This window comes from Tachysurus fulvidraco, chromosome 18, assembly GCF_022655615.1.
Source record: "Tachysurus fulvidraco isolate hzauxx_2018 chromosome 18, HZAU_PFXX_2.0, whole genome shotgun sequence".
In the NCBI taxonomy this organism is placed as follows: Eukaryota; Metazoa; Chordata; class Actinopteri; order Siluriformes; family Bagridae; genus Tachysurus; species Tachysurus fulvidraco.
The window spans coordinates 7,140,033-7,212,121 of NC_062535.1; the positions used below are offsets into that span (position 1 = coordinate 7,140,033).

The 72,089-nt window shown below is 39.2% G+C and overlaps 3 protein-coding genes across 7 annotated transcripts; all 3 read right to left on the minus strand.

The window, feature by feature from the left end:
• Window positions 1–691: 691 nt before the first annotated feature.
• On the minus strand, window positions 692–18,138 carry LOC113648866 (POU domain, class 2, transcription factor 1-like). Of its 4 annotated transcripts, none has more exons than XM_047803303.1 (14): window positions 18,004–18,138; window positions 10,917–10,982; window positions 10,736–10,830; window positions 9,517–9,699; window positions 7,435–7,537; window positions 6,444–6,544; window positions 6,106–6,267; window positions 5,867–6,008; window positions 5,625–5,764; window positions 5,209–5,388; window positions 5,019–5,100; window positions 4,284–4,578; window positions 4,102–4,193; window positions 692–3,998 (listed from the first exon to the last, which is right to left on the minus strand). In XM_047803303.1, exons 1-14 carry the CDS (start codon window positions 18,047–18,049, stop codon window positions 3,736–3,738), a joined length of 1,950 nt encoding a protein of 649 aa, XP_047659259.1. In that variant the 5' UTR covers window positions 18,050–18,138; the 3' UTR covers window positions 692–3,735. The 4 variants fall into 4 exon arrangements, with proteins under 4 accessions (XP_047659259.1, XP_047659258.1, XP_047659257.1 ...); XM_047803302.1 differs by having other exon boundaries at window positions 4,284–4,602; window positions 18,004–18,135; XM_047803301.1 differs by having other exon boundaries at window positions 4,284–4,602; window positions 7,435–7,540; window positions 18,004–18,133.
• A 1,934-nt stretch (window positions 18,139–20,072) lies between these two features.
• dusp27 (dual specificity phosphatase 27) lies at window positions 20,073–29,485 on the minus strand. The gene is made up of 6 exons (XM_027155977.2): window positions 29,332–29,485; window positions 26,874–27,001; window positions 26,354–26,490; window positions 25,927–26,158; window positions 24,057–24,274; window positions 20,073–23,610 (listed from the first exon to the last, which is right to left on the minus strand). The coding sequence occupies exons 2-6, from the start codon at window positions 26,984–26,986 to the stop codon at window positions 20,912–20,914; spliced, it is 3,399 nt and encodes a 1,132-aa protein (XP_027011778.2). The 5' UTR covers window positions 26,987–27,001; window positions 29,332–29,485; the 3' UTR covers window positions 20,073–20,911.
• Window positions 29,486–31,721: 2,236 nt separating this feature from the next.
• On the minus strand, window positions 31,722–56,502 carry LOC113648926 (prolactin receptor-like). 2 transcript variants are annotated; one of them, XM_027156455.2, is made up of 9 exons: window positions 56,174–56,502; window positions 44,095–44,205; window positions 41,344–41,473; window positions 39,607–39,776; window positions 39,333–39,511; window positions 38,929–39,082; window positions 38,005–38,095; window positions 36,898–36,967; window positions 31,722–36,122 (listed from the first exon to the last, which is right to left on the minus strand). In XM_027156455.2, exons 2-9 carry the CDS (start codon window positions 44,180–44,182, stop codon window positions 35,451–35,453), a joined length of 1,554 nt encoding a protein of 517 aa, XP_027012256.1. In that variant the 5' UTR covers window positions 44,183–44,205; window positions 56,174–56,502; the 3' UTR covers window positions 31,722–35,450. The 2 variants fall into 2 exon arrangements, with proteins under 2 accessions (XP_027012256.1, XP_027012255.1); XM_027156454.2 differs by having other exon boundaries at window positions 44,080–44,205.
• Between the last annotated feature and the right edge of the window lie 15,587 nt (window positions 56,503–72,089).

The following is a 72,089-nucleotide window of genomic DNA, read 5'->3' on the forward strand; positions in this document are numbered from 1 at the left end:
TCTGTGCCTTGTGCCCGTCTGTCTTCTCTGTGCCTTGTGCCCGTCTGTCTTCTCTGTGCCTTGTGCCCGTCTGTCTTCTCTGTGCCTTGTGCCCGTCTGTCTGTCTTCTCTGTGCCTTGTGCCCGTCTGTCTGTCTTCTCTGTGCCTTGTGCCCGTCTGTCTGTCTTCTCTGTGCCTTGTGCCCGTCTGTCTGTCTTCTCTGTGCCTTGTGCCCGTCTGTCTGTCTTCTCTGTGCCTTGTGCCCGTCTGTCTGTCTTCTCTGTGCCTTGTGCCCGTCTGTCTGTCTTCTCTGTGCCTTGTGCCCGTCTGTCTGTCTTCTCTGTGCCTTGTGCCCGTCTGTCTGTCTTCTCTGTGCCTTGTGCCCGTCTGTCTGTCTTCTCTGTGCCTTGTGCCTGTCTGGGTCTGTCTTCTCTGTGCCTTGTGCCTGTCTGGGTCTGTCTTCTCTGTGCCTTGTGCCTGTCTGGGTCTGTCTTCTCTGTGCCTTGTGCCTGTCTTCTCTGTGCCTTGTGCCTGTCTGGGTCTGTCTTCTCTGTGCCTTGTGCCTGTCTGGGTCTGTCTTCTCTGTGCCTGGTCTGTCTGGGTCTGTCTTCTCTGTGCCTGGTCTGTCTGGGTCTGTCTTCTCTGTGCCTGGTCTGTGTGTGTATTGATTTAGCAGCGATTACATTTTAAAACACTGAGACATGACACTGTGGTAGCAAAAAAAAAAATGTTTAATGATATATACACAACTACAATATTTCCAGTATTAACAGAAACCAAGACTACACAAGACACACAGTAGACTACAACATTAATGCCTAATAACCTAAATGCAAGTTAAAATACTTTTTTTCTATCCACATCAAAAAGGTAAAACAGTAAATGATGTGAACTTTATTTTTGCATTTTTTTAAAATTTATTATTTTATTTAAAATCAGCCCTTTCTGTACGATAAAACCGAGGAACATAAATCATGCCCTAGAAAGTGAAATGTTTCGATCCATAAAAAGCATCAACAGAAATTCTTGCTGTAGAAAAAAGTACAGATAAAAGCTGTTGATTAAAGATTAGAAAAACAGGACTTGTAAGCAAAGCATTAAAGAAGAAAAAAAAAGAGAGAGAAAGAAGAGAAATCTTTGGTTTTGTATCCATAACACATTGAAACACTTCCTTTTGGAAAAAAGCTCATGAGAATCAGTGTTGAGAACAATGCCAAGTGTCAGCATGAGACTAAACTTTATGTGTCCTGACGTGATCAAAACACAGTGTATGGATGATGTTTCCTAAGGAAAGCCGAGGCGGCTGTGCTACATCACACACCATGGGGAAAGTCTTTGGTATTTTTTTTTTTTTTTTTTTGGGCTATATTTTTATCCCCCCAAAGAGGATGTGAACACAAACTAGAATGAATTGAACCTGAAGCATGTGTAAATACTAACAAGAAATGACTAATAAGGCAAAACTCCTCCTTTGTGAGAAATATTGCGTCCTAGTTTGAGTTTTTCACCCGAACGAGACAGTGCACCTGTTATTTAAACTAGGTTTACAGTAGATTGGTACGAGGCTACGTGCTGGAATACAGAAGCTGACGTTACGCTCTATGAAAACTTCCATCGACCACAGAGGTCGAATTTTCAACCTGTAGTGCTTAGAAACGCTCTATAGGCTAGCTTACTTAAGATACAAACGATCTGTTTAACGAGTTTCTCTAATAAATTATTTTCACACTTCTGCCGCTGAAGTGTCATGTCGTCTTGGTAAACGTAGCAAACGTTGTAAGCAGATGTGTCATCACAATAAGCAGGATATCTGTCAAGTATCGATTTATACAGTTAATCCTCTGGTCTATAGCATAGCAAGATACAGATTATGCTGTATATAGTAACAACTAAAGATAAAGATTAAAACTATTGCCAGGAAACCTGACGAGAAGCGAGAGATCCATGTACCAGCATCTGGTTAACATCATCCGCAATGATAATTAAAGGAATGCAGGAAGAATTTGCTTTGGCATGTTAGAAATGAACAGCTTTAATAGTAGTACTTACAGTGCAGTAGTTTTTTTTTTTTTAAATGTATTAATTACCAAAATGAGCAATAGGAAAGGTCTGTTTAATGCCAAAAAAACAACAACATACTTTTATTATTAAATGAAAACCTGATTATTTTGCAGCATTCTGAGCATTTAAATAAACTGCATAGTGTTGGATAACTTTGGTGCCAAGTTTTTATGAAACAACAAATGACGACTAAAATGGTCTCTGAGCTTCTAGTGAAGAATTTATTTAAGTAGTTTGGATGTTTTTTGAAGCAAAAAACCTTATTAATCAGCTACTGATAATGAGAATTAGCTCCATGTCCCCCATTGTGCCTCGGTCAGTATTTTACTTTAATACTAAACGCTGAGGTATTACTACTAAACCGTGTTGGCTACGAAAGCAGAGGGTCCAGCATGTGTCGTGTCTCCGGACACAGATGATTAACTCAACGATGATTAAGTTCGACGATGGCGAACGGAGAACATGTACAAAGTGGATCTGCTCGGCCTTTTCGGTGACCTGTACGTGTAGTACGTGTATATCTACATCCACTTTGGTCGAAGCTTTTCATATCAGATCTACACACCCTCACTGCCCGAGTCCAGAGATCATGTCTGAGAGAATAAAGCCATGTATATTAGTTTAGCAGTTACTCAATGCTTAGGCAAATATACAAAGTGTTACAGTGTGCAAAGCTACATTGTTGACTTCTCTCAATAAACTGTGATCAGACATTTGGTTTAGCGGTTATGAAAATCACTAAGAGAAAAGGCTGGCTTGAGCATCCTTATAAAACAGACCTTTAGAATTGACAAACTGCAAGTTCAACTGAATCGGATAAGTTATCGTGTATGAAGGGATGCGTCATCTGTGGTTCAAAGCCTCGTCTATTCAGAACCTGAATCTAATTAACTTCTCCCTCCTACATGAACCTTAACATCAGTGCTGTTTGTAGACATCTTCTGCCCTCAAGTGACTGCCACATTGAAGGGGCACTAAAGTAAGATCAGTGTTTGCAGACAAGAGTTGGACAGAACAAAGACTCCTTGCACTGCTCGTAAAGAGACCCAGCTTTGAATCGGGGCCTCGGATTTATTACTAGTTTTAAAGCCTTCTAACCGTGTTCATAAATTGATACATTAGTTAGAACAATATATATATACTGTATATATATTTTAAAAGACTTCTAAAAACATCTACTGAGACAACTTGAAGTAACATGTCCGACTCAAACCGTAAAATATATGCCACGATCTTGATTATAAATCTGGAATACGGACCTGCACGACAGACCCAGAAATAAAAAGAACCTTGCACAAAGTAAACACATGATTTTCTGTGCCCAGTAATCTCGTTTGAGGATGATTAACATGATCTCAAAATCTCACGTTTTTTTTGGTTCGATCAAAAAGGTTACTTTTTTTTTTTTCCTTTTTAAAAAGAGATTGATTTTAGGAAAAGCATCCCACAACCCGTGCAAAAAGAAGTCTAGAAAGATTCCACCTGCTTCTTCAGCTCCACTATACCATCAAATAATTTCCATAAAGGCTCCAAAACAGCTGCTAGGACAGACGGTTGGGTTTGTCCAAAAACAGGTAACAAATTCTCCTGGGGCAAGGATAAAACTTTGCAGTTATAATAAAAAGTTTCGATATTTGGTAGTAGCAAAGGGATTAAATAAAGTCTAAAAAGAGAGTGAGGGAAGAAGCAAAATGTTCATTGAGCCTTGGAGGCCACAGTGATGCTTTTAACTGGCAGAGCACTCTGGTGCACATCACCAGTAACCTGTAGGTTAAGAGGGCCGCCCCCAGCTCCGCCTGTTGAAAGCACACCGGTGGGGAGCAGAGACAGGGGTGAGTTGAAAAGAACAGGAGTGGTCATCAGATTGGGTGTAGGACCTCCTGAACTGGTATTGGCAAAGAGCACATTGCCGTTTCCATCGATAGAGGTTATGGGTAGCGCCCCTCCAGATGCAAGGGCTTGGGTGACAAAACCAAATAAACACAGATGGATGCATTAACTGATATAAAACGAGGTCGTTAAAATGTAGTCAAATATACACAACAGAGAAGATTCACTAACCCTGAATAGTGGCCAGTGTAGTGTTGTTCATCAGTGCTGTCGGAGTCAGAGCATTGCCAAGCGATGCTGGTGCTAAGCTTAGTAACGCCCCCCTGAAATAACAGATTTAACATTAACCAAACACTCAAGCGGATGTTAAAAAGTCGTTAAAAACGCTTCTGATCATGTACAGTGCAGCATACCCCTGGGTTAGCTGTGAAGGTGATATAATCCCTGGGTTAAATCCTGCTGCCGCTGCCATGGCTGCCAGGTTTGCTCCACCCAGCCCGGCTGGAGACACGAGGAACTGTCCAGTTGACGTTGCTATGGTGGACCCAGTCTCTGTTGTCCTGACCAGTTCCTGTTTTGCACTGGACAGAGTTGCTGTAGCAGAAGGAGTAAGTGACAAGGATGTCACGGGCGGAGCTGGAGTGGCGACAGCAGGTGCCAGAGAGATGACCGTTGCAGTGTTTGAGGTGACTGGTCCTAGAGTTGTACCTGAAGTCAACAGAAAATCAAGCACTGGGAGAAATAGCCAAAAAGTTTCAGTGCTTATTTTGTCTACAAAACAATGTATAGAGGCTCCAACAGGAATACCCCAGAGCTTAATGCTGGGTCATCAGTTATTCAGAAAGTATAATGTATTCAGGTCCTATTTTCTGAGAAGTCCTATGTTAGGACTTTTGATAATTTCTTATTTTTGGAGAATTTACCTAATCCAGGATTTCCAGAACAGAAATCAATCAACATGTGTTTTCCTGGATTAGAACTGAGACACATTTTCCCCATGCATCCTTAACAACCTAACTGTAAAATTGAAAATCTAATGGACGTTCAAAAACAAGAGCAGATATAATGAGCCATGGGACGTTTTGGTTCCAGTCATTCATGGAAAAACCCTCTAAATGAGGACTATGTTTAATAAAAAAACAACATACCAGCAAGTGTGAGGTTGGGAACAGAGGCAGTGCTGAGAGAGAGCCCTGAACTGCCATTCAGTGTATTTGATGCACTGGAGATCTGTCAACATCAAAAGTACAATTACCAAAAGCTACTGATACGTTTTCCGGGTCACAAATGGATTTATGTGACCACAAAGCAACTATAAATTAAACCAAAATAACCCACCACAGACGGCGAGTTGGTGAAGACCGTTTTCATGGGGGTGTTGATTGTGCTGCTGCTCGGAGGGTTGATCCTCTTCTCCTTCTGCCGGCGGTTACAGAACCACACTCTCACCACCTCCTTTTCCATGTTGAGCTGATCTGCGATCATTGTTATCTCCTCAGACGTAGGCTTCTGACTTTGCTGTAAAAGGGATTTCAACACAGAATACTGGTTTATCTGAACTGACTTTGCACAGCAGCATTTTCAGCTCATCTACCCTGGATAACAATACCCTCATTAAATCAGCACTGATATACAATGTATGCAGCAAGAGATGAAAACTAATAGTGTGACATATTTGGCTTGTGACCAACATGTTTGGCTTGTTATAAGCATGGTAACTCTGACCCCTAGTGTTTATAAGACTGTTCTCCAACCTCCAGAAAGCTTTTCTCCAAGGCAATGCGAATGTTGGTATCAATGCTGGTTCTTTTCTTACGCCGTCGATTTAGCCCCTCACACATTCCTGGGGACATGTCGCTGGGACTGGAAACGGCAGATTCTGATGTCATATTTTCTATAAACAGAAAGTAAAAAAAAGAGTGGAAAAATAGTTAGCATTTAAAATGGTTACTGAAACCAATATACAAAAGTTTGGTGAAAGAGAGGCAAGACAGACCAGCATCATTCAGCCACTTCTCCAGCAAGGGTTTGAGCTTGCACATGTTCTTGAAGCTCAAGTTCAAGGCCTCAAAACGGGAGATGGTGGTCTGGCTAAAGTCATTCCCATACAGCTTTCCCATGGCCAAGCCAACGTCTCCCTGGTGATTAAATGTAAAGAAATGACTGAAGTTATCCAAAAAAAAAAGTTTATAATCAGTCCAGAACAACCAGCACAATATTGTGCACTTGAGGTACCTGAGTAAAGCCCAGTTTAATCCTTCTCTGTTTAAAGGCCTTGGCAAACTGCTCTAGTTCCTCCAGTTCACTAGCCTCTTCCACTACAGAAGCATCTCCCCGCTTCGCTGTGAGTGGTACAGCAGATGGCATAGCAGCGATCTTTCGTGAAGGTGTTGCTGCCTGTGGAGAATAAAACATGCAGCTTTGATGTGCAACGAAAAGAAAAAACCTGCAACACCAATATAACAACTAAGAGAATTCAAACCAGTGAGTCGGTTCTGATATCATGATCTGAAAGGCTTCTAAAGAAAACCTGGACACTGCATATTAGAATCAGCGGAGTTTATTGATCGGACCTGTGTAGTCAGAGCAATGCTTGGCTGAGGCTGCAGGATCTGGGCTTGACTTTGAGGTAGTTGTGTCAGAAGATTCTGGGCTTGAAGGCCTTGTAGAAGTCCTAAAAAAGATAGAAGTCTGAATGATCCATTGCTTGGCTCGTGTGTGAGAAAGACGACTTTCTTCATACACTGCCTGTGAAACTGCACGAGCGGTTGGCTGGATTCATGGAGGAAGCATGTCATAGCTTTCACTGTTTATAGTGTTTACAGCAGTCATATGAACAAGAACTTGCTGGTGTTTGGTAATTAATCATGACTAAATTCGGAAGGGGTGTGTGTGTGTGTGTCATCTGTTCAGGTAAGAGATGAATCATGCAGGATGTTTTCAAATTTCAGGAAAACTTGACTGCATACAGTACAGACCAAAAGTTTGGACACACCACCTTTTCAACAGGACAATGACCCCAAACACACCTCCAGGCTGTGTAAGGGCTGTTTGACCATGAAGGAGAGTGATGGGGTGCTGCACCAGATGACCTGGCCTCCACAGTCACCGGACCTGAACCCAATCGAGATGGTTTGGGGTGAGCTGGACCGCAGAGTGAAGGCAAAAGGGCCAACAAGTGCTAAGCATCTCTGGGAACTCCTTCAAGACTGTTGGAAGACCATTTCAGATGACGACCTCTTCAAGCTCATCAAGAGAATGCCAAGAGTGTGCAAAGCAGTAATCAAAGCAAAAGGTGGCTACTTTGAAGAACCTAGAATATGACATTTTCAGTTGTTTCACACTTTTTTGTTATGTATATAATTCCACGTGTTAATTCATAGTTTTGATGCCTTCAGTGTGAATCTACAATTTTCAGTCATGAAAATAAAGAAAACTCTTTGAATGAGGAGGTGTGTCCAAACTTTTGGTCTGTGCTGTATGTAAAGACTTTCCTTCAGAGACACACAAAATGAAACATGCTGGGATTTACTATGCTTTGAATGTTGTTGTAAGAGTTCGTACCAGTCTGGCCTTGAGGTGAGGGGGAGATGATGAACTGAGCAGGCTGAAGCTGTCCTGGCTGCACCAACACGAACTGCTGCAGGTTAAGACCCGTCGGTTGCAGCTGCTGAAGGTAAACAAACATCAATTGATGCAAAGGGAACCACAATATGACAAATATCATGTTACTCGTTCAAAAGCCCCAACAGTGGGGGAAAAAAAAAAAAAAAAAAAAAAAGCCTCACGAGAAAGGGACCTCTTGGATTTTTTCCAGTGCGGCAATGACAGACTTAAAATACTCCAGTATTTACAGTGAAAACATCATTATAAACTGCAACAGGTCTACTTTTATTTGCATCAGTATTTATTTTGCAAACGACAAAAAATAAATAAATAAATAAAAACAGGATCTGCTTTCCGCTGCCTCCAGCTCTGTGAACTTTTATCCGGTGCGAGTTAATTATTATTATTATTTTTTTTAAATGAAATGTTGCACAGATAAGAGAAATATATCTGTATATATTCTCGATTTGTGTAATATGCACAGAAACGTACAACGTGTATAGTTTTTTGTCATAGCTCATTAGCGCTAATCCGGACACACTCATTCTCATCGTATGCTGTTCATACAGTAACAGTCAGCGTGAACTATTCAAGCGTGTTAAATCCCCACAACTCCTTTTCATTCCTCCTTGATAGACCCATCGGAGGTGGGACATCGTCTCCCCGGGTGTGACAATACATCAATATTCATGGTGGTGATACTCCCTCACACACAGTGTCACACATCATCACACTGATTAACATGTGTATGTGAATAAATGAGCAGAATGGTTTTTGGAACAATGTAAACAAAGACTTGGATCTACGAAACCCAGGGCACAAAAGTTAAAGAAATAAACTTAAATATCTTTTTATGGACCTGTCTTCACATCTCAAAAACAAATGTTTTTTTACTAAACACGTTTAAGCATACGCATGCTTGATGCTTACATATATTGTAGCAGAACACATGTTTAAAAAAAAAGGTATCAAAGCTCTAAAGCCGCCTTCACACTGCACACGACAAACGGACACGACTGTCGGATTTCGCCCCTAGTGGCAGTCGCACAGAATGTGCAATATGATCGTGTAGACGTCAACATTCTCGTGACACCCGAAAATAACCACGAAAATCTTCTCGCCGAGACTTTTTCTCCGAGTCAGGTAGTGTTTTATCCACACTGATTTGCAATATTTTCTTTTGCGTGTCCGGTAAAGGAGAGCAAAAGCAAGAGCCTGTATTCTCCCTCCATTTATCGTGGTGAATGAATGAATGAATTAATGAAGGAGTAAATACAAACAATCAATGCAACGATAAATCCAGAAAGACCGCGAATAATTTTTGAGTAAACATTGACAACATTAAAAATAATACAATATTAATAATTTATAACTTTATCAATAACAATGTATTTAAAACAAAAAGATTGTTTTTGATGCAGTTTAAAAATTACTAAAGTTAATATTACTATAACTTTTTAATAATTCTTATCACCTCGTGCACACGAACCTGATTGGACAACACTGGAATACATCACATCCGGTCGACATATCGGATGCGGTGTAGTCACACAAATTAAATTTTTTTTAAACGGATCCAACGCTCAAAACGGATCCGAAAATTACGGATCCGCAGATGGTCGGCACCTCACGTAGCGACCTTGTGACTCTCCATAGGAAATGAATGACTTCCGTTTTATCGGCGGTCGTTTGTTGTGTGCAGTGTGAAGGCGGCTTAAGGGTTAAGAAAACTAAACTTAGTTTAGCGGTGATTGTGGGATGTTGTAGCCTAGTGCTTAAAATGTTGGGCTAATAATCGGAAGCTTGTAAGTTTGATTCCTACGTCCACCAAGCTGCCACTGCTGGGCCCCTGAGAAAGGCCCTTAACCCTCAATTGCATAAAAAATTAGATAAATCGCAAGTCGCTCTGGATTCTGCTAAATGCTGTAAAGGTAACGTAAATGATTACTCAGATTTGTTCAGTAGATCCACAGTAAAGAAAACAAAGATAAACCTATCAACATTTCGAGAGCACAAACGTTACGTATTTGTCGTCCTTACGGATGCTATCTGGATAGGCTGAGAGAGAGGGATCTGAGTGATGGGTGTAGCAGCAGAAGCAGAGAGGTTGGCTCCAGTGGTGCTGCTCTGCTGCCCGGCGGATTGCTGCTGCACGGCGGCTGCCAGGATCTGCTGAGCCTGCTGCAGAAACAACTGCTGCTGCTGTGCTGAACTCAGACTCAACTACACACACACAAACTTTAGGATAAACACGTATGATAAAAACAGAACCATCACTACTGAATCAAAGGATCATTACTGCATCATGCGATGGGAGCACTGAAGCCTCACTAAATGATTACTAACCCATTATGCTGGTTACTGCTAGCAGTCACGCTAACTGTAATCTGTAATTTAACTCAGACCGTGGTATTTCTCAAACAAGCACCACAGAAGAAATCGCTTATGGAACAGATGCACTTGCCTGTGTTCTTGTGTCTGTTTAAAAAGCTATTCACTGAACACACGATGTTCGTTGAGTGAAGATGAGCAGAGAGGGTTTAAGGCCAGCGTCGGTGTCTATGGACTTGTATGAAAGTCTGAATATTAACATTACTGTTATTATTATTATAAAAACGGCATTGAAGTAAATTCAGTGAAACCTGACAAACTCTTTACTATCCTAGACGGAATACGTTTTTACTCTGAAGCATTCACCATCTACAAGATAGTAGACTTTTGCATTTTTATTTCTGAACACAGCAAAAGTCAGTCAATGGAATCAGATTAACACGGGAGGCAGAAACCATTAATATCAACGAGTGTAGGAACGAAAACCCGCTGTGATGATCGTGAGAGAATTAGTTGAGGAAGCTAAATCTCGGATGAAAGTTTGGAAGGCAAAAACTCATTGGGGGAATCAAATTGCCTGTAGTCGCATTATGTAAATGAGGGTATTATGCAGTGTAAATACATTCTGCATAGATTTGCATATTCTTCTCCACCTGTTTTGGAATGACTGCAGCGGCGGTTAATTAACATACCACTCTGATCTCTCGAGCTCATTTCTAAGAGATAATGAGTGCCGTGGTACTTTCTTAATAAATTACACTGACTGGTCTCCATGCGGAAGGAATTTTTACTATAAAAGAACCCAGAGAGGTTAATATCCCCTTAGTTTGCATCCTCATTCTAAACCAATAGAACACTGAAAGCATCCAGAAGGTGACTGCAACCCTACTAAGTGTGTGTGTGTGTGTGTTATGAGAATATCCCCTACCTGTTGGAGCAAGGCTTGTGCCTGCATGTTGCTGATTGCACTTGTTGCTTGTCCATTTGGTTTTTGCTGCAAGTCCAGGCCGTTTGTTTGAGCAGCTAGAAAAGAAAAGGAAAGGAGTTTACTCGCATGCTTCACAGACAACAAATCACACACACTAACACAAAAGCAGGAGAGGATTTACCTTGGACTCTGTGTATTCCATTCTCCATGGCAGTTTTACTTGATTCTGTTGCTGTGCTTGTAGAATCTGCAGAACAGGACGAGAGAAGAAAGAAAGAAAGAAAGAAAGAAGACCACAGTTCTCCATATTAGTGATGAGGTCTTGACCTAAGTGACTGACTCATTTCTTACCCCGGCTGGATTAACCGTGAAAGCTTAATGACCTCTAAAATTGCACTCATCCTTTGTGCTGCCTGACTCACAGCTCTTCAAATCCTACGTTCAATATTAGAAGCGTTTTATTACGAGCCTAAAAAAAAAATCTCGGGAAAATTAGCTAGTGGCTACTTACAAAGATAAAGTACGCCACGGTTAACAAAGCAAGCAGGCAGGCACGACCGGCGCAAACTTTTAAAAGCAAAATGAGATCTGCTTTTTTTTTTCTACTTAAAAATCCAACACTTTCATGCCTTTCCCCAGATAGATTAAACTACAGTCTTATTCGCAAAACAATGACAAAAAGGAAGAAAAAAAAAAAGCCGACGAAATTAAGGTAAGAGATTAAAGTAAATCACGTCTATAACTCGGAGTGCTCCCACGCTCGGATACCTCGATGTTCGCCGATACAGAATAATAGAAACCGACGCACATAAGTGAAAGACACTCACCAGACAATCTCAAATCCATGAGCTCTAGCATGAAACATTTTCACGCAAATGCAAGATTTAAGCGTAGGATAGAAGCCACGTGTCGAACGAAAAGCAAGACTACAAAATCACCTATGATATTGTTCAAATGAAACAAAAGGTAAAAAGCCTGCAGATATCTACAGCTCCTGCTACCCACACACACGCAATACTGAAAATTGCAGCGAGGAGCATGAAGCGAGAGTTCCCTCACCCTCGCCCGAGCGAAACAAAGAATGCAACTGGAACACTAGCATCCATAATGAAGCTTAATCAGTATTCAGCTGATTAAAGCTATATGCAAATAGAGCCCGATCCTCGTTAGCCAAGAGCGGCTTTGAAGTCCTGCAAGCAATTCATTTCAGAGAGAGAGAGAGAGAGAGAGCGACCTCAGATTTCTGCATAATTCAAAAACGCTCATAAATATTTATCACTTCATTAGCATATTAATTGGATAGCTTCTTGGGTATGGCAGGCATGGCAGCTAGGGAGAAGTAAAAGCCCAATTACTGCCAGCGTGTGACTGTTTTAATTAAAGAGAAAGTGAGAAACACCCCCCACGATGCAATATCAGCCATCACAACAGAGAAATTTATTTGTCAGCTAAGTCCACTGTGGCAAGGCTCAAAAGCAACTCAGGAATAAACAGAATTAAACAATTTACAAACTCGGAAACTATGAAAAGGTTTAAAGCACCAGGACGCATATTAAACAGGATTACCTTGACAGGAAACGCTCAGATTATAAATGATTCACGAACACGAGAGATATTGTTTATTTATAATAATTGAGCCTAACCAGGTCATATACAGTGCATTGTATGGTGCGGGGTTTTTCCTACGTTGGAAATGTTTTGGCGGCCGAAATTTCTTTGCTCTCTCCCTCGCATCAAAATCAACTGATCCTAAAGGTGGGAAGACCGAATCCGTTCACGTGGTGCATTCTGAGAATATTTTTGCTGAATTACCGCTGGGTGTGAATTGCAGTCAAAAAAAAAAAAGAAGTTGCCTCATCATCTCTTACAACTTGTGACAAGCATTCCGCACATTCAGCTGACATAACGTTAAATAAATGCAAAAAAATCTATCCAGTTACGAAGTGTTGTGTGTGCACGTGCGTGCGTATTTTCATGCGTCGTTCTCAAATAGCTGAGATGGTTGTGTAATTGTTTACATATTTTACTATATGCACCATTACTGTGGTGTTGTGTGCTAAGTATCCAACTCCGTGCAAAAGGTGTACGTGGATTTCAGACGCATCGTCTAGCAACAGGCTTCGGTTTCATAATCAACACAAACCGTTGTCCATTAAACACTATATAGCCATAAAAGGCACCACCGACTCACCCTTATGCCTAGAGAACAAGATCTCCGAATCAATCATGACTGGGTCTTTGGCTCCGTTCACACCTGGCATTAACACACCTCCCGGGTGATGGGATGGTTTACATCGTTTTTTTGACAAGGCATAGAAAGGCCACTCTTCTCTTGCATTCATTTCCTAGATAATATGTCACACGAATCCTCTCCAAAATGTGTTGTCTAATTGTGTTGTTTGCAACTTACGGTTTAAAAACCAGTCCCTTTTGTCTCTGTTCTTATAGCACGGTCTTTCTTTATTACCCAAGCAGCAGAGAGCTACCATGAGGTGTGATTTCCCCAACACACAAGACCATGCTCACACCTGTACATTTAGAGTTTACAAATCACCCAAACCACATGTTAAAGCCAGCTGTGAACGACAGTCAACATTAAAGCCTGAGTAACTGGCTGTAGTAGTAGTGGTTTCTGTACTATTTTGAAAAAGAAACAAGACACACATTAGAAAACAAAAACAGGAAGAAGAAGAACTGGTGAATTTCTGCAAGGAGAACTTGAGGTACATTGTAGTGTGAAGAAATTCATCAGAATTTTTTTTTAGCTGTTTCTAACATTCGGTTACGGCACGCCAAATGATCCCTGTTCTGACAATAGTTTCTTTTGACAGTTAGTGGCTGCTGTTCATCTCTCTTCTTGCGACTGGTCGTATGGTTCCTTACAGCTGCTGAAATGCTCACAATACACAAACGTTCGCATGCAGCGAGCCGGGCTGCTGAACACACAGGCGGTTTTGCCTTGAGGAAAAAAATGTTTTTTGATGCTGCATCAAAGTACTTTGACACTTTTGTGCAAGCGCTTTGAAAACAAGGTCATGATCGGAGCTCGTCACGAAAACAATCCTGTTCTTATCGATTCAACAAATTTAACAAAATAAACTAAACTATACACAACTTAATTGGTCAAGTATTTTCTGGCCCACTTAAGAAGATGAGGTACATCCAAAAGTAAAGAGAGAGCTGAAAAATTTATCCTCATAAACGTAAGTGGACTCGTCGTTGATTACTGTGATGGTTAAAATGGTGTTTGAGCAAATGCGGTTACATTGCACAAGACTAATCGATAACTTTCACGTCGGCCATCACGCCTCAGTCAGCAAACGCTGTTAATTATCTGCTGGAAGCCTGAATAAAGTGCATCTTCTTCCTGTGCTCCCTTTGAAAAATGAATGCTTTTAATAAGCTCATTAAAAAGCCCAGCACAGCTCTGAATAGGATCAGGAGAATGAGTGAGTTTTATCACATTCACAGGCCGAGGATGTAGATGAATTGCCATTCATGGTTAAACATAGTCCTAGTGAGAAATTTGCTAACACTGACGTGCTAGAGAACCAGCAACAGATGAACTTTCAGAGAACATTCTATTCAGTCATGGACTAGAAATAGACTTCAGCTCCAAATAGAATTCTTACTTAGGAAAAAAAATGTCCCGGACGCAGATTCAAATGCCTCGATTTATTTAAAAGACAAAAATGACGTACGGCGCGTTTAAGCAAAACCTAATCACAAACAGAAAAACAAGGAGATCGATCCAGACTCTAACATCTAGTAGTCTAGAGCAGGGAACGCGTGTTCATTTGTAATGACTGAATTTATTTAAAAAGGAGTACAGAAGGAAAGTGATTTTGGCTCTGAAACACCGTGTTTAGACGACCGAGTTCCTCTTAGCTGTGATAGAACAACACTTTAGGATGGAGAGAACAGAGCTGGTGACTCCAATGTCAAGAGCCAAAAGTTCTCAACGCTCGCCTAAAGAACATGTTGCCTTTTCACCCTACAGCAGCTGGGTGTGAAAGAGGGGACGTGAAAAGGGACATAATCCGACAGGCCATTCAATTTTTCCTCTCCTGCAGTACAGCGATGTGGTCAGAAACGGGAAGCTCTTTCTTTACTACAAACAAAATGCTAGTATTGTGCAGGATGTTGAATTGAAACGCTAACTCTCGCTTGGCTCTTCAACACCCACTGTTTTGTGTTTAATTGTGATGTGGCAGAGCAGTTTCTGTGAATCTGACTGGTTTCTGACGTCGTAAAACCTGTGCTCTTTGTTAAACGATGTAAAGGGAGGAAATTTGGGCACAGTGATGTTGGGCATGTCTGAACCAGCAGACAACGATTCTGAATCAGTGAATTCTCACAATCCATTTGAAACCCTCGGGATCTACAAAGTCGAACACAAGCGAGTTCTTTTAGGATGCTCTCCGGCCGGGTACAAGCGAAATTCATAGCAGAAAATTTTAAGAGTTTATGTAAGAGCTTCGTATGTTGTCGTTTTAGTCAAAAAAAATTGCACACGGGGGAAAGATCCAGCTTACATTTAATTATATGCATGGGTTGCAGTGGAAAAATCAAATTCACCACACACACATTTCTCTCTGTTCCCTCACTGGCTTTTTATTTCAATACTATTAGGAGTTTCAGCTAATAGAACTTCTGAGAGTCAACTTATGAATATGAATAAACAGTTTGAATCTTCCTATGAATATTCATGAGCGGTGGGTGGTAGAGAGGCAGAAAAGCTACTTTATAACAACTTATTAGTCATGCACAGGCAGGACTTTCTGAACAAGAACCACTTGATTTGCATTTCATATACTCGAAAAATGATGCAAAAATCCAAAACTCAGCAACAACTTCCGAGTTTTATTTTTTCAACTGCGAATTTGAATTTCACTGGAAATAAAAGCTGCTATATTCCTATAATCAAGCAGGGCTACAGATGTCACTGATCACATTTAAAGTACCTCCAATTGAATCCGCATCATTTAAAATAATATTTAAAAAAATTACTTACAAACATCTCTGTACGTGTACACGCCGATAAATAGCGACGAATATGCATGATAGGCAAATTGGATGAGTTTTTCTGTCACATGTAGCTCTGAATGTATTTTCACCATAATCAACAACTAGGGTTGATTTAGAATTCCGAGCACGTACAAAAGTCAAAATTTTTGCAGGATGAGAAAACCAAGAATCCAATTCATTGTGTTCAAAGTCACAAATGTAAACAATATTTATCATTGTATGAAACAATGCAACATAAAACAAAATGCAGTTTTATTTTTACATACATTATCTATAATGAAGCAAAACACCAGATTTCCTTCTGAGTGTTTGGTACACGTGACCCTATGACCAAAAGCACATGCTCACATTGTGTGTGTGTAGTGGTGCTTACGAATGTGACTGAATGTGCACGACATTCTCTGTTAATGCAATCAACAGACCTAAAAATTAGCTGAACAACAAACTGCTATAAATGCCATGTCACGTGTAAGCAAGTATTCTGTACATCACATGTGTGGGACTGTTTCAAATCACATTCCTGTTCACACCTAAAGGAATTCTGAAACGATCCAAGCCACTTCCACTGAAAGTCTCGACCGATCTCTCCCGCACTCGTCTGTTTCATTAACAGGATAAAACGGCAACTGAACACTGACGTACAAAGTAATGAATGCCTCACGCTGTGTCACTCGAGCACCAAATATATTCCCTTGCGTTAATAAATGAGGCCTTTCTTCAGGCCCACCAGCTCTATACCCAAACTTTTATTCAGATAGTAAAGTATAAAGCAAAGACTCCTGTGACTTTCTCTGTTGGCTCCAGTGGGATTAGATTCATAATTTGCACCATCATGTTCTCAGCTAGTCAAACCTTTGAAGATGTTATTTTAATGACCAAGTTCATCACAAACACTAGCAGGACCTTGAATAACATGCAGGTCCTGTAGCCAAGTATCGGGTTGAATCATCTTCTAAGAATCTACATTTGAGATTTACATAAGTATAGAAACAGAATATGAATAGAATCAGACATTTTCACTGAGCTAGCAGGGAAGGCTTTCTTTAAGAGAGCTGTGTTCAAAACAGGACACTGTTTATACTAGTAATATTAAGCCACAAAAGCCGTATGCTTGTATTTTTACGTCACAACACCGAGACTCATTTGCATGAAGTGATCAGAATTTGCATAATTTCTCTGCCACCCCGTTCCACATTGCCGACATAACCTGTTCACCAAAACAGACCAAGTTCCATTAAAAAACACGTTTAAATCACTTGCAGGTATTTTACTGACTTAAAAAAATAGGTGTAAAAGAGCGCGCGCGCACAAATTTACACGGAGGATTAAATCATTCATGAATACGGCGCATGTACATATGAATATTCATAAGCTGGACTGTACTTCATCGGCGCTGACAAACACCAGCGTTTATAACCTTCCTGGGGTTAATAATAACCAATGAAGCGTTCACAGAATAATCTAGGGTTTATTTATTTATTTAAAACTCGACCGGTGCGTCCACACGGCGCTCGGCTTGTTAAATAAAGACAAGGTTACTGACATGTTTATTCGAATATGTAAATTCATGTAAACTCATGATAAGGTTAATATTACACTGTTTACAGTAACTCGTTAAGTTAACATCATGTGAAAACAAAATGCCGGAGGAAACAAAACAAAACAAAACAAAGTGTTAAGACGCTTTAATAACGATGTTTTATAACTGCAGAACATAACTGAAGTATGACTACTAGTGCAGAAGTATATCCATGAGATAAACTAGTCGATATGAATATGTAAATTTGTTGTTGAATAACTCGTTTTGTTTGGCTCGGTGCCCTGAGGTAACTCGAGGCATCATTAACATTAGCTTGTTAGCAACTCGGCTAATTCCATCTCCACAGCTTCATAAAGCAGCGTGCTAGCTATCTAGAAACCCACCGGGTTACTTTTATTCCACTCAAATCGCATTCACGACCGTTACAACACCTACATACACGTTTATCCCCGAAAACCTGACGTAAATAAGCGCGTAAATTCACGCAAGTTACTCGGACAAGAGTTTTGTTTTGTTTTGTTTTGTTTGTAGCTAACGACGCTAATCTAACTTGCTAAGCTAAAGAGGCTGATTTCGTTGTTAGAACAAAAACAAAAGCCATCAAACGACGATTTATAAAAAAAGAGCACAATTCCTCGCACGGAAAAGAAGATGCTAGGAAAGGGAAAATGATTATGAATATGTAAAATGTAATGATTACCTGCTCTCAAGCGCTCATCTTGACTCGCTGAGCCTCTGTCCGCCATTTTGAATATTTAGTACAAGTCACAACCCATCCCTGATAAACACAGGGAGAAAATGCATAAGCCAAACCCCCCAAATCAGGAAAAGTTCCTCCTTACTAACTGGGGACAAACCTAAGTATTTAAAAACATCCGTAATAAATCTTTATTTTATAATAAGCTGACACTTTTAATCAGAAATAGGTCGTTTGTTTACCATTTACATTACATTTACTATGTATAAAAGTAAAGGTGAAAGCAATTTTTTAGGCATATTTAAAGTGTCCAGAATTTATTTCTGATACTATACTTAAAGTATTAATATATCTACAAGCACAACATTTGGTATTAAAATATTATATTCAAATTCACATTTATTTGTACGGTGCTTTTTTACCATCGATATCGTCTCGAAGCGGCTTTACGGAACATAAACATAAACCAAAAGGTTAATATAAAGATTAATATAATGCAAACATTCAAGATTAACATTAGATGTATTTAAATGTGTTTGTATTTATCCCCAATGAGCAAGTCTGAGGTGACTCAGGTGACTGTGGTGAGGAGGAAAAACTCCCTTAGATGGAAAACGAAGAAACCTTGAGAGGAACCAGACACAAAGGGGAACCTCATCCTCATGTGGGTGACACCGGAGGGTGTGATTATAAATATATAGTCGGATAAATGTTGTATTGATGCAAAAGATCACATGCAGTTGGCATCTTCTCTTTAGCATCGCAGTCCAACTGGAGTCCAACTAGACCTGGAACATCTCTAGATGCCTCTGGATTCTCACAGAGTCGGCCTAATCTCAGTGGAGGTCCAAAATCCTCATTGCACCATAGACAGTCAGAGCTGGTACAAAGTCTGGATGCCTCAGGATGGGTAGAAAGAGAGAAGCAGTGGAGAAGAATTAAAGTAGCTGGTGTTCATAATATTAGCAAGTACTAGATGATAATGTGCATTTGGTCTGATTTAATAGAGCACAATATTATGGGATGTATTATATGTATGCCTGATAAGTTTTTAATCTACATTTAAACTGGTGAAATGTGTCTGAGCCCCAAACACTATCAGGAAGACTATTCCAAAGTTTGCGAGCTGAATACGAAAACGCTCTACCACCTTTTAGTAGACTTAGTGATTCTGGGAACTACCAGAAGTCCTGAGATTTGTGATCTCAGAGAGTGTGAAGGATTGTAGCGTGTTAGAAGACTTGTTATTATATATATATATATATATATATATATATATATATATATATATATATATATATATATATATATATATATATATAATTAGTTCATTATTATATATAATGTATGTTCATTACCCTTTACCTTGATATAGGATCTCGCGTTCACTCAACCGTGTTACCCATAAACATATTTAGCCTTACAAGTCATACATATGTACAATATGTTTCTTCATTATGGTGATATTGACTGATGAAGTCACTTTTGGTAACAACCCAAATTACCCAAATTATAGACTCAAAATAAATTATTAATTAAAAAAAGAATTTTAAAGAAGTAATTAAAACCCCTTGTGCTATATACGTATGTTTTGCGTATTTGCTAATTCAGTGTCTTGGATTACTTGGATTTATTATTGTTTATATTTGTCACATATGTTCCTTGGCTAATGCATACAACAGCTAGAAATCGATAGTACGAATAGTTACTGCTGTGATATTGATATTGAAAATGTTTGAAAAAATTGTATTTAAATAAGGCAGGCGATAATTTTGCAGACTAGCTTTACATTAGCATAACAAACAAAACATAAACAGCTGAAGCAATAGAGAAAAGGATATCTCGTTCCATGACCAATATGCCAAAATCTGTATTGGGTTGTAGAGATTAATTTTTAGGTTGAAGCTGTATTTTCTTGAGGTAGCCATTTTGAATGCTTGCTCCTTTGTCTTAATGTCTACATGCTGGAGGGTTTCTTTGTTCTAATGTGCCGGGCAGGTGAACTCTTAACATGTATCTTTAGTATATGGAATAATAGCTCACAATGAAAGTGAAAGAATCTGCTAGGAAGCTCGAATTTCCTGCTTTATTGTATATCATATTTTATAAACAATAGAGTCAGAAGCAAAGGAGACAGTAGCATTGAGCATTTGATTGGAATTATTTTCAGGAACGAATATACACTTACTGTCCACTTCATTAGGTACAGTATAGCTACTCCTTCATGCAATTTCCAAGTCAGTTTTTACAATGAATGTTACGGTTTTTACAGAATGATGTAAGGAAAAAAACCCAGAAAACATCAAGTCAGTGGCAACACCTTGCTAATGAGAGCAATCACAGAAGCATGACAGGACTGTTTCAAGCTGACAGTAAGGCCTTCGTAATGCAAATGACCAGTGAACTGCTGCTCACTGGATGGTTTTTTTGAACATTCTATGTGACTCTAGATACCATTGTTTGTCCCGAAAGATCAGCAATTCTTGTAATTCCTGAAGGTTAAAGTCACTGAGAGCAACATTTTCCACCATTCTGTTTGATGTGAACATGAACTGAAGCTCTTCACCTGTCATTTGCATGATTTTATGCATCGTTCTTCTGTCACATGATTGGCTTGCTGGATAACTGACAATGAAGAAGCAAGGGTACAGTGTTCCTATTAAAGTGGCCAGTAACTGTAAGTTACAACGTTCAATAGATTATGAAGGTTCAGCATCATGTTCCTTGATTTTCAAGAACATTGAAGGCATTGAGGCAGTGCTTTTTTAAAGTACAAACTTCTAATCCATACCAATGTCCAGGTAAAGTGAAAGTGTTGCAGTATAATAAACTTAATTAGTGGCCATTTCTATGAGGCTTTCCCCATACAGTACATTCCTTTGCAAGGAACAAATGGCATTTTTTTAGGAAGTCACTTTGGCTCTGCTTGATTCCTCCATGCAGCAAGAACTTCATCACCACCACCTAACTCTTCTGCCACACGTGCTTTTGCCCTCTGTCTGATCTGATTGATAAAAGCAGATACTTCCTCATCTTCTTCATCTTCTTGTTGCGTACGAGTCTTTCCTGTAGTCATGGCATTTTCTTCAAATCTTGAAGAATGAGTAAATTTCCGTTTGGCTGAGAACTCCTGGTAACTGTCCTCTTTCTCTGTCTCATGTCTAGCAGAGTTTCTCCCATTTCTGTAACAACTAGACTCTGACATTCCATTGAAAACCTCCTCTTCTCCAAGGGGCCTCCTCCTAGAGTGATAACTGAATTCTGGACTGGAATCCCTGCTTAAATCAGGTTCAACTTCTATCTCATCTCGTGAAGAAAATCTTGAGGCAAAGCCATAGTCCTCCTCGTCATCTACAAGCACTGCAACTGAGCTTCTTCGGCTTGTAAAATCAAACTCAGAAAGCTCAGGAGGTTCTTCGTATATTGGCCTGGACATGCGAGGCATAGTCACATCTTCAGCATAATTTCTTGGTTTGCTGGAGGGGGGTCTTACATTTCTGAGCCATTCATCAACAGAACTGTCAGTGTTTGCAGTGGCTGGAAGGTTTAGAATTCCTGATCGGCCATAATCTCTTTTAGGTTTTTCACAGGGGGCTGATGAATCACCAGCTGTCTTTCCAACGCCATTATTACCTTCATTGTCTTCATCCTCATCTTTTGGCTTTTTCTTCTTGTACAAAGTACTACGTTTATTGTCTTCCGCAATCTTCTTTATTTCATAGGAAGCCATCTTATCTCTAATATCTGATTGAATTTCTTTTTCCATTAGGTCCAGCTTGTGCAGGTTTACTTGGTCTTGGAATAAGCTATAAAGCGGTACACTAGTGGTGGTGATTTTGCTCTTCCGGGAGCCTAATCCAGAAACAGAAGATAGTCTGGATGCCCCTCCAGCAGATAGAACTGACTCAGCTCTTCCACCTGCAGAAATAACTGATGCAGCTCTACCTCCTCCTGAAAGCAAAGATTCTGGCTTATTGCGAGATAAACTTGAATATGTTGATCCACTTAGTACAGAGGACTTATCTTCATCCAGTCCACGGCTGGGTCCCACAGCCGAGCCTGCACCCAAATTGAAAACTGACCCTGCTCGTGAAGGAGGGAGGCTTCCTCCCATCATCATTTCTGCTTGCTTTTGCAAAAGTGTTTCATTGACCACATTAGCAATCCAGTTTTGGATGTTGGCTATGTTAACCATCGGCTCCCCATTGGGACCCAGAACAGGCACGGGTGGCTCAGGTGGTGTGGGTGGGACCGTAGATTGGGAATGGTTGCTTCGGCCAGAATGTACAGATGATCTGCCACTTAATATGGACATGTTATCATCTCCTGCGACACTTGCAGAAGGAAAAGCACCAGCACAGAAAGCGGAGAGTGGGATGGTTCCAGTGCTTTCCGTTTCCCAGCCGCACACCGATTGGCTCTCCTCTAGGTTTTTTCTGGAGCGCTCAAGTATTTCTTCTCTCCGCTGCCTCCTTTTCACTGTTGCTGAGTCTTCTCCACGACTCATCTCCAGGATTTCATCCTTCTTCTCCTCACCACCATATTTCTTCTGCTGCTTTAGCTTCCAAGTCTGATAGGCTGTTAAATTGACATCTTCCAATGAAGGAGCAGGGGTTTCTACTTCACCTTCCTTTTCTTCACCGCTATTATCCTCTGCATTCATGTCTTTCTTGTTCCAACCAAACTGTATTCTCTTTATCTTCCACCGCTCAAGAGGAGTCAGCTTCTCTTTGTTTTTCTTGCAAAAGTAGTACATAGAGCTTGAGTCAGATATTATACTTTCTAAATCATCATCTATCTTCTTTTGGCTTGCTTCACTACCTGCATCCTCATCTTGTTCCTTGGTACGGTATCTTGCAGCTGCCTGTTCCTCGATATCTCTTAGGCGTTCTTTCCATATATCAGTATAGCTGCTGCAACTAGCAGTAGACACTGAGGCGGGCCGGCGAGGTCTGCGCTTGATCCGTGCCTTCACCATCTGCACATCTTCGCTGGTCACACTTTCTAAATCTTCTGGCCGTGGAACCCTCCTACTTCCCTCCCCTAAAAGAGACCCGTTGTCATCCTCATCACACATTAGCTGGGACTCCCACCACTCTTCACTTTGGTACTTCTCATTTCGCTTCTGCCATTCCAGAATAATTTTTTCTACATCCTCATCTTCATCTTCTTTATCTTTCCCTGGCAGACAAGGATCCATTGCCCTCATCGACTTATCGACTGTGCCTTCAACAATGCCTGCTTTACGGGCAGCAGCAGCTGCAGATGAAGCAACACTACTCATAAGACTTATACAGTCCTCTTCCTCTTCCACCATGATGGAATTGGCCTTAGCGGCAAATGTGCTTTCCTCCTCATCAAGACGAGCCCTAGCGTCAATTACAGATGACTGGCTTAGAGTATCATCATCATCTTCATCTCTTTCCTCCATTAATGTTTCATTAAGCTCACGGAGCTGCTTTAGGAAGCCCTCGTTGGGGGCTATTGCACGCTTCTTCCTGATTTCCATCAATGCCTCCATGATTGACATATTGTGAAAGATCATTAAGTAAGCGGCAACTAATACTGCTGAGCGGCTTATTCCCATCATAGAGTCCACCAGAACCTTTCCTGTGCACAAGGAAAAACAAATACGCAAATAAATATATGGCTACCCATGAAAATAATAACCTTATAATGTCTCTAAGATGAGCTATGCCCTTATCCTAGTCTATGTACAGATTTGTTTAAATATTACAAAATAACAAGTTTGTTGTCTGTACAATTGTAAGAGCTCCTTGTGACTATTCTCACTGAATGAATGAAAAACTTTATCATACTAAAAAGCTTTCCTTTCTTGAGCTCTATAAAATTGGCCATTGAGTTAAACATATATTTTGCACACGTGTCTTTGTCTTCTTCATTTCATTGTCTAAGTGTTACAGATAGATTAAATCTGACCACACGCATTTTGGGACACTTGACTTCGAAATAACCATACGAGCCATTTCTAATGTATTGTTTTTTTCTTGTACTAATAGATTTCACATCCCAGTGATTTCCATTTACTCTTATACCTCTATGTGTTAGCAAAGCCTCATCCAGGAACTCTGCACATGTTCGGAAGTGTGATGAAATGTCTGAATCTTGGAAGTCATCAACTTCAATGCCCATGTAGGTGATGTTCATTCCCTCGTAGAAGATTTCGCCCGTGTAGACACCGGTACCGTGGCCTGCATTCAAGATGTGAGTGATGCCAAGACGCTTCAGACGGGCTTTATTGACTGCGACTGATCTGTTAAATGAAAACGTATTTAATAGGCACAACCTTGTAATTTTCTTCTGAATTGTAAATTAATTTAAAGAGAAGTTGCTCCATAGCAAATCTTTTGATACGATGAATATGTTCAACCAGCCTTAAAACATTCATTCATTCATTCATTTTCTACCGCTTTATCCGAACTTCTCTGGTCACGGGGAGCCTGTGCCTATCTCAGGCGTCATCGGGCATCAAGGCAGGATACACCCTGGACGGAGTGCCAACCCATCACAGGGTACACACATACACTCTCATTCATTGTCAGATACTGAAAACTACTATTTTGATTATGTATATTAAAAAAAAAACCAATACATTAAAGACCACTATTTGGTTCAATAACAGATTTTGGTTAATCAGAGTGGATGCTGTTTATTATGCAATTTATTAGCATCCCACACTATGTGTTTGCATGTGAATGACATAAATACAGTCATAACTATTCAGGGGGGAAAAAATGAACAGTTCACTTGGTTGCAGACCCAGACTCTGCTTTACAAAACCAGGTGAAAGGCTACAAAACCATAAAAGCATCAAAGGCATTATAGAAGACTCATTAGACCGCAGGCAACCTGTGTCAACTTGCCTCAGAGGCAGACGTAATATTCAAAACTGTTGCAGCCTAAAAGGAAGATAGAAACTCACAAGCTAACGTTGCTTGCCAGCAATTGTGGTGATTCTTTGTCACACATATAACAATAAATCAATATTTCAATATTTCAATATCAATATTCCACTTTAAGGCTATAGAAAAAAAATCATTTCACACAGCTACTTGCTAAGATCTGAACGTTTTTTAATTCGTGATGTTTTTCACCTTATCGCCATTTGAAAATGATGAAAATGAAAATGTCAGGGTTTCCTGAACGATCAACTAAAAGTACAGATCCAACATGATGACAAGGGTTAAGAAGGTAAGATGTCAGCCTGAAAATGGGGTCAGGTTATTTGACTGTGTATAAGAAGCCCATGAGTATTTAGCAACTAGGATTTAATATATTGTAAAAAAAAAAAAAAAAAAAAAGTCTTTTAATATATTGCAATCATTTGCTAAGCAGTCAAAGGATTTAAGTTGGAATTTGTTAGTAAATGTGTAGAATTTGACATTTTTTATTTAGCACAACTTGCTAGGAAGCATGAGAACACGTGTTTTATACCTCAGCACTGTCAAGCTTTCTGTGAAGAGATATTAATTTATCATTACCTATCTATTTAGTCTCTAGTTTCAATGTAATGTACAGTAACAGTTACTCCTAAAAGTGTAAGTTTAGGTTTTCAGATGCAGGACAGAGGACACTGTGCTTTTGAGTTTCTTGGTTACTGACCAGCTTAAAAGCTTAATTTCTCCCTCATTAAGGTCTCAAAAGAGAAAAAAGCGGCTGATAGGAGATATTTATAAACTATTTCACAGATGTTCCATATGATTATATCAAAACTGATAAAATTTTAATGAAGAATAATAAACATTGGCAAATAGCTGTGCCATAAAGAAAATAATACACTTTGGGTTGAGCTCTTAATGGAAAATAAGAAAGTACAAATGCTGTATAAATGTCTAAACAGTTTAATCTATCTAATCTATATAGTCATCTATGTTTCTGTGTCTGATGGAAAGTTAAGTTTCTCACTTTTCCCCGATGAAGATATTGGGCCAGACTTCATCCACAGGGTTCATTGGTGCCTCCAAACGATCCTGAATCAGAGCCCTTTGGATGTCCAAAACACAGGGTGTGTTATAAGGGCTGCGGTCATCGATCATGTCCTTGACACGGTTGTAAAGGTCCTCCACCATTAGCTGCTCTGCGCTCTCCAGCATGCTCTCTGGTGTGGAGGGCATCTTTAGGTCTTTGGGTTTCAGTTCTGTGAAGTCAAAATTAAGATCTCAGCTGGTCATAACTTTTTAAAGTATGTGACGAAACATGTACAGGTGGTGAAAAAATAACAACACCCTTCAAACTGCCTTTGATAATAGCATCAATTATTATTCATAATTATTAATATGTGGTCATTCTAATACTGACTACTTATTTGCTATCTAATGCAAAATGGACCAACCCTCATTAATGATCTGTTTTGCAGCAACAGCTGAGGAAAGGTGTATAGGTTCCATACATATACTCTCCCCATCTGACCCCGAGATCATGGAGAAGCGGTCAGAGAGGGTCGAAAAACGGTCTGATATCGTCGAAAGGCTAGAAGAAAAAAAGTGAAAAGAGAAGACAATCAATCAAAAAACAAAGTGTGAGTGCACGTCATTTGTACGTTAGTGCTGCAGCCATTTCTGTAATGTGTCTGTGATGCTTTAATCATCCTGATGGACATTTTCACAAAACTCAGTAGTTTACCTGCACTTGAAAAATGGAAGGAAGGAAGGAGGAGTGAACATTCATCTCTGCAGCATCATGTATCATCTATTTACAATTATTTTATCATATATTATTATTACATTACTTCTTACATTTTTTTTAACATCAAAATGGTCTAAATAGTAATTTCCTACATATTTGTGAAGCTCATAAACATTCTGATTTGGAGATTGAGATGTCGTGTGTGTGAGGTTGAGAAGATACCGCACCTTGGAGAAGGAGAGCGGAGGTAGTGGGACTGGATATCTTTGACTTTAGGAGCTTCATCCTCATCTGGAACCTTTTGGTCTTCATCTGTGGTGTTGTCATTAGCTGAGGCCATGCTGATACAGTCGTCCTACGCAGATGATCAAAAACCTTATTATACATCGGCAAACATAGATGGAGAACGAAGGAGGTGCGTGCGTAATATTTTCTATAATTTTCAAGTTCTACCTGATACCACATTATCAGATTTGGAAATTTGGAAAAAACTAACATGCTTAAAAGAAAGCCAATTAAACATCGATCACGCACGTTTCCGTCAATAATGGTTGAATTATCGGTACAGTGAATCATTAAGTGTGTAAATGCAATGTGTCTTCATAAGAAACACAGACTGACTATAAAATAGTGATAATATTATATTATTATACTTTAGTATACTTTGTTTTCCCCTTGCACCTAACACACCTAAAAAAGCTGACAAGTCTAAACTTGTGAACTGTGTGAGACAAAGGGCAAAATGGGAAAATCCCAAAGTGTACATGGTGGTGATAATCCCGCACCAGGGAACACTGCTGTTGGATACTGAGGTTAGAGAAAATGTCATTTTTGACAAGAAATTATACTGTATGTTGAATATTATAAATATTTGTATACTTTCATTGTACAAATACAATAACTGTTAGGAAAAAGTCATCAGAAACAGTAATTATAAATGTTACACAGAATACAAATGATTTTTTTTTTCATTCAAATCCAAAAAAGTTAATCAAAAATGTTAATACAATTCCAAACTTAAAATTGTTCCAGAGTGAATTTTTTTCCCATAATAGTGTATAATAACCTTATTTTTATGTTCCAGTGTGATTTCAAGAAAAAAGCTAATCCAAAACATTTTCCTAATAAACCTAAATTCCTGTCCAGAATGTTTCACTTCCTGTACTCCTTTTTCAGATCCATTTACATGTATTAGGATATTTTTCCTTGGGGTTTAGTCGCAATGAGATACATTCAACAAACCCACCTCGCATGACAATTACCCTCCTAATATGCAAATATTGTACCTCATATACAAATATTGTACAGAAATGGTACATTCATAGCAGCTGGTGCAGTTCAGAGTGCATTAAACATAATTCATTATGTTACGCTAACATAACATAATGAATAACTGTCAGTCATGTTGATAATCTGATGCCTCATATTCAAGGAAATCCTTCTTTCACTTGAAGTTGCAGGGTGGAAACTAAACAAGAAATGTTTATCATTAAAACTGTCTGACAGCCAGATGACTCCTGATCATCGTCATTCTAACTGGTTTCCAACTGTAGAAACAAACTATTTTAAATCCTTAACCAAAATAGTTCACAAATTAACACAAATAAAAGGAAATAGGTAAACAGAACTGAAAAGGACAAAACAGAACAAAACTAATCAATGAAACAAAACAGAACAGAACAAAACAATAAAACAGAAAAACAATAGAACAGCTCAATAAAACAAAACATAACGGAAACAACAACAAAACAACAAAACAAACAATAATATAAAACAGAACAACAACAAAAAAAAAAAACAGAAAAAACAACAGTACAGGTCAATAAAACAAAACTGAACAGAACAAAACAATTAAACCGAAAAAAGCAACAGAACAAACAATAAAACAGAACAGAACAAAACAAGAGAACAGAACAGAACAATAACATAGGAGAGCACAATAAAACAGAACAAAACCAAACAGAACAAAACAATATAAGAGATCAGATAAAAAAGACAGAACAGAACAATAAAACAAAACAAACGATAATAAAACAAAATAAATGATAGTTTGATTCTATGTGCCTCATACGCAGAAAACAAAAAACATTTATGTACTTTATGTACTTGAAAAAATCATTTTCAAAGCATATTTCTCCCTCATTACGTCCCTCATTACGTCCCTCATTACGTCCCTCATTACGTCTCCCTCATCTTTTCATATCAATTATTGTTACTTGGCAACAAAGAAAAAGATTTTTTTTTTTTTTGGTGATATTGGTCGAGAAAAAAAAAATCTACTCTTACACCTTTATTTTTATTAAACTGCTGTAATCGTATACTTAATAAGAAGTTATTTAGCAGTGCTAGAAATAAACAGTAGGCTATGAATTGTCATAGTTCAATTATATACGAATTGATTGATCTCAGAGGTTTTTGTTTTTAAAAGCCGGACCAGTTGTTGTTTAGACTTTAGTCTCGTTGGGTTGTTTGTGAGTTTGTCAGAGTGCATGAGTCTTAGTGTGTATATATAGCACATGGACAGCTGATAGGACCCCTCTGGAACAGAGCGGAGACATGACGGAAAATAAAACAAAAGTATCAGATAAAGAGGAATTAAGTTATCCAATGTTGTCCTTCTGTCATCTCAGGAGCTTATATACTTCCTATAACACTTTAAAACTTAGATAGATGTTCATCTCTTACCTGAGGAGAGGGTAAACGTTCTGAGGTCGCAGTGCTGGTGGATTGTGTGACTGTGACAGAAGCTGCAAGAGGAAGTCTAAACTTAGAGATCCCCTCACCATAAAGAATGACAGCCAGTCACTGCCTCAGAGCTCGACTCAGACCGTGTGTGTGTGTGTGTGTATGTGGGGGTCGGGTGAGTGGGTAAACAGGGGGGCAGGGGTAATGAAGATGGGGCACATACAAATTTCTGATATACAGCTCAACTTTGGCAGCAAGTTTATCTAAAGCATTTGAAATGAGTTCAACCAGATAATAGAATTAAACCATAGGTTTATTCACATAAATCAATATAATTTCATGGCAATTATATTTACTTAGTTCTTAGTGCGGTCGATCTATTACAAAATATATATATATATATAAAAAAAGTAAAACATTTTTGCAGTCTGTTTTACTATAAATGAAGATGGTATAATTTTATTCAATGACATTTTCATGGCATTTATATTTCATATTAACTAACCAATACAACGCATTATACTGTACTTATCTAACATACGGTACGTTTGCCTAGTGCGACTGAACCATTAACAGAGTTATCTAGTCGATTGTTTACAGTCAGTTTCTGTAAGTAATTTATTTATTAGGTTTTTCAGGGGGGCACGGTGGCTTAGTAGTTAGCACGTTCTCCTCACACCTCCAGGGTTGGGGGTTCGATTCCCGCCTCCGCCTTGTGTGTGCGTAGTTTGCATGTTCTCCCCGTGCCTCGGGGGTTTCCTCCGGGTACTCCGGTTTCCTCCCCCGGTCCAAAGACATGCATGGTAGGTTGATTGGCATCTCTGGAAAATTGTCCGTAGTGTGTGAGTGAATGAGAGTGTGTGTGTGCCCTGCGATGGGTTGGCACTCCGTCCAGGGTGTATCCTGCCTTGATGCCTGATGACTCCTGAGACAGGCACAGGCTCCCTGTGACCCGAGGTAGTTCGGATAAAGCGGTAGAAAATGAGTGTGAGGTTTTTCAGTATCGCAACCTCATTAGATACGCATATGAAATATCCAAAGCAACCCGGTATATGATTATCTATCATATTTAGCAATAAATGTGATTTAATTTATCGAACGTAATATTTTGCATACAGTTAATCTGCACCGAAATCTCATATTCCCAGTCTGTAAATAACTTGAACAGTCATGTACATGTTCCTTCTTTCTTATTCTTGTGTGATTAAATATTGTACTGCTCTAATGTAAAAAGACCAAAGTCCAAAGTCTCCCTTTTAAATGAATAATGTATTATCTCTCTCTCTCTCTCTCTCTCTCTCTCTCTCTCTCTCTCTCTCTCTCTCTCTCTCTGTCTCTAAAATGAGAACTAACTAAGAATACAATTCAAAAAACTGAGAACTAAGACAGTAGTGATTACCGTATATCTTACGACAATAATGACAACCTTAGTATCGATTACTGATCAATATTCTATTACCTTGTGACATTTTGACCATGTGGTTATGGTTACTGTTATGTTACGCAGCTTTGGAGAACTATGGGACTTGGTATGTAATGTAATAAAATGTAATGTTAGTTATATTATGTGACTATGTGTGTGTCTGTGTATGAGTGAGTGCAGAGATGTCAGTAGGTCAGGAATCTTATCTGCAGATGGCTGTTGTGTTGTTGTGCTATTTATAAGTTGGAATGCAGGCAGGAACAAATGGCAGTCTATTAACTCATTAATATCTTGTAAATTAAATATGTTACCTTCAGATATATGTGTATGTGTAAATAAAAGCCTGTGAAACAATCAGATACACAATACGCCCAATATTACCAAATGCCACATGAGCGTATGCAAATGATTTATTAATTAACTTGGATATAATATTTATATGCTTAGTTATTAAAGAAATAATTGAACTAGTCATATCTCCACAGCACAACAGAAGCAAATGTTATTTGCACATCGTTTTAACTCGGCTTAAATAACTCGGCATCAAGCTGAAGATCAACAAACCGAACTGCGGTCCCATCTGTTACCTGACATTTTCCACTTTTAATTTTCAATACAGTGGGAAATCATTTACATCACTCCTTACATACATACATTATACAGCCATCAGTAATTATATCCTGTACTGTGTATAACATTCAGAGAAATTATAAGGTTTATTTTAGATGGCTTGATTGTTTTTCATTTAAGGAACAGAAATATAGCAAGCAGTATAGAGTCACAACTTTTCTCTGTCATTTAAACTTCAGGCAAAATCCTGAAAGCAAAATGAGTCACCGACTCTATTTTTTTAAATTAAATATCTCAGAATGTACATATAACTAAATTTGTAAAGCCTTACTAAGCTTCCAGGACTGGTGTTCCTGTTTAAATAGGATTATAAAGAATCATTTTTTTTAAAAACAAATCAACAAATAATTTTATTAAAATTATACTTGACAAATTGTCTTATTTGTACAAGTCAATTACAATGAACAAAAACAAAATCATCTTTGCTTGCTTGCTTTCATGCTTTTCCCTTGCAGTGTGTGTGTGTGTGTGTGTGTGTGTGTGTGGTGTCCTGGTCATTATGAGACATATGGTTCCATCTGCTGGTGAAAAACTTTAAAGTGAAGGCACAACTTATATGTAAACCTGTGTGTATTTGTGTATTTTGTGATTTCATACCAAGATGTGTCCGTTACATCTAAAGGCCATGTGTTTATTTTATTCACTACCTGGGAAAGTGCTTTGAAACAAAAATAGGTTTCATCTTACATTTAAAAAATATATACATCAATCTAATTTACAGTATATGCAGAACACATACAAGCTGTTCACATCTTCACTCCATGATCACGCCCCATAGTCATCGTTTTCATCTTGCTCTTCTGTATTACAATAAAAGGCACGAACATGTCTAAGCAGCACAACACACGACGAGTCACATGACATCACGATGCGGTAAACGACACGAGTGGTCTAATACAACGAAGAGATAAAAATCATGAATCACGAAAGAAAGAGAGAACGATGATCAGCGAATGCACAGCTGTGTAAGGATGTCCATTGTTAAAAAATAATATCACACAGAAACTCTAAAGTTTGTACATTACATGATCAATAAAATTTTTACTGAACTGGCACGGGTAAAGAAAGAAACAAAACAAAAAAAACACAACAACAAAAGAGAAACAAAGATTGCTTGCATTGATCACACAGTGCTTTGTTTAATATAAAAACAGGAATAAAGTATTTGTGCATGGCAAAATAAATAAATAAATAAAAAATAAGCCTACTGATTTTTTTTTTTTTTAAAAGAACAAGAGACAACCATTAGGTTTCTGAGGACATCTGGCGAGCTGGTTTAGAGGATTCACTGCATAGCTTGGATCTCTTCTAGAAATTGCTATGATCGTGCGGTAGAAATAGATGCACTCATAAGTAAGTGCTTCTCTTTGTCAGGAATGTATTTGAAAGTAGTGAGAGCACACAAGAGGACTTTCACCTTTAGTTTATCATTTTGTTTGGCTGTGGTCAGACATATGAAGTGGTACTTCAGCGTCTCTTAAGGACTAAAGTAACCCTAAAATGTCTTATTTGTTTTGTATGATTGTCCTCAGGGTGGATAACATTATTGCCTCATCACATCTTTACAGTCCTGCTTTTGATCCTGAGCTCAGGTTACTGCCTGAGTGGAGTTTTCCCTGTTCTCCCTCCATACAGGTTGGTTTCCTGCGGGTCGTCTGGTTTCCTTCCACCTCCCAAAAACATCCAAGTTTAACAGATTAACCGTGTCATATACTGGTAGCCAATTATCCTACCTTATACACAATATTGCTGGGATTGGCTCTGGAGCTACATTTGTCCTGAACATGACAAAGTGTTTACTGAAGATGAATGAATGAATTCTGTACAGCGTTCTGGTTTGTTCCAGTTTGATGTGAGTTCGGGGTGTTTCACACCAGGGCTACAAAAAACAATGATGTTGTTCAACTGTTGTTCTATGAAGCCATTTCCAATATGACAGAAACATGTCTAGAAGCAACCAGTGAAAGTGTACTCTATAATAACAGTATCTATCTATTTATTTATTTATTTCCCCCCATTACTTATAGTGTTTGGTCAGATATATACACAACATCTACCATTTAACTTTATCTGTAACATCTCTCTAGGGACTGCAGATGGAAATTAGCTTTTTTTTTTTTTTTTGCTATAACCTGGCACATGACATCTCTTCTTCCTTAGACTAATGTTCTCTGTGCATTGCCCCTGATTAAGTACAAATAAACTCATTCATTATAACCTGAGCAAGCAGTGTGTGGGTTTCATGGGTCTATTAAAAACAAACGAATTGGAAAATGCCAAACAAGTGTGACTTCTGCTAAAGGTGCTCTTTGATTCTGTCCATACATCAGCTCCTGTGTGTGGGGGATGTGGTAGCCTAGTGGTTAAGGTGCTGGGCTACCAATTGGAAGGTTGTGAGTTTAAAATTCCAAATAACCCTCCATTGCTCAGTTGTGTGAAAATAAGTATATTATATTATATTATATTATTATAATATATTATTATATTATAAGTATAATGTTACTCTGGATAAAAGGTGTCTGCCAAATGCCGTAAATGACGATAAAAATTTACACTGATGAATATTTATCATCAATATACTCAGGTATGTAGTTTAATTGTAGCCCCAATTGATGGAACAGTCCAATTATTGGCAGGTGACTGACTGACTGTCTCTAGCTCACGTGTGAAGTTCTCAGAGTTTGTGAGAATGTGGCTGAAATATCTGAAAAGACAAGCAGTGACATTCAGCTGTGATTTGGCAGAAAAGGGCAAAGAGCAGTGATGAAGGATGATCTGTCCTCTTAGGCTTTATTCACTTTGCACACGTGACTGTGTTTGGGCAGGCAACCAGAATCGACAAAAAAAAAAACACCCAGTGATAATCCTTAAGTTGCTCATTACTAAAGCATCCTGTTTGTGTGCATATCATTTGGTTTTTGGTGTGTGTATCAAAACTTATGTACACCGACTGTTCAGGTACCGTACGAAAGGTGTGTACGTCTATCTGTAATTTGCGTGTGTGCTGAAGTCCATGATATATGCGAGTTGGTCTGGAAAAAGAATGGGATTCTAATGAGAAAAGACGAAAAGCTTGGTTTTGACTGATTTTTTTGCCAATAATATATTTTGGCATATCTATTTTAAGAAAACAAATGATTTACCAAAACAAAGTAGAAATGTTTTATTTCGGTTCTTTTATAGCTTTGCTTTAGAGCAGCAAAAAAATCCTAATTGGCAAAAAGCCGGTTTGCCAAATGTTCCAGTGAATGCAGCGAGTACGTTGAATATCAGTTTTTTTTTCATGCTTTAATCGGCTTTTTAGATATTAGTTATTTGATGGCCATTAGGATAATCCATATCCATAAAGATAATCAGTTAAGTTTGCAATCAGATACTGAGTGCTAAAACGTCTTCACATCCTGGTGATAATCGAGGAGGGCACTTACACACTCCATAACGACATGAACAGCAAAGAACATCTTTAAATAGAACTGACCAAACAAAATGGCAATTACAAGTAGAACTATTATGTCAATAATGTCACCTGGAAATGCTCCATAGCCAACATGTCTAGTCCTTCTAGTCACTAATCTGTATGCCTGGAATGCCATTACAACATACTTTAAACAGGAGGAAAGCTAATAAAGAAAAACTCAGATACTGTTGTGACCTTGAGCCTGACTGGATCACTTCCAACGTCTAATCAGTTCATCTGTCGGCTACGGTGATTTTCCATTTAAACATTCAAACCCTTGTTCTTGAGATATCTGGCTAACGAGATTGTTGCACAGACATAAGGATGGACAACCTGAAAAAGCAACGTCTTCGCCACCTAGTGGCAGAGGTTTGATAACACAAACATACAGCTGAAGGGTGAAGGAAGGCAGCTAAGGCAAGGTTAGAAAGGAATCTAAATAATAAATAATAATTAATTCTTAAATCAGAGATATAAAATGTTATTAATACCAGAACAACTCGTTTTTGGTCCAAACTTGATTTCCCGTCTTTCACCCTTTCACCTTTCCAGAATTTACTCATAGCAACATGATGAGTACAAACTGCCATACACATATTTACACAACACCTAGCTCCTGTCTGTTGGATGGGGTAATAAAGGTACAACATACTCATTCTGCCCCCCCTCTTTTGGGTAAAACCTCATTTCATTGGCTTGAACTTCCACCTGTTTATCCAAGAAGGCTGCTAACTGGCTGAGCTTCATTGTGTCTTCCTCTGGCTTATCTTTTAGCTCAGAATAAGAGGAACCTCTGAGTGAATTCGACATGCAGGGCACAAGCTGTACCATCTCGTTGGTGGTTACTCCATGCACACAGGTGTAGAATTCCTGAGTTTTGGGTGGCATACTGGTATTTGTCGGTGCAGGGTTTACAATCATGCTGTATTCCGTCCCTGGGAATGAGAGCAGCTCCGGCTGCACGTGGCTTTCCTCTGGCCAAACCCACAAAGTGGCCTCAGTCATGATCGGCTCTGAAGTCTCTTTGCTACAGAAGAAAGGGTCTTGGCAGTCTGGACTGGGGACATCAGGGGTGTGAAGTAGCTGCTGGTCTTCATTGCAGTCAGGGCTCTGTGTGTCTTGAGGCTCTTTATTCTCCTGGATGCTAGTCATAGAGCTCAGTCGAGATAAAAAGACATCTTCGTCCATGCTGACGTGGTACACTGGCTCCCCACAGTAGCGTGGTGCCTTGTAGCCTTGCAGGGATGAGAAGTGATAATTAATCTCATCCAGCTTGCCTTGCTAAAGGAAAGCAGAGGTAGAGAAACATATATAGTAAGGGGACAAAAATAATAAAAAGATAGATAGAGACAGATTTTCAAACCGTCCCCAACTAAAATCTTTATCCTGGCCTGCAAGTGATAGTGACATTTAATATCTCACTGTATGAGAGAGACTTTGTTTAAATACACACAATGTGTGTCTATGATGTGGCACTCTATTGAAAAAAAAGAGTCTTTTCTGTCTACCCCGTGGCAGGTCTGCCCTAGTAAGCAGTGGTTGGGCAAAGTGGCAGTTACAAAACAAGCACTGACAGCTAAAGGCTGGGAAAAAAAAAATGGCACGAACGAATCTTGATTTCAGCTTGACTACCTACCTGACTGACTACCTAACCACCCACCCACCTACCAAACCCCACCAACCCATACACCTACCTACACACCCACCCATCCTACTTGACTACCTACTGAAGAGACTAGAAGAAGCGCGTTACCAGATCCCAGCATATAGCACTGGCGTGAGAAACTAGCTATGCCTTGTGGCCGCAAATGTGTGAAATTATTCATAGCAACGTCTCTGCACTTCCTACAAATTTCTGACCGCTTTAACTGTCAAAGTTTAACTGTGGTCTTTCAGGCTATACTGTTCTCTAAATCTCAGCTCTGGGTTTTCCACTGTCATTTTGATCTCCACTGTATGTATATTTACGGGTGTGTGTGGGATAATGTTGTAATGTGTTATAATACTCAGTCTCTAACTGTAGGGAGATTTGTGTGATCTGGCAGGAGGTAAATACCTTAAGAAGCATGGGATCAATTCCTCTGATGCAGGGTTTGGGGATTGGTGGCAGGAGAAAAGTTTTTATCCTGCAGAAATCACAGAATCAAAGAGCACCTTTAGAAGAAGTCACACATTTGGCCTTTAGTTTTTCTTTTGATATTATGGGGTCATCTTGATATAATGATTGGTTGATTAAGCGTGCTAAATAATCAAGCAAGTGTCAGACCATTTACAGTGTGACTGTGTTTGGGACACAATAAACATGCTGAATTGGCCTGCGCACAGGCACAGACAGACACGTGCGCGCGCATACAGACAGACGGACACGTGCGCGCGCATACAGACAGACAGACACGTGCGCGCGCATACAGACAGACGGACACGTGCGCGCGCATACAGACAGACGGACACGTGCGCGCGCATACAGACAGACGGACACGTGCGCGCGCATACAGACAGACGGACACGTGCGCGCGCATACAGACAGACGGACACGTGCGCGCGCATACAGACAGACGGACACGTGCGCGCGCATACAGACAGACGGACACGTGCGCGCGCATACAGACAGACGGACACGTGCGCACGCATACAGACAGACGGACACGTGCGCACGCATACAGACAGACGGACACGTGCGCACGCATACAGACAGACGGACACGTGCGCACGCATACAGACAGACGGACACGTGCGCACGCATACAGACAGACGGACACGTGCGCACGCATACAGACAGACGGACACGTGCGCACGCATACAGACAGACGGACACGTGCGCACGCATACAGACAGACGGACACGTGCGCACGCATACAGACAGACGGACACGTGCGCACGCATACAGACAGACGGACACGTGCGCACGCATACAGACAGACGGACAGGTGCGCACGCATACAGACAGACGGACAGGTGCGCACGCATACAGACAGACGGACAGGTGCGCACGCATACAGACAGACGGACAGGTGCGCACGCATACAGACAGACGGACAGGTGCACACGCATACAGACAGACGGACACGTGCACACATACAGAGTCCTTTAACCCTTTTAGTTTTCTTTTTTCCATTATTAGTGTATTAGTGTAAGTGCTGAGTGATGGATGTCTGCTCCGCACCTCTTGCCTTGTGGAATAATCCCAAATCCAATGAGGAGCAAGATTATGACTACAATGGTAGTCATTAGTACAAGACCATAGACCATGTGATCTGAAAGAGAGGGGGGAGGGGTGCGGTTACCATGGAAACACCATCACATTGGCTGAAATCTTTCATTCTAAAAGTTCTTCCATTGCTCAGTGTAGGTATGACTGGACCCTGAATAACCCTTACATTTGTCAGTGCGTGTGTGTAACTAAAATGTGCCACGTTTTATAAAACAATGATACGAAATAACAAGCAACCATTTAGAGTCGGCATTTATCTACGCACTACGGTCACAATAACAGGTTTTTGTTCAGATAAAATCATGTCAGTACAAAATAGTACTATTGGTTTGCACAATTCTGAAACCAGGTTAAATAAATATTTTACTTCCCACCCCTAAAATGTTTCTATTTGTTTTTCACTTCAATATATATCTTTTTATTTTTATTTATTATTCTTTTTTATATTTAAAAATCACACAATTTATTTTTATATATATATATATATACATCCATTATAAATGCTGTAATAATCCTTTCCTGATGATCATGTGATTGTGACAACAGGTTAAAAACCCAGGCTTTTGAAAGACAAAGGAGCAGCATGAATAGAAGTCTGGCTAACCATCGTCATAGCAACATACAAGCCTTCACAGCAAAATTCCATGTACATGCACAAGCAGCAGTGACGACATGGAAAGACCCAGATGATGAGTGGGAGAAACCCGAGAGCTCAGGAATGCTTCATATCAGCAAGCCCTCAAAATGGTGTCGTATAGCATGTGATCATGGCTACATAATCCATCCTGTCATGTATTCAGTGCCAGGAGTTTAAGAGGTTGTGGTGTATTTGAGCTTGAAATTTGTTCAAATGTGTGTGTGCGCATGTGTGTATACCTGGCAGACGTCTGGAAGGAATGACGATGGTAATCGGGGCGCTCCATTTGCTCCACAGGTGGTTGTTGTTTGAGCGGCAGCGCACTTGGACTTCATACCTCCCCAATGACAAGCCTAGAAGCTCCAGATGAGGTTCGCGTAGCCGCTCCTTTACCTGCGCAGGCATCAAGACAAGTCACTACGGCGTCACAAGTCACTACGTCGTTGTTCATCTCATGTTACTTTAATCGTCGGTCATTACGTTAGACAACGATAAATCACACATTAGTATAAACACTCACTTGTGTTCAACTGGGTTGAGATCTGGTTACAGATGGTCATAGCATATGATTTACATAATTTTTACACTCATCAAACACCACCACCCCACCCCCCCAACCCCCACCTCACCCGTTTCACAGTACCTTCCAGTTACTGGGCTCAGACATAGCTCTATAACGTAGCTCATAGATGAGTGTAATCCATCCAATTTGGACCTGTTGAGCAATGGGGTACTGCCAGGACACCAATACGTTGCAACCGGCTTCATCCTTAGTCATGTTCATTAAAGTGTACGTGAGGTTATATGGCGGATCAATCTCGACTGTGAACAGAAACAAATAAACTGGTAAGGCGTGCGGTCACGATGTCTCGACCATAAACAAAAACTCAAAACAATTTGACTCTGCTGTGCCTTACCGATTTCGGCCACGTCCAAACAGTGCTTTTTAGAGGTGAACGAACCTCTGCTGCTGTGGGCCGTCACGTTCATGCAGTAAACCTCCCAAATCCTTGTGTGCTCTGTGTCAAAGTAACAACTGTTTGGTCCACCACTCACATAGTCTGGACACTCTCTTGGAGGCCTGTTACTGAAAAGCATGGCAGCATACAAACATCAATAAGAAGTTTTCTTTCAAATAGGAAAAGTCATGCTAAAATAAACACTTTTATTCCAAAAACAACACTATATAAAAGATGATGTTATACATCATCTGCATATACAGAGAAGTCATGCGTTCAGGTGGTGTATTAAACCATTTGTGGTCCATCTAGGTCGGGCATCACCAAATGGCGGACCGTGGTCCGGATCCGGACCGAGTGACGGGTCTGCCCGGACCCGTTAAAATTCTAATATTATCATATTAAGCATCTCCTTATTATAAGATTATAAGCTCTTTGATATCAATAAAAAGATAAATCTTTCGTTCCTGCACAGTTAATCTAGTTATTACGACAGGAGCGTCATCAAAAGCCAAGCCAAAAACAGATTGTTTCTGTTCCATACTCCAGAGCAGAAGGTGGCAGTAATGCACCTAATTACGCTGGCAGGACAATTAAGAATCAAACCGCTGACAGGACAGTTACATGTCCATTTCTCTCACTAGAAACGGAAGATGGAAAGGGAGTAAGGAGAGGTGGAAAGGAGAGATGGAAAAAGGGAGCTGCTCAAAGCTCTGCACTTTTCTTTTATTCAGTAAATTCTGCCCTGTTCTGTTCCTAAGGTTTCTGTGCTATTAATGTAGTTAATGTTTAAAAAAGGGGCAGCTCAAAAGTCTTTTGTTGATTTTTTTCTTAAAGATTAAAAGCACTTTTATTTTATTCAAAAGATTCTGAATGTTTTACATTACTTGAAATATAGGCCCTAAGTTCAGGCTGCACAAAGCTGTGTTCGCACTTTTTATTTATTTTATTCAGAAGAAATTCAGTGTCTGTTGTCTGTTACTTGACATGTAGTAAAGACAACTACAGGATTGTTTTCCATTCAAGTGCCAGACAAGTTCAGACTTTGAAAACACTTGCATTTCTATATAATTTATTGTTAAATTTCATGTGCGTTATTGATATTATTAACATGAGGGTAGACTATTTTAAGTGACAATATAAGATTCGGACCTTTGCTGGGAGGAAATTTTAGTAACTGGACCTCCTTGAATTTTATTTGAATACCCCTTATCTAGGTATTTAAAAAATAAACTGCAGTATTTATTTATATTACTAGTCTGTGATTACAAGGTCTGAATGTAAGGACATTATCACTGAAATTGCTAGCCAGTGTGAACAAGTACAGATATACACTCGGGTCCAAACAATGCAAGCGTTTAGATTGATTTTTCAACCTCATGGTTTCTTTCTTCACTGTCAGTGACTGTCAGTCTCTTAGATCTTGAAGCTGCTTATGTCTAAGTGAAATAAAAGGGAATTAACACACAGCTGAGTAGCCAAGTGTCCAATTAAATTTTTTTTAATACCTTTAAAGGGATAAAAAGTAAGGTCCGTTTATATTGACTGTTTCATAAATACTGTGGGAGAAAGCTAAAAGAACAATATGTCAATATTATACTATACATGTGACTATACCGGTGTCTAGCAAATGTTTTAGAGCTTTACCTCAATTGCTTCCAAAGACCAAACATTAAACATTTTACCCAGCCTTACCCTAGGGTGTAGAAGAGCCTGTGGGTGAGGTTGTCATCTCCCTGGAGACCGTTGTCAAGGGGATGCCACCAGCAAGTAAAGGTTTCCATGTAAGGAGAGCGGCAGTAATATATGTGCGGCTTTAGGCCATCTGCAGAAATAATGAGACAAATCAGCTTGCAGAAGTGAGAACTGCTGAAAAGGTCAGTCGCAAGCGATGATCTGAAGTGTGGAAACCCGTTCATTTCGTTTCATTTCATTCAGAACTGATGACTAATCCGACCAGATGTTAAATAGTTCTTCATCGTCATCATATATATTAAACCTCATAGCCACAAATTTTAAGTATCTTCAAACATTTGGCATCATAGCAGCTCACTGATCTGCAACCTGATTATTCTAACATAAGGAAGTATTTTTCTAATCCACCAATCAAAGTAGGATTTCAGCATATGGCCAATCATCAGGGTTTCTAACTGTTCTTGTTGTCAAGCCAATTTCCTTAATCCACTGCTTAAGACTTGCTAGCTAATGCTAGCACCAATCTGTCGGGAACAATTCGTCAAAACAGATTTAACCTCATTAAGAAGCCTGGTGCTTTTAAAGACAGAGATCGTTTGTAGATCAACATCAATTAAAATGCAATGATGGTGAAAATATAAACGGAAACTCTACACGTAGGCGTGTACTTATTAACACACGATGGCTGCCAGAAGCTTGAAAAGGTCACAAGCAAAAGTGAGTTTTATCAGGTTCAAATATTTTGAATATATTTACAATGACCTAATATTTCCCATTAAAAGATTACAAGAACTACAAGAGCTAATCTAGACATATTTCACTATTTTTTATGCTTTACATTTTCTTGCATATTTTAAGCGTTCATTTCTAGAAAGAAGCAAAAATTTAAAAGAGAAATAAATGCTCATGTCCTGAAGCACATGTGGCTGCTAAAAGCACTGTTACTCTTGTATTTGTTGATGATGTGACCGCTGTTATCTGCTCAGCTTTAGCACTACGCTTAAAAACATAAGCAGTACTATGTGCATTACTGGAGCCAAAGTCAACACATCTGTGCTAAAATCTTTTCAACAGTGATTTCAATCCCCTTTTTAAAAAAAAAAAAAAAAAAAAAAAAAAATCCAGGCATCTTGTTGATCTGATTCTTCCGTCTGGTTCTGTCCTGATTCAAATGCATAGAAACTTGGCCAGGTGAGGCAGAAAATTTATTTGACTAGACTCAAGAAATGATCCTTTGATACGTCTAACTTGAATGTGGTGTGTTCATTGTGGTGTGTTCATTTTTCCATCATGCGTAAATAGATATGAAAGCGGTTTTTCAGGTTCAGGTTGAATCTCTTCACACCGAGTATTTAAGTGTACCACAATACTGAAGACTGACAGATGTATTAATACTAGCCAAGGTGAAGGACTGCAGACACATTCCTATAAGCTTATGACGAGCACCGATGCCAGCTGCAGGAAATTAAATTAGAGGCACATTTTGTGCACGCGCGTGTGTGTGTGTGTGTGTGTGTGTGTGTGTGTGTGTGTGTGTGTGTGTGTGTGTGCGTGCAAGATTGTGAGTCATAAAGAAGCAGTTATGCTTTCAGTCCAGTATGTTCAGTGCAGGTCAGAATGACCTGTAATTATAAAGAAGTTTTCCTTTTTTTTTTATATCCTTTTTTTTGGAAATTGTCAGAGTTTTGAATCATCATTTTGGCCTGACAGGATGAAGATTACAAAAAAGGCAGTATATTAAAAATAGACGAGTCTTTCTCAAGAATATTGCATATATTAGATCATATATTAGATTGACAAACTTTAAACATGACTAACATGATGCACAGTGATACACAGTGATGTGAAGGCTGATGCGGGGCAGAGAGTAATATGAAGTTTCGACTGCATTGCTTTGCTAAATGTTATAATTCTGGTATTCCGAAAGGAACAAAAATACACTTTGAATCTTAAACAGCTCCTTTGATAACAATTTGGTCATCTGACAATATGTTCCAAAAAAAATATTATTCATTCCGGTGCTGTGAGAAAGTATTTCTTCTATTTTTGCATGTGTGAACTGATCTTTAGACTAAATGTTATAGGCAACTTTTCTTCAACTTTGTTGAAGAAAATGATCCAGCATCAACAGGCCTCTGTGAAAAGCTAACTAACCCCCTAGCTTACTAAATAAACCAATTAAAGTAATTAATGGTTATACTAGAAATACCCAGGGCTGATTACTGCCAGGCCTGCTGTATCTGTGTGGGCGTGCGGTAGCCTAGTGGTGAAGGTGTTGGGCTACCAATCGGAAGGTTGTGAGTTCGATCCCAGGTCTGTTGTGACTCTGAGCAAGACCCTTAACCCTCAATTGCTCAGCTGTATAAAAATGGGATAATGTAAGTCGCTCTGGATAAGGGCGTCTGCTAAATGCTGTAAATGTATCTATACATCACTTAAAAAGATACTTCCCAGTGTGAATTAGACAAAAAAAAGGAATCAGTACTATTTCACAACCAAATACAGTATAATTTGACAAGAGAAGATAAGGCATTAATGTACATCAATGTTTTCCAGCATGGAAGAACTCCAAAGCCATTTCTAAAGCCCTGAGTCTCCAATGAACACCACTGAGAGCTATTATCTCCAATTGGAGAAAACAGCAGCTCCATTATGTGTCTAACTCAGTAACTTCAAAACATGTGCTTTCACTAAAGCAATGTGAGGCATGAGAACTGTAAAAAGCTGTGCGCTGACCTTGGCCTGACTCACCTCCCTCATGGGCTGCGGAGTGTGAGGACTGTGGGGAAGCTCCGGCATGGCTCCACCAGTAAAGTAAGAAGAGCAGTAGCGGCAGCATCGCTCAGCAAACACCAGTAAGTCCTGAGAGAAAGGGGAAAGAAAAAACATACATACATATAGGTGAGCTTTGCTGTGCTATGAAATGCATGCTCAATCGGATTCTGGCCAAAACATTTTACTTCTTTATCTTAACCCTTTTTAGCAGCACAGTCTGGTGTTCCAGTCTGTTGGTCGAACGGACATTGACTAATCGGTATAAAAGAATGAATTATTTTTCACCCCTTGTCTGAGATAACAATGAGTCAGGACTCTGTTGGCTTTCAGTGAGAGAGGTGCATTTTTCCTTCTGATGGAGAACATTACAGAAAATTTGGTGGTTGAAGATAATGCCTTCATATTTTACATGATAACGAACAAGCACTTAAAGCATCCCAGAGAGCTGAAACAGGATTGAGATCATGATTTACTTTGAAGGTATAAACAGATATAAACACATGTGTAGAAGAAAAAACAGTAACATGGTCATTGGCAACCACATGTGCACATTATTTTACGCTTTCCAGTGGTTCACATCATGTATAAACCCCTCAGTATTTACTCTGGTGTTGGCTTCTCTTGATTTTTCACTTTGACCCAGTTATGCCTACCTCCTGGAGGAAGGTCTTTATCTGGCCAACTGTTATGTAGGGTTTTTCATCACATGTGGCCTTCCAAGCCTCCTTTTCCACCAAAAAGAACCAGGTGCTGGTTCAGAGCTAGTGCTGGTGTTGGTTCAAAGTTGGTTCCACTGATGATCCTTTTAAGAACCGGTTTGCCTTTCCATCGGTTAGAGAACCATCACAGAGCCGAGTGTGATGTCACTGCATACGTGTCACGTTACACAGCAACGTTAGCACAGCAGCGGCAAACACAAACACAACATCAGCAATGGTGGATGTTGCTTTACTGTTAATGCTCATGGCTTTGTGAACCTACATTGGCATCCAAACGCGGCGAATCCAACGTGTTCGTGCAGCTCCATGTAATTTGTATAAACTGAGGTTGTAATCGAGAAAGTACATAACATTATTTTATCATTAACACAGAAAAAAAGTAGCCTTAGCATGTAGCTACCTACTATCATGTGTGCTGATAATTGATCATATTGTGGTAAAGTAAAAGTGTATTAAACATTATTATACTTAAGGTACATTATCTAACAGTAGCCCCGCCCCAAGCCCCGCCCACAGCCCCTGACATAAGCGGTTCTTAAGTCTAGACCTGCAACGTTTTGGTGCTACTTAAAAACCACATTTCCTGGTTCAGAGCCGGTGCTTTGGCGGTCGAAAAAGAAAGAACTGGTTCTAAATTAGGCTCTGGCTCTGAACCAGCACTCAAACTGCCTCGGTGGAAAAGGGGAACTGGTTTTCCTGACCCCACCAGCACATTCATTCATTCTGACCAGAGATGGGAGCCTGAGGTGCGACTCATGATTCATACACACCGTGTCCGAGTAACCATGGAGCTTTTGTAGAAAAATACTTTCAGTGTGTGTGTGTGTGGGTGTGTGTGTGTGTGTGTGTAGTTGTTTCATTTGTTTCAATACCCTTCAAATGCTCCTTTATTGAGCAGCGCATTATGGCTTCGGCAGGAGTGCCATACCAGAGAACGATTACAAAAGTGTAAAGAATGTCAGAAAAAATTAAAGACCATTTTTTCAACTTTATAAAACACACCTGAAAACACACCCAGACAGGTCAGTTTAGTTTATATAAGCATTAGAGCAATGTTAAAATTGCTAATGAGACATTATTTATTCACTTCAGCTTATATTAGCCTTTACCATGGCATATTCATGGTATAACCATTAAAGGATTTTGACATTTCTGATGCGCTTGACGACACTAAAACTAATCTTCATCTACCATTCATTTAAATAATGCACTAAATTTCTTAGGCAAGTCATAACCAAATGCAGTGTTAGAGTCATTTCATATCAACCATCCAGACGGAGAAAAATTCTCAGTGGTTTGTACAGTGGCGTGAGTGATGGTGCTAAACAAACTGGATTAAGTTTGTCCTATAAAATGCTGTGCACTTGGGATTTACACATAATGGTGTGAGAAACAAAGCACAAAACGTCAAGTGAGTCACAGTTCTGTAGGTGGAAATGCATTGATTATGACAAAGATTAGAGACACTAAAAAACAAGCAAGAACGAGGTCTACACTACCCTTTTTTAAACGACGGAGAGCAAAAAAAAAAAAAAGCAACTCACAGTTGAGGTGGGCAGACAGAAGACCACATAGGTTTCTACTTCTGTTCCTCTTCTGCCAGCCAAAAAACAAAGGTCAGATTACAGTGGGCACAGACCACGATCAAGATTTGGTGATCATTTGCTCCTTGTAGCTTCAGGTTTCTGTTCTTGGCTGACAGGAGTGGAGCCCAGTCTTTTCTAATGAGTTTCATGGTTTTATTTTTTTTTAGTTTTGTTCATTAATATATATATATATATATATATACACACACACACACACACACACACACACACACACACCTGTTCTTTATACAGACATACAGTTATCCAACTTCATGACTCAAGGCTTGACTTACATGTGGGCTGTTAGTGTTGCAGGGGTTAGTACCATAGATGTAAACAAGACCTAAACAAATCTGACTCAGCTGCCTAGCCATTACACCCTGGCCTTTACACTGCTCAGATCCATACATTTGCCCATTTTATCTTCCTCCAGCACAAGTTTTGAGAACTGCCTGTTCTTTTAGTGTGTAATATTTCTCACTCACTCACTTCACCGGTCAGTGGTTTTAATACAAAGCCCCAAAGCTGTACCAAGCATTAACCTTTTTTAATTACCGGTGGTGGTATTTACTTGCACTGAGAACTGAACCATATTAAAACAACTCAAGGCCACTTATTACAAACAGCAGTTCAAGAGTAAAAATATAGGCATAACTTAATGATAATCAGTAATATATGAATGCTTTAGTACTTTGGTTTATGCAACAGATAAACAGCAAAGTACTAAAGCATATTCAAATATGAATCCAAGAGGTCAAGTGCATGTTTTATATATTAAAAAAATAGAAACATCTATTTAAGCTGAAGACTGTTGCCTCTTTGCGAGATGCCGACAATCACTTGTGCAGTGAGGCTTAAGTTACAGTCGGTTACATTAAGCGCAGTAAGACATTTCCTCCCTCATCACTTCTCAGCTCTGTGCCAACATCATCATCATCATCATCATCATCATCAAGTGGTTTAATTGTCATTAGAACCAAAAATAGCTGGTACAATACACAGTGAAGCAAAACAATGTTCCTCCAGGACTACACAGACATACAGGCTCATTAGGAGTGGGATGATTATGGAGCATCAGCCACACAAGTACCTTAACCGTTATTATGGAAACAACAATAGAACATGTTGTAAGTTCCACAGGTTTCTACCGATTATTATTTATGTCAAATCTGCACTCATAGCAAATCCAACAACATTCAGGGGTGTTGTGGTATAGCGTAAACCTTGTCACACAGCATAAGCTATTTTGAGTGGTTATACCTGCTAATTATTCTCAGATGTTGCTTGTTAATTAACAACCTACATGCTCTCAGTACTAAGAGTAACTCCTAGTAAAATTGTATGAATTTGTCCTCTTCATGTCTGGATTATTTGTGGTGTTGGTGTCTTCGGTCAGAACATTGGCCCTCTGTTTTCTACTTTTTGAATAATCCCTGAATTGTCTTTTGCATGTTATGAACACCGAATCCATGGTTTCTTTAAAAATCATTTTAGGATTGTGTTCATGTGACTCATTTTGCATTACGCAAGTCTAAGGTGTTAAAAAAAATAAAAAAACAATCCAGAAGTTCTCTCTGTACACGTTAGAGATTCAGCTGTGATTCAGAAGCTGCATTTGAAATGCCCTGTGATGCCACCGAGGGGTTTATTCATATCAGACGCTTAGCTCGATATGTTCTCACTGTTAATACATTTTGAATGTATGGTGGATTTTAAAAAAAAATAAAAATACAAACAAAGCCCAGCGTAATCCAGCAGCCTTCATGAAAATCTACAGTACCGTTAGACTCATCTTACACACATGATCGAAGGTAAAAAAAATCCCTGTCTGCACCTTCTTATCGTTTCTCTCTGCTCCTTCATCATATTCTTCTTCTTTATGTGAACCAGATAAAAAGGAGATGAGACATTGAACAAAACAGGAATTCAACCTTGAGCAATTTTGTGTGCTAAAGCAAGCACACAGATTCTTTCTTCTGTGACATAAGTAATCACCATGTCAAAGCAGCTCTTAGAACGGAAGAAGAGCAGATGTTAAAATGTAATTTTATAAGCTTGACAGTCACACAAAGGCTCCATGAAGCCAAAAGTCAAATCTAAACCCTAATCTGCTTTGTGCCTAATTGCCTTTGAGGTGAGGTTCATAGGTTCAACCTGACATGAGGTTGCTGACAAACCTAAATCCTTTTTGTAGTTTTGATGTACAGAGAGCATAGAAAATACACTGAAAAGGCTTTCCATGCACTAGATCAGCCCGAGTCATGAATACTTGGTGTTCGTTACCAAGGAAATTATCAGAATAGTGTGAACATAAGAAGCTGTTCTGTTTTTATTTACGAACAAAGATAATATTCTTGATAAGATCATGCATTCATTCATTTTCTACCGCTTATACGAACTTCTCGGGTCACGGGGAGCCTGTGCCTGTCTCAGGCGTCTTTGGGCATCAAGGCAGGATACACCCTGGACGGAGTGCCAACCCATCACAGGGCACACACACACTCATTCACTCACACAATCACACACTACGGACAATTTTCCAGAGATGCCAATCAACCTACCATGCATGTCTTTGGACCGGGGGAGGAAAACGGAGTACCCGGAGGAAACCCCCGAGGCACGGGGAGAACATGCAAACTCCACACACACAAGGCGGAGGTGGGAATCGAACCCCACAACACTGGAGGTGTGAGGCGAACGTGCCAACCACTAAGCCACCATGCCCCCCTTCTTGATAATATATTTATTATTAAATAAATAAATAAATAAATAAATAACCTCAACCAGAACATCTCGATATTATTGCTGCACATTATAATGTGAACCCTAGATTTAATAAACATTTGTTTCTTTATGCAGCACATGAAGGAAAAGCTTTTAGCCTGTGAACCAGGCATGTGTTGCCTCTCTACCATGTGTCCTTATAAATAAATATCAAATATTTATACAAGGTCTAAATATAAATGTCTGTTTAAACCCTTCCTCATAGTTCTAAGCATTGATGTTTTTTCCCCTCAGTGACACACAGTGGGGGCCAAAACTGAGACCTTTAGAGAAAATGCTTCGATTTTGCAGGATTTTCAAATTTAATACAATGTTTTTTATTGCATTATTGATATTACTGAAGTTTCTGAGCATTTGATCCTCTTTTTTTTACCTGATACGGACTTTACACTTTTGTATAAAACCTCATGGTCCGTTTCAGAGTGTCATCAGAACAAATGCTTCGATAGAAGTGATAGACCTGAGGAAAATCTGACCTTTTTGTACAAAGCGGTTAAAAAAAAATTCAATATTGTCTCAGACTTTTAGAGTCAACTATGTGAAATTAAAACTCTTAGGCTCTCTATATAAAGCCACTTATATTAGCATTCAAAAAAATAACAAATGGTACAAAACTCCTTGAACTGAGATCCGTGTTAAAGACCTGTCTGTGTAGACTGAAAATAAGTATACAAGGACATGGTTTTAATGCACAACTAATAAGCCATGTGCTACAAATATGGCTCTCATCAAGTCGCCCTTAATCTTTGCCCTTGCTGTTGAAAGCATCTGGGACTCAACATGGAACAAAAGATCCCAAAACATCTGCAATCTGGTGTTGTGGGGAGGGAAAGATAAGCAAAAGCAATACTAGTCTTACACTGAAACATGCTTTCATCTAATTTATCTATTCGTGACACACGGCATTTCACTCAGTGACAGTTGCTAGTTATGACTCATTAGCTTGAGATAATGGCTTAGAAGGAAAACGGCTGCACGATTTGCCACAGAATCACTTCAGCGCTTGCTTTAGTTAAATCTTACTACTTGGGTTAAAGTATAGTATTATTTCCTATGTTGACGTATGGATGTTTTCGTCGTAAACTACAGTTGGTTGCTTGGAAAAAGAAAGAAAGAAACAAACAAAATAAAGCCTGCAATCCCGAATCCCATTAAAAAATATTAAAAATGGAAAAAAGAAAAAAAAAAAAATCAGATGACTTGAAAAACTCTATAGTTATAGCGATAATTGCATGATGAAAATGCCATTTAAAATACCTTGCATATCTCGGATAGCAGTTTGAGAAAAGCTACTCTCTTGTACGGTGTTTTGCTAATTGGTACCATGTCTTTCACATAGTTTCACAATCGCATCGGTTATTGCATTTCTCTCCGTCGCGTCGACTTTTTAAAGGCAGACGTTATTCAAAATAGTTTTTTGCTTTGGATGCATTCCAGATTTCAATACATATTTAGTCGTGTTGTGGCAACAATTGCAAGGCACTCCCGATAAAATTTTTCAGCGCTGTGTTACTTTGTGTAACTATAAATTGGAGTTCATTATTTCAGACAGATTTAATGAGAACAGGTTTTCCCTCTGTATGTTTTGAGTTCATTTGCATTTCTTGTCACGGCATGTCCTGCCTTCATGCAGCCCTAACACCTAGTGTTCATGACGTAGTCTCCAGATCCGCCGTGAATCTGAGAAGAAAGAAGCAGTTACTGGAGATTAATGAATGGAAAATAACTGAAAGAGACTAATTTATATCTTTTATCGTGTCAGAAGACGACACTGAAAAATATTTACTGCTTATATAATACATTAGAATGCGGTCTGACTTTGAAACTAAAAGCAATGGGAATGGGTCTAGCATTAGGACCACTGCTGGTTGATCCACAGCACTGTGGGCTGAATCGCCATATCTAGTAGCCCATCTTCTCTCAATAAGAGATGTTTTCTCTGTTGAACCTAATGGACTAGGATAAATATTTCTCTCCTTCTTTAAGCTACATTCAGATTATGAACCTTATACAGGCTGCTTGTACAAACAGACCAATATACCCATGCTGCATTCACCCTTAGCCTAAAAGGGGAATAATCCAGAACAAAAGGCTGTATTGTAGGGATGTCTATTTGCAACCCAATTTATGCTTTCCTCAATAGAAAATATTTCTTAAAAATAATAAGCAACCCCAACTTTTTCCATTTTCAAGGCACTTATTGAAAGCCTTGCTAAAGCTTATTACGGAGTATGAGCATGATCTAGTTTTCAGAAATCTTTCAGTACCATAATACTAGTAAATGGTCTGCCAAGAAATACTTTCATTTTATTACTTATTTAAAAAAAGAGAAAGGTCATTTTGATCAAAAATGTTTTAAAATGAGATTATACACTCCTATAAAGCTCAAAAAAAGCTCCTGCCTGAAAAAACAACCACATTAATACATGATGTTAGCTAACTTATCTGTTTAGCTAGCTAAATTACCAAAGCGCAATCAACGCCCATTAATGTTATCAATCACAAGGTTATCCTTCTCGATGGGAAAGCTGGAAAAGTGGGTGGACTACAAACATTTCACATTCTCTCTTTACAAAAAGAAAGAACTAGGTGCCTGAGGAATAAGCATGGTGATTAAGCTTCACAATGACTTTGAACCCTGGGTTTCTGCCTAATGGCATATAACCAACCAACCTTTATTAACCTAATCTATTTTATTGACATTTCACTGACAGGGAACCTGCTGAAGCATTTCATTAATGCACAGTACACACCCTTTGGTACCACGAACCACACTGTGGTGATTTGATTACCACATCAACTGTTGAGACATGAAGCTCCTGTGTTTAAACACAGACCACTGGATAGTGGAGGTCATTGCCTTGGCTGGAATTCAGACACCTGCCACGCCGACCCAGCAGAAACTTGGCAAAAAGGTCTTAGAGAACACATCTGCTAAAAATAAATAAATAATTGTCTCATATGTCATCCGTTTGCTTCTCATTCATCTAGTGTTCATAGAGCTTCAGTTTTATATTTAACTAATACAACCTCCTATTCTGTCTAGTCCTCCAGCAGAACTGTCGACAAGTATTTGCTTTAAGAGTGATCGGTCACCATAACATGCACCGTTTACTGTTGATTACACCGAGTTAGCCGATTCCGCCGTCTAACCGTCCAGATGGCTCGTGTTTAAACTCGGTTGGCATGCTTCAGTGAACCCATGCAACACTACGCACTGCTCACTGCAGAGCCTACATTACCTGGATTAATGTTAAAGGAGTCTCTTTGTTCTCAAAGTTAACACGTTTTCATTGGTTTTGTTGGTTTCAAATGTGCGTAAGCTACAGGTTTAATACACAATTCTGGCTTTCATTACAGAACTTGGCATACTGGTATTTGTTCTCTGGTGGCACAATTTGCTGCCTTCGACTGCATTTTTACAGCATTGTTTTGCAGTTTGTCACACCCATATATGATTTATAAGATAAGGTGTATGACTGCGCTGTAAAATCTTGAATAAGCGATTAATTGTTGACTGGACTTTAGTCTGCTCCTCTGGAGTGAAAATTTATTTTTCTGGACCTCGTATTGGATCTTATGGTTATAAAGTAAAAGTAAAATAGGGCCTCGTTATGCCAGGGCATAGCCTTTTTCGGATCAGAAAACTAACAGAAGGCTATTGCTTAAAGCTTATTTGTTTAAATTGTGTTTATATAAGTTTGTTTAGTAAGCGGGTGGAGTTACATCACACTGAAGAAATACTAACCCTAGATATGATGTACTAATTCTAGTACATGAGAATCTGAAGCATTTCCTGCCAGAAATGTTGTTTTTTTACTATATCTGTATTGTTAGAAGGTGTAATAAATCGCACATCTTTTTATTCTCTTGCTGAAAAATGTGGAACATTACATGTGACTTTTTTTTGCTGCCAGCCATAATTGATCACATTTTCAGAGCTTCACTGAAGAGTGCTTTTAAAGTTCACTGTGCACATCCCCAATCCATTACTGTGCTTGATTTAACCAACAATCATTTTTTTTTTTTTTTTTTTCCAGAACTAACAAATCTGTAGGAACATAAATTGGATCATTCAGCATGGGATTTTTCAAAGCCTCTTCCTCTAACAGATCCCAAACAGAGGTTTTTATCCTTGTTAACATTTAAGTCCAGATCTTCACCTCTCACCGGAATGCTTTATTCAATACACAAATGTAATGCACCAGTTGGTGACATTAACAGCTGTACAATCATGTGTGAACATGCGGTGCAGCCTTAAACCAAGACAGTAACCTAGGGCTGTTTTTGTAGATAAATAAGAGAGCAGAAAATTTAACTAGCTGAGAAAAATCGAATATCCATCTGGCTGAACATATCGGTTGCCTGGGTACTTGGAGCAGCTACCATCCAAACACAAGTGGATGTTTATCAGACCACCATTAAAAGACCGCACTGCTATTTTTTCACTGGTTTGTTTTCCTCCTTTCTTGCAGGTGAGAACAGAGTCATCAAGTTCAAGAGCAGACCAAATTCATGGCCACTGATTATTATTAAGTATTAGGACTTACTGAGCAAAGTGCAGCAACTGAATCATAATTCTCTAAAATTTTAGGTTGCAGGCCACATAATTAAAACATACATTTTCTGTGTTTTGGTCTTGCCAGTTCTCAGCCACTGGATCACTATCACATGACATCTACCATAACAAATGGGATGAGTGGATCATACATGTGCTTTCTCAGTGATACACAATGTCATCATATCGAACTGCTGCTTCGGCTGCATCATAGGGCAACGTAACACACGGATTGGCTAGTGTTGCTCTGATCGATAGGGAAGCGAGAGTAAATCCATCCGTCACACCATGAGAGCATAGCTTATTTTGCAGTCTTGGCACCTAGCCACCAATGGTGTTCTGGTTAACTATCCACACATGTAGCAACAGTAAGCAGAAGCCACAATGTTGATGCTGACATCTAAAACTACAGTGGATCTAAATATGTTACAAACCCCTGTTAATATGGCAATTTAAATAAATTAAAAAGTATTAAACCATAACCCCCCCCATCCTGAATGTGAAAAACAAATCAGAAAAGCTTTGGGGGAAATTAAATAATCAGAATAGCCTGGTTGCATAAGTTTGCACACCCTTTTCTAAGTTGGGGATGTGACTGTGTTCAGAATGAGAGAAAAGATTTTTAACCCAAACACTGGTTACATGAGTCTTTCTGGGTATGTACTGTATATGGTGTTATTAAATAACCCTGGTAAAGCTGGGTGGACTCAAATTAAACGTTTGAGAAAGATAAACAGGAAATTCTCAGTAGAACCATCCACCAAAGTGGTTAACAACTTCGGCTAAACAACATAGTTCCTGCCTGACAGCTCACATATCTGACTAAATTGAATTAAACACTGCTCAGTTGGTGTTCAGCTGAACGTTGTTATTTCAGCTATTAAGGGTTCATTAAAACATTGTCAGGAGAATACCAGAGCAATTCGTCACCATGAAAGAGCAAAACATTTGAATCAATAGGACATGCAAAGAGCAACAAGCAACAAGGTTTGAGAATAATATACACATGAAGCCCAGCTTAATACATCTACATGCTTCTGGATTTTGCTGCCTATACTAAATAACTACAATGCTGATAGTTTCTGTATAAGCACAGGAAAAGTCTTAATCAAGTTGACATCATCAAAGGCTTATGTATGGTAATGGAAACAATCAGCCAGAATAAAAATAAGAGGTGACTGAAAGGGTTCATATACTCATATATACATGTAATTATATATATATATATATATATATATATATATATATATATATATATATATATATATATATATATAGATACACACACACACACACACTCACTTAACGAAGAACGCTGTACTATAAATTTTTGACTCAAATCATTTTGCTTGCTTTGTTACCATTAAATGTGCTGCAGCACTACATTGATGCAGCACTACATTGATGTTCGTTCATTAATTATCAGTCACGGTTTTATCCTAATCAGGCTCTAGAACAAATCACAACAATGGGCACGAGGCGAGGAATCCAAAAAAAGTGATTTTTTTTTATTCTCCTTCTAATTCATAAAGCCTTATTTGCTCTTGTAATATGCTGCAATGTGTTAGATGTAATTCTGACATTGCCCAGTAATTAATAATAGTAATATTTGTAATTAAATCATGATCTTTCTAGATCTGATACGTTGGGCTGGATGAGCCACTGCAAACAATGTCAGAACCTGGAAGGGGTTGAAAGCATAATACCTCATGCAAAATCTACAACTTAAGTTTTTACATAATTCCTTACAAGTGTTTCCCTACCAGACACCAGTCTCCATGCATTATGATCCCTTACGATGCATTATGATCCCTTACGATGCATTATGATCCCTGGTTCATAATTTTCCCATGTAACTTTTTTGTCATGTTAACACTACACTACAAGCTATACATATCACCTGGATGTGTCATTTCCACGTATTCAGGTGATCAAGGCAAATAGAATCATCATGGAAATGATTTTTTTTTTTTGCACTTTCAGGATCTTTCAGTAATATACAAAAAAGGGCAGATGCAGGATCATACTGTACTCCTACACAAGCTTGCACTAGATACCACTCACGTTTTTATATGGAACAGATGAGACCACACGTACGCAAGCGCCCGCACCCGCGCGCGCGCACATTTACACATAACTTAATTAATGGACTTATTATAAAGGGACGCCATAACAATTGCTTTTTAACTAACAAACTTGAAATTGTGTTGCCAGGTCAATATTTTTAGGGACCTACGCGTATTCTAAAGCGTAATATGACACAAATGCACGTGATACAAATTAATTAATAGTTAAAAAACTTTTATAGAGCAAAAAACAGCACTAATACATTAATAAACACCGTGTCATGTAGAAACACACGAACTTTACTCCAAACTGCGTGTGAAATAGCCGGAAGTGGCTCTTACCTCTCAGAACGTGAGGCGTCTTAAGTCTTAAGTCTTATTCACTTCATCCGAAAATCACAAACGTCTCCATTTATCCAAAAAAAAGACGCTCCGAGGTTATTTCACGCAAAACAAACCCTCTCTAAGACATTACCTACTGCATGGAATCTAATAAAAGCTTATTATAATGTTGTTTTCGATACAGTTTCCGTTTTAAAACGGGTTACGTTGTTAACGCGAAGGTCCGCCGAACGTCTGCGACATCGCTCCGTCGGGCTAAAGGCGATTTTCTCTCCACCTGATTTCACGTCATTCTGCCTTTCCGTATGTGCTTTAAAGCGCGCTTGAGCCGAATCCCAAACGACTCCCTAATTGGTCCCTTAGCGCACTACGTAGTGCAGAGAGTCACCAACACCGTGTAGTGCACTTTGTAGGGTACATTTGGTAGTGACCTCGTGCGAAAATCAGAGCTGTCACTACACCGTACCATAAGTGGATATGCAACATTCAATTCGATTCGATTCGATTCAATTCAATTCGATTCAATTTATTTGTATGGAGCTTTTAACAATTTCTCATTGTCTCAAGGCAGCTTTACAGAAGTATGGAAACATAAGAGAGAGAAAAAGGAATACATATATAATAATAATAATAATAATAATAATAATAATAAGAAGAAGAAGAAGAAGAAGAAGAAGAAGAAGAAGAAGAAATAAATAAATGAATATATACAATTAAAGTTCAAAATTAATTTAAAAAAGATTAACTTCAAATGTGCGGAGTTTGCATGTTCTCCCCGTGCCTCGGGGTTTCCTCCAGGTACTCCGGTTTCCTCCCCCGGTCCAAAGACATGCAGTGAATGAGAGTGTGTGTGCCCTGTGATGGGTTGGCACTCCGTCCAAGGTGTATCCTGCCTCGATGCCCGATGACTCCTGAGATAGGCACAGGCTCCCCGTGATCCGAGGTAGTTCGGATAAAGTGGTAGAAAATGAGTGAGTGAGAGAGAGAACTTCAAATCTAAAATACTATATATCTATCCCTATACCTAATGAGCAAGCCGGCGGCAAGGAAAAACTCCCTGAGAGGATATGAGAAAGAAACCTTGAGAGGAACCAGACTCAGAAGGAAACCTCATAGTCATTTGGGTGACACTCTACAGTAAATAGTGTACATGTAAATAATGTCCTTTCTAACAGTTTATAATAGTGCAACCGAGAGCTCCTGAGGAACTAATGGGTCATCGTAAACTCTGAGTTCAGCACAGACCTGACAGACTGATAAAGACCAGACCATACAGCTGACTGACACAACATTGGTTCAAAAGAAGGCATTGCAGTCTCTGGGTGGCTCCATCCACAACAATCCCATAAGAACCATAAGCAACATTCAATTAAATTCAATTCAATTTATTTGCTAAGATCATGCGAGAGAAAGTGGAAGAAATCACAACTTGATGCAGATCTTGATTCTTACCATACACTCCTGGCCAAGTTTTCCTCAGATGTGACTTCTGCCAAAACTTCCTTCTACAAGGAAAAGCTCGAAGCTTCAGCACAAGACCCTCGAAAGCTCCACCACAACATCACTTCTCTACTCGACTCCCCGGCTCCACCTGCATCATCCTCCCTGACTGCAGAAGACTTTGCTTCTTTCTACCATGAGAAGATTGAGGACCTTTAATTCTGCCCCAAATGCAATTCTGTCTTACAGTCTGGATTCCCCTACTCATTCGCTATCACATTTCTCAACTGTAGCAGCAGAAGAGATTTTACAACTCCTCCAGACCTGCAATCCTACCACCTGCCCATTGGATCCACTCCCTTCCACTATGCTCCAGACCATCCCGCAAGATCTTCTGCCCTTCATTACCACTATCATCAATAGGACATGCACTACTTTCAAGAGAGCAACCTGAGAGAAAGGAAGAAAGAAACCTGCTTTGGATCCATCAGACATCAGTAACTGCAGACCGGTATCACTTCTCTTGTTTCTTCTAAAAATTCTTGAACACATTGTCTATAATCAATTGTCTATCTATCTCTCTCAGAATAACCTTCAAGATCCCAACCAGTCTGGCTTTAAAGCAGCTCATTCTACAGAAACATCCCTTTTGGATGTCTCTGAGAAACTACATGTTGCTAGATCTGCCAAACTGTCATCCGTCCTTATCCTCCTTGACCTTTCAGCAGCGTTCGATACGGTCAACCACAAGACTCTCTTGTCCACCCTCAGGAGTCTTGGGATCAGCTTGGAAATGGTTCACTTCCTACCTGGAAGGAGGCTCATATCAGGTAACATGGAGGGGAGTGACATCCGCTCCACGCAGTCTCCACTGGTGTCCCATAGGGCTCAGTACACGGTTCTCTTCTTTTCTCCCTGTATATTCACTCTCTTGGTGAAGATATTTCCTCACATGGGTTCTCTTACCACTGCTATGTTGATGATACACAACTTATCTTCTCTTTCCCACCCTCAGATGCCACAGCTTCTGATCAGATCTCAGCATGTCTGGCAGAAATATCATCATGGCTGACTGCTTATCAGTTAAAGCTCAATCCTAGCAAAACTGAACTGCTGTTCATCCCAGGTGATTCCTCCCCAGGTCTTGATCTTGCAATATCCCTGCATAATGATCTGCTCTCCCCTTCAGCCACAGCTCGCAACCTTGGGGTAACCATGGACAATCAACTGTCCTTTTCCTCTCATGTTGCTAATGTGACTCGCTCATGTCGGTTCCTTCTCTACAACATTAGAAGGATTCGGCCACAGACTGCTCAGGTACTTGTTCAGCCTCTTGTCATCTGAAGACTGGATTACTGCAACGCACTGCTACCTATGAACGCAATTCGTCCTCTGCAAATGATCCAAAAATGCAGCTGCACGGCTTGTTTTCAACCTGCCTAACTTTTCACATACCCCCCCACTGCTGCGATCCCTTCACTGGCTTCCGGTAGCTGCACACATCAGATTCAAAACACTGATGCTAGCCTACAAAGCCAAAAACGGACCAGATCCCTCTTACCTCAAAGCCCTCATCACTCCTCAAACTGTACACACACCCTCCGATCTACCAGCACTGCTCAACTGGTTCCACCATCTCTCAGGGTAAGTGTACTGCAAGACTCTTTTCTGTTCTGGCACCAAGGGGGTGGAATGAACTTCCCCTAGGGGTCCCCTAGGGGTCCAGACAGCTGAGTCAATGGCTATTTTCAAATGACAGTTGAAGACCTACTTATTCAGGAAACACATTAACTAGCACTTCCTTCCTTGTTTGTTGCATATATGTTTATAAAAAATAAAAAAAAACTTGAACAAAGTTTTAGACTCATGTATCTTAAGTATGTAACCTAGTGAACCAGAGTTAATGTACCAATGATAGAGACTTAAGCACTTCTGTACATCGCTCTGGATAAAGGCATCTGCCAAATGCTGTAAATGTAAATGTAAAGGTAAATATTTGTATAGTGCTTTTAACAATTTCCCATTGTCTCAAAACAGCTTTACAGAAGTATGGAAAAGAAGAGAGTAATAAACAAACAAACAAACAAACAAAGAAACAAACAAATAATACATACAATTAATGTTTAAAATGAATTTAAAAAATATTAACTTAAAATTAATGATACTATATATCTATCCACAAGGCAGTCGTGGCCTAATGGTTAGAAAGTCTGACTTGTAACCCGAAGGTTGTGTGTTCGAGTCTCAGGCCGGCCACAACTAAGGTGCCTGTGAGCAAGGCACCGAAACCCCCCAACTGCTCCCCGGCCGCCGCAGCATAAATGGCTGCCCAGTGTGTGTGTTCACGGGTGTGTGTGTGTGTTCATTGCTGTGTGTGTACACTTTGGATGGGTTAAATGCAGAGAACAAATTCTGAGTATGGGTCACCGTACTTAGCCGTATGTCATTTCACTATTTCACTATACCTATCCCTAATGAGCAAGCCGGAGGTGACGTCGGCAAGGATAAACTCCCTGAGAGGATATGAGAAAGAAACCTTGAGAGGAACCAGACTCAGAAAGGAACCCATCCTCATTTGGGTGACACTCTAAAGAAGGTAAATTGTGTAAATCTAAATAATGATCATTTATAATAGTGCAACTGAGAGCTCCTGAGGAACTAATGGGTCATCGTAAACTCTGAGTTCAGTGCAGACCTGATTGCTGATAAAGACCAGACCATACAGCTGACTGACACAACATTGGTTTAAAGGCATTACAGTCTCTGGGTGTCTCCATCCACAACAATCCCATGAGACCTTGGCTGATTATGCAGATCAAGCCCTGGCAAGGTAACCACCTGGTGACAAGACTCTAGCCAGCAGTAAAACATCAGCTGTACAACATGAGTTTAGTCACGTGCACATAGAAATATTCATTCATTCATTTTCTACCGCTTATCCGAACTTCTCATCAAGGCAGGATACACCCTGGACGGAGTGCCAACCCATCGCAGGGCACACACACTCTCATACACTCACACACACACACACACACACACACACACTACGGACAATTTTCCAGAGATGCCAATCAACCTACCATGCATGTCTTTGGACCGGGGGAGGAAAACGGAGTACCCGGAGGAAACCCCCAAGGCACGGGGAGAACATGCAAACTCCACACACACAAGGCAGTGGTGGGAATCAAACCCCCAACCCTGGAGGTGTGAGGCGAACGTGCTAACCACTAAGCCACTGTGCCCCCCCCCCCACACACACACACTTACAATTAATAAGCACTAAAAAAAATAAGAATTCCCAATTTAATTTTGTTGTATGCTTGTTGCATAAATGCATTGTATGGCATTGCATGGTTAAACACAGCTCTTGTTATGATCTAATTATTGCATTTTTTTTTCATTACAGTTAAAATACATTTTCTAAAATGGCACATTTTTCTCTAAACATACAAACACCTGTCAAATGTACACTTATTTGGGCAAATGTATCCAGACACCAGATGATTGCTGAACATCCCATTCAAAAACAATAGACATTAATATGGAGCTAGTCTCCACAACATCCATTTAAGTAAAGCTTCTCACTAGGTTTTGTAGTTGCTGTTGTTTGTGCAAGAGTCACAATCGTGTGTGATGGTCAGGTGTCCACATACGTTTGTCTATATAGTGTATATATACTGAACCACTAATTATAAGCCAATGAGCTAAAAAGTTACTCAAACACAGTTCTTTAGAAAGAAAGCAACCATCTCTCTATTGTACCTCAGCATCCTATCTACTCCCTATACTGTACACAATCAGCAATGACAATAATTAGTAGACCCACCTTGACCTAGACCCTAAATAAATCTGATAGATCGCTTCTCAAAACTCTCATTATTTTTATTACTCAATTTCTTAAATGTCTTGTTTATAAATTAAAGTCATAAAATGAAATATCGATTCTATCTGATAAAACAATCTAATACAAAATGTGCATTAAAAATATGATACCTAAAACAAGCCTTTTTTTTGTTTTGTATTTGTTTCGTGTAAAATATTGTAAGTATATCTATATTTTAAGAGAAAAATAGGGCACAATCGTCAGAACCCCACTCCAACCACAGCACCACTAACGATCATTAATAACACTTCAAACATTCAAATGCATGGTTTATTGAAGATGGCAGCTTTAACCTTACACAGTCATTTAATTGAATTGACCAGACCAGTCATTTTAGAGTAGTGATTCTAAGCAATTAGACAATTATGCACTTTTTTTGAAATTGGCTGACGACCGGATGTTGGTTTATAGCAGAGAACACAGTTTGATAAAATGCTATATGTGTATATCTTTTCTAAACTGTGAAATGCTGTGGGTGGTCAAAATAAGCACAAATACATATGAAAGATTTATTTTAATGAATTAATTTGCTTTGATTATCTGCAGCAGAACATGACAAACACAATTATCTTATTCAGTCAAAGGGGCCTGGCTCCAAGTGTTATGCTAAACATGTTGTATCACATATTATGTTACATAAGTGTGTGTGTGGAAAACATTGCCAGATCATGTTACCACTAAATATTGACTTCTTATATCTTGTCCTTCATTACAAACCAACGTTTGTACCTTGTAATAGTGTTCATAATAAATTTCCCTGTTCTGGTCTGTAATTGATTTGTCATAGTTTTAAATCGTGATCAGGTTAAACAACATTTCATATGAATTTTATGATTGTGAGTGCCATTTAATAGACAGTTAAAATGTTTTACTATTTAATGATGGAGCTGAGAACTGCATTTGGGAACGGTTACTTTATTAGAAACACCAGTACTCATGCACATTGATGAATTTTTGCAATGAGGAAAAATGTGGCAGCAAAACATAAAGTCATGCAGGTACAAGACAAGAGCTTCGGGTAATGATCACAGTGCATTGAATCAAATGGACTGCGATCATTCTTAAGACTGAGCAACTGACCTCTTAGCCAGATCTGCAAATCTTACTCTCTCTTCGTATCTGAATCCAGGGCTATGCAAACATACATTCAAGCAGCACTGGGGTAAGGGTATGACCACCCCTCTGCCTCACCAGCCACAGCCGGCTTCTTATTTAAAGACTAAAAACGGGTCCTCAAACAGATAGATCTGCATCAGAGAGCATCAGAGAGAGCTTTGAATGGAATATGGCATTTATAACAACACAAGGTAAATATCAATAAATTGTAATGGCATATTGATGCCCGATGACGCCTGAGATAGGCACAGGCTCCCCATGACGCGAGAAGTTCGGATAAAGAGGTAGAAAATGAATGAATGAATGAATGAATGAATTTAATGGCATATGGCCTCATTAACATGCCCTCTGTGTTTCAGGCTTTTTTGAATGAGCTCCTAAGAGATGGAATATATATATCATCGTATATATTGAAAATATTTTATTCCTTCTTAGAATTAGAACACATACAAGACCTGAATGAATGGGGTATGGAGATGGACTAATCTAAGTTGGAAGTGATGTCCTGGTCAAAAGAAAATTTATATACCTTAGTCAATGAAAGACATTGTCATCCAATACGGTCTCTGTCATGTCTCCTAGCTCAGGACAGCCAGGCATTCAAGGTTAGTGGAAAATAAATGTTGGTGAACAAACCTAGTCTCAGTGGGGCTAAAGTTATATGTAATATGAGTAATCAGCAGATGAGTATGTACAGTTGTAGGCACACATGACAGTAAGCAGTGCACGGACAAATGCTTCATGAAGACACATGCTGCAGTCCTCACCCTCAGCTGTGCCTTGGTCAGAGATTCTGGCTAAGCCATAATGGTCCACTTAAGAGGAGTGCAATCAAATCCAGTAACATACTGTACTGATTATAAATACCAGCTTTATACAGAATTGCACCCACATTCCATATATAGCTATGAAAGCCTTGTGTCTCATCTGACCCCAACCAGGTATCCAGAGCTACTACCTACCCCACTGGAAGTTGATGAATTGACAGCCTTTAATTCAAAGAGCTTATCGATTCAGAGGATAGAGAACACCATACTATACCATATACCTGTAGACTCAGAGTATGGGCTAGAGGAGAAATCCTATATGCAATGTCTATAGATCAACTCACTACCATGCCACTAGAGGACATGCTCGCCCAAATTGAAATTTTTCAGCTGTCTATGTACAGGGTGAAAATAATATTCAGATCTGGTGAGTGTGCAGGCCATGAGAGATGCCCATAAGAGATTGGATGCTGTAGTTAAACCTTTTGGTCATGCTGTAGAGTTACAGTGTGGAGAAACCTCAAAGAAGGACACCAACCGTTATGTGCGTTTAGTGTGAAGGTAGATCAGTGATAGTTTGGGCTGCGATATTATGCCTCACTTCTTGTGCTAAATAGCACTGCCAAGGACTACCAAACCATTCTGGTGGACCACTCAATGGTACAGTCATTGTACCCTGAAGAAGGTGCCATGTATCAGGATGATAATGCACTAATAGACACAGAAGGAGCAAGTCAGCAAACATTTTCTTCCACAAAGATCACATACTGTAGTGCACTGTTCTGCAAAATCTCTACAAAGACTCACAATCCCTCTGGGGATATATGCTATATTGGCCACACAAGGAGGCCATATGCCATACTAATAAATTATTATGGTCGAAAACTAGGTTCACTGTCCAACCCGTGTACTGTATATAGGTTTATTTATATCATGACACTATTCAATGTGCACCAGAAGGAAAACTATCCCCTTTCCACTTTCCACTTCATCCATGTTCATTCCATGTTGGGAATCACATGTCTTTCATTACAAAATTAAGTAATAGAAAATGGAGGGAGGCAGGGAACCCTGGACCACTTTCAGAAGACGAGAATACAGGATAACCAGACTGGTGTAACCAGATTACCTTCCATCACTGATTCAATGTGAGGAACTAAATTTCTTGATTGATTGCATGATTATGTTTCTACTCAGTTTTGAGCAAACATCATACAGTAGTACCACATTGAGTACCCTATTATTAGCTGCCCCTATTATTCCCCAAACACAGGAATAATGTAGTGTGGGAGGTACAGTACTCGTAATCGAGGGGTCTCAGTGATTGACCTGTGGATTTGTTTTTTTTTTTAGAAAAGTCAACACAATGACTAAATCCAAGGTTATAAACCATGTCTTTATGATCCTCACCTTTTGTCCTTGCTTTTTTTTACTGCACTGTTGTCACTGTTCATTCTGGTAGTTCTCCATGCATTCAACAAAACGACATTCATCAGATTGTCAGTTAGTGCAGCATGATTCACCATTTATTTATTTTTTCGCTTATAATGCAGCATTTCAGCTGGTGCACTTCACTTGGCTTTTCTTGCCTCATGTTCACAATCAAATCTTGTAGAGTGTGTGTGAAAGAGAGAGAGACAGAGAGAGAGAGACACAGAGAGAGAGAGAGAGAGAGAGAGAGAGAGAGAGAGAGAGAGAGAGAGAGAGAGAGAGAAATAGCTTGTTAATATAAACAGTGTGCATTTACTGTTGGTTTAAGGTGTGCTATTTTTACTCCCAAACACTCCTGCTGCATATCAATTATTCCCACCTGATCAAATGCTTTAACAAACTACTGTCAAGTGTCTGAACACTGCCTGAATCTACCAAGGCTTGATGTATTCCCTCTTGAGTTCTAACTGGCACTTTGAATCTCTCTCACTCTGTGTCTGCTCTGTATTGGAGTCAGGTCATACTCTAGGACTGCAGAGATCAGGTGAACCTGACCCTCAGTGCCTGCGAGTGGCCCCGGGTTGCCATACTGTAGCTGCCAGCAGAATCCAACACGGGCTCCCCTACCAGAGCTGGTAGAGAGAAAGTGTGTTCAGAAGACGGGGCTGCTGACCTCCGGTGAGCTGCTGCAGGCATCACAACAAGGAGTCTGAGTCGTGTTACTCTTAAATGTTCTTACTCGTAACCTTAGGATGTTTTTTCCTTGCTGGCATTGCCTTTATCTCATTAGGGATATTTAAAAGGAATAACAAAAAAATTCTATGCATATTTATGTAAAGCTGCATTGTGAGTGTCCATATTCTGACTGGTATCTGCTCAATGATCTTCTCTGGTTGGGCAGGGTCCAGTTGCAGCAGTGTTTGTAGGAGTCAAAGAGTTGCTGGGCATATGGAAACAACCAATCCCCTCCTCTAAAGGCAAGCATTGGAAGTTCAGAGAATGTTCACCTAGTGATAATCTGACCTGCTTGATCACAGCTCTCCTCAGAGCAGAATAATGCAGTTGGCACTTTGGTGGCAGACTACAGGCCTGAATGTTTATATTACATATTGCACTTCTATATTTAAAAAGATTGAATCATTTGTAGTTGTCACAGTTTGATTTCATGTACATGTTTTGTAATATAGGAGTTGTACAGTACCAACAGCAGAAAGAAAACATGATCTGTAGTTTGATTTTGAAGTAGTTTTTCCTGAGATGTGTTTAGGTTCCTCTCAATTTGCTATGTTTGATGCATGCGCTGGCCATGGATTGTATGCTTAGTTCATGTAAGTCAGAAACCACAGTGAAGGCATGCGCAGTATTCCATGGAGGCATGTTAAAATCTTGCTGTGCATCAGAATCAGACCAGATAAGGTTCAATAAAATGAAAAACCCATGAGGCACTCTAAAAACTGGGTCTATAGCCCTGTAGCTAGTCTGGGCAGATTTGATATCTGCAAGCACTGCAGATTTTATATATATATATATTTAAATATTTAAACACACACATTTTATATATATATGTTCATGTTATTGGATAAACATGTTTTTCATATATATATTTTTTTAATGCGCTACATTATTTTTTAAGCATGTGCTTCTTGCTAAAATACTGAAATGCTGAGTCTATTTCTGGTCTAAATCCCTGCTTTAATTATAATGGCTAAATAGTACTTCAGGAGTAATGGTTTCTGTCCATTCATAAGTGAGAGGCAAGATGATCTATTAATGTAGGTCAGATTCAAGCTTCAGGTTCAAGAAACTTTGCATTTGATCATATTATGTTGTAACTTTAACTAAAATGAGCAACACAGAATCACTATTGATATTCATTTATGGTTGAAATCTTATACCTACATTATAGCAGGTTAGACACCCGATACATTTATCTGACTGTATATTACAATCACACCCCCAGTGTCACCCATATGTGGATGGGTTCCCCCTTGAGTCCGGTTCCTCTCAAGGTTTCTTCCTTTACCAATTCAAGGGAGTTTTTCCTTGCCACTGCTGCCTGAGTCACCTCAGACTTGCTCATAGGGGGATAAATACATACACACTGTGAACTATTTATATCTAATAATAATCTAGAATTTTTATTCTGTTAATTCTTATTTCTTTTATTATTTGTTAATTCCTTTATCATTAATTATGTTTACCTTCTGCTCTGTGTTTATGTTCTGTAAAGCTGCTTTGGGACAATGTCTATTGTAAAAAGCGCTATACAAATAAACTTGAATTGAATTGAATTGAATCGATACCCAACCAGGAAAATCTCTCACACATAGAACTTGATTTACTAAGATCTAGTGATAGCAGGATATCAAAGGGCTGAAACTATATTTAAAACACGAAATCTCTATTACTATTATGAAAAATGAACTATATTCTATAAGCAAGTAATGTCTTTGTATAGGCATGACACTGTTCCACCTACACACAGGAACACACTCAAGAAATGTCAGATGTTGTCAGACAACACTATTCATGTATCCTATTTTTAGGTCAAGAGTTTTTGCCTGTGCTGAATTAAATGAGCTCAATTGGCCACTTAATCTTGGTGGATTGCTATTAAGTGACCTCTAACTCGATGTATTCACTTGAGACAGTCAACAATAGACTGTATCAATCTGGCTACAAATAACCTAGCTGTAACATTATACATATTTAGCAGCACATAGTCGTTAGAAACATGAAATCATGTTTTGATTAAATCCTACCTGTTTGTTTGGCTTGTATCGGATTTTATGCTTATGCACAATTTATTTATCATTGAGTTACAGATAGTAATATTATCAGAGTCAGAGTTGTGGTCTCAGAGAATTTCATTTGCACGATATATTATGAGTTTATTTATCCAAATATGAACTTATTTCTATTACAGCTTCAGGCAGCACACTTCATTCATTCATTCATTCATTCATTCATTCATTCATTCATTCATTCATTCATTCTTAAAAACATCTTTATCCTGGTCAGGATCATGTTGGATCCATATCTTAGCTGAAGCAGAAATGCACACTGGATGGGATGCCAGTCAGTTTTAGAGCATCATACACAAAGCTACTCACACAATCTTCACAATTTACAGCATTTTAGAGTAACCAGTTTACTTACAGGTGTGTTTACAGCTCTGTAAATTGCAAGTCTGATTTTAAAATGTTTAGAATGTCACCGGTTTCCTCCTCTCCCAACGTTAATGCACTTGAAACACACAAACAACTCATTCTGCTTTTATACGCCTTTTAGTGTAGCATGAGCAGTTGCTACAGTAACACAGAAATCCCAGCAATCTATAAACCTAAAATGAAAGATAATGTCAGCTGAAGTGAGGGACAAGTAGTATTGGTTTGAATTGGTTTTACCCATTCGTTTTATTTTTCTTCGCATCATGTATCTTTATGTGTATGCAGTCCGACTGAGGATATGTTTGCATTTATATAATTTTTTGAAAGATAATGTCTGCAACCTGGTCTAAAATCTACAAGCCGAAGAAAATGATGATTCATTTGCATGTGGCTAGTTGGAAAGATCTGATGAGACAATCAAGTATATCACTGGTGGATAGTGTTATGTTATATTCAGATAGCAGACTAAACAAAACTATGTTCTAGTAGAATGGAAAGGCAACATAACTTGAAATTCATTAATATATAACAATGTGGAAATAGTTAGATTAGACTAGTAATCCAGTGCAGTTATATGATCAGTATATTACGAATATTTGACAAAATGGAGACTGTCCAGTTTCAGAATTGTTTTTGATCCTTTAGTTTTTGTCTGTATGAAATATTCTTCATCGTGTCCTGTGTATTTCTGGTTTTCTCTCAGCTTCCAAAAAGCAAGCTGTTAAATTGTGATCTCTAACTGAGAATCACTTATATGCCATAAGTGCCATGTACTGTATGTACAGTACAGACCAAAAGTTTGGACACACCTCCTTTTCAACAGGACAATGACCCCAAACACACCTCCAGGCTGTATAAGGGCTGTTTGACCATGAAGGAGAGTGATGGGGTGCTGCACCAGATGACCTGGCCTACACAGTCACCGGACCTGAACCCAATCGAGATGGTTTGGGGTGAGCTGGACCGCAGAGTGAAGGCAAAAGGGCCAACAAGTGCTAAGCATCTCTGGGAACTCCTTCAAGACTGTTGGAAGACCATTTCAGATGACGACCTCTTCAAGCTCATCAAGAGAATGCCAAGAGTGTGCAAAGCAGTAATCAAAGCAAAAGGTGGCTACTTTGAAGAACCTAGAATATGACATATTTTCAGTTGTTTCACACTTTTTTGTTATGTACGTATATAATTCCACATTAATAATGTTAATTCATAGTTTTGATGCCTTCAGTGTGAATCTACTATTTTTATAGTCATGAAAATAAAGAAAACTCTTTGAATGAGAAGGTGTGTCCAAACTTTTGGTCTGTACTGTATTTCCAAAAGGAGGTTCCTGAAGATTAGGAGTGGTTACTGAAAATGAAGGAATAAAAAAAAATAACAAACAGGATCCAAAAATTGCTAAAGAACAAGAATAATGATGGTGGAATGAGAATAGAGATGAAGTAGTCACTAACAGGACTATTATCATTCCTGTTCTCTCTTGTTCACTCACACTGAAGCCTTGTCTACATCCTAGATCCTTATTAGTGCTATAATGCTTAATAATGACTAAAATTTAGAACAACCAGCGCTGTGGCAGACCTCTAATAGCCAAATATTAACCATCAGCATGCTGCATGGAGGAATTGCACTTGTCCATTGCACTGGCTGATGGACACAGCAGGCTATCTAAGAGAACTCCATTAATGGCAATCATGTGGGTCAATCATGTGGGTTAGCACCAGCAAATTTAACTGAAAAATCAACCAATTAGCATTGATTTGGTGCCTACATGCCCACATTCCCCACTAGCCCATTTGACACAATGGAGCAAAATATTTTTACTGTGTAAGTTATGAGTAGTAAGTTATGTATAAATGAACCTATACTATATCTAAATGTCTCTAAAGAAAACACTGAATACGCTGATGAGAGTGTTGTCACAGGTTCTCGTGTGATATTGGCCCCGACGACAGTTCCTCAAAGGAATGGACTACCCTGGCAGGTTGTTATGTTGTTGTGTTGTTATTCTTTAGACAAGAATTTGCCCTCTGTTTAAATGCAATACAGTCGAATCCGTATCTAAATATACGTTTAGCTTGTAGAAGAAAAAATTGTTTGCAGATGATAACCTGTCCTGATAACATCTGCTATAACTTTTTCTGGATGTTACAAATGCCATAAATTTCTACAGGGATGATTGTGCATGATTGTTGCACAATGATCTGCATTATACTTCATGTACAAGGCTATAAGATTTCCTTAAAAGATAGTAAAAGACAAATAGCTGCCTCTGCTTGGTCACTGAGTTTGCTTGTGCACACAATACAGCATGTGTTGATGGTCGTTTAAGGAAGTAGTGGTTCGGGTTGATCGGGGTAGGGCAGGTGTGGTTCATGAAAGTGCTCTTCACACTTCATGTTTCTGTCCAGTTTACCCATCTGTATACTATATATATACACACACACACACACACACACACACACACACACACACACACACACACACACACACACACACACACACACACACACGCACACCTTAACCAACAAGATTACAGTATACTGGATTAGTGGGTGGGTTTTCTGTGGCTCTTACAGTATTTCATGCTGAAATCAGGTAAGAAACATTTCTGGCATCTTATGAATTTATTATTAGCAATTATTAGCATTATTATTTATAACAACCAGATACAGTAGATGGACCATAGATGAATTAGCTTAAATGTGTTTAACTATAGCTTGTGCTTTTTGTGCAATCAGTCGATTTTCTGTCTTAGCCGATGCTTTATACTTTGAATCATGCAGTTTACATTGAGTTTCGGTAAACAGTTAACATCCAACATTGCAGCAAATGTTATTTACTTAAATCATTAAGGTAAATTCAAACGCATCGAACAAAACCTTTTTTGGTTGTGTGGGATTTTTCCTCCTCCAGGCTGCAGGTTGCAATATGAAATTAGCTTTGATGGTTACTCTGCTATGTTTGAGATGATGATGGTGCCAATGGTGATGATGATGACGATGATGGAAATGGATTTAGAGCATCACACAGTGATTCCCCACACAGTGATTCACCTATAAGTCAGTTCATGTATAACAGTTGACACCTCATTCACATCTTTAAACCCAAGACACCAGACAACCCATCAATCATGATCACATGGGCTGAAGGTCCAGATAATCCTTATGATACTTCATAATAAATTCACTTCAGCAAATTTGCTTCCATTGCTGCTTCAGAATCTTCCTTCTGACGTCCCTTATATTTCTTTGTAATTTTTCCCCTGCTATAACCTCCCAGAATTGGTCTTAAATAATTAAAAAATCTAAAGATCTGTTTGTGTTTGCTTGGCATCATCACATTTTAGGTTTTATGTTTATGCCAAATTCTTTCTCATATTACTACAGTATGTTCTTCACTGGATGATTTTGCCAGCCGAGGTGACCTTCAGCTGGACATTCCTAAAGGATCGGCCGTCTTGACCCTCAAATCTGTAACTTCGAAGGAAAATAGATTGTTTGAGTGCATAGTTAGAATTCCTGGTGACAAACAAGGAAAAATATCAGATACCATTTCACTTGTGGTTCTGGGTAAGTACAAGGGCTGGTGATATATATTGGTAACTTAATTAATGTAATCTAACAAGTTCTTTCTATATTATTTCCCTCATTTCATTAAACTGTTTTCCTGAGGGGCACAGTGGCTTAGTATTTAGCACGTTCTGGAAAATTGTCTGTAGTGTGTGATTACATGAGTGAATGAGAGTGTGTGTGTGTGTGTGTGTGTGTGTGCCCTGCGATGGGTTGGCACTCCATCCAGGGTGTATCCTGCCTTGATGGCCGATGACGCCTGAGATCAGCACAGGCTCCCCGTGACCCGAGTAGTTCGGATAAGCGGTAGAAAATGAGTGAGTGAGTGAGTGACTGAGTGAGAGACTGTTTTCCGTGGTGGGGCTGAGCTCTTCTGAGGGTGCTGGATCAGCTTAGTTTGCAAGCCAACATTGTTGGATGATTTGAAGTTGGCCATTTTGAAGTCTAAAAGCTTTTTGCAATCTCCTAATGAAAGCTCAAATGCCCTGACAGAGTTTTTAAGTGATAAGCTGAACACTGTCGAGTCAGGCAATGAGCTTA

Bases quoted from the DNA above. Each gene is read 5' to 3' on its own strand.
- LOC113648866 (XM_047803301.1), bottom strand. From the start codon at position 18,049: ATGGCGGACAGAGGCTCAGCGAGTCAAGATGAGCGCTTGAGAGCAG. The intron at 9,700-10,735 runs GTAGGGGATATT...GTGTGTGTGTAG, and splicing joins CACAAGCCTTGCTCCAACAG to TTGAGTCTGAGTTCAGCACA. The intron at 4,194-4,283 runs GTATGCTGCACT...CTGTTATTTCAG, and splicing joins CCTTCACAGCTAACCCAGGG to GGGGGCGTTACTAAGCTTAG.
- dusp27 (XM_027155977.2), bottom strand. From the start codon at position 26,986: ATGGCCTCAGCTAATGACAACACCACAGATGAAGACCAAAAGGTTCCA. The intron at 26,159-26,353 runs GTTGGTCCATTT...TTGACTTCACAG, and splicing joins AAAACAGATCATTAATGAGG to AACTGAAACCCAAAGACCTA. The intron at 23,611-24,056 runs GTATAAGAGTAA...CCTTGTGCACAG, and splicing joins GGCTTTGCTAACACATAGAG to GAAAGGTTCTGGTGGACTCT.
- LOC113648926 (XM_027156454.2), bottom strand. From the start codon at position 44,182: ATGCTGCCGCTACTGCTCTTCTTACTTTACTGGTGGAGCCATGCCGGA. The intron at 41,474-44,079 runs GTCAGCGCACAG...TTATTTCTGCAG, and splicing joins GGGAGGTGAGTCAGGCCAAG to ATGGCCTAAAGCCGCACATA. The intron at 36,123-36,897 runs GTATTTACCTCC...GCTTTCCTTTAG, and splicing joins TTGATCCCATGCTTCTTAAG to CAAGGCAAGCTGGATGAGAT.